The sequence below is a fragment of the Lacerta agilis genome, chromosome 15 (assembly GCF_009819535.1).
Source record: "Lacerta agilis isolate rLacAgi1 chromosome 15, rLacAgi1.pri, whole genome shotgun sequence".
Taxonomy (NCBI): Eukaryota; Metazoa; Chordata; class Lepidosauria; order Squamata; family Lacertidae; genus Lacerta; species Lacerta agilis.
In genome coordinates, this window is record NC_046326.1 from 26,896,249 (window position 1) to 26,968,337 (window position 72,089).

General features: G+C 45.5%; 1 protein-coding gene and 1 pseudogene across 1 annotated transcript; both read right to left on the minus strand.

The window, feature by feature from the left end:
- Positions 1-2,629: 2,629 nt before the first annotated feature.
- Positions 2,630-44,332, minus strand: BARX2 (BARX homeobox 2). Its single transcript, XM_033172409.1, has 4 exons — positions 43,676-44,332; positions 12,753-13,050; positions 3,786-3,870; positions 2,630-2,900 (listed from the first exon to the last, which is right to left on the minus strand). Exons 1-4 carry the CDS (start codon positions 43,863-43,865, stop codon positions 2,652-2,654), a joined length of 822 nt encoding a protein of 273 aa, XP_033028300.1. The 5' UTR covers positions 43,866-44,332; the 3' UTR covers positions 2,630-2,651.
- A 9,993-nt stretch (positions 44,333-54,325) lies between these two features.
- LOC117060337 lies at positions 54,326-54,987 on the minus strand (annotated as a pseudogene).
- Between the last annotated feature and the right edge of the window lie 17,102 nt (positions 54,988-72,089).

The following is a 72,089-nucleotide window of genomic DNA, read 5'->3' on the forward strand; positions in this document are numbered from 1 at the left end:
CAAGATTCTTTGGGCGGGGGGGAGTACTTTAATGGTAAGGTGTGAACACAGCTTGATTCTCCATTCCTGATGTAGACCAGGCTCAACAATCAAGCGTGAAACAGTGTGATTCAACCCTTAGTTATGGCAACTTAAACTCAACTTATTGCCCCACTGTCTTTAGGGAGATGCAACAGTTGTGCCCACACTGAGCCCAAGACCTGCTCCAGATTCTTCCCCCAAACTTCCTGCCATCATCATTCCAGCATTCTATCAAAGAACAGGTGGCCAGCAGACAGCCCTACTGTAGTTCCCTAGTCACTTTCCCCTCTTTTCACTGCATTAATATGAGTCTCAATGCAGAAACTCCCAGCTCCATGGCCCAGTGGTAGAAGCAGCTGCCTAGCATGCAGAAGGTGCTGGGTTTCATCCTTGGTAGGTCTAGGAGAGGTCCAGTTAGGTCTAGGAGAATCCTCTGCCTGAAACCCTGGAGAGCCACAGCTGGCCAGCGTAAACAATACTGAGCTCGACTTGCCAGTCACCAAGGCACATTTGCTGGTCCTCTCTTCTTCTGGCCCAAACCAAGCCACTGCCAAGTGGAGGACACAGACCCTTCTTCCCTCCCTCCCTCACTGCTTTTACACTCAGAAGGCAGATGAACAGGCAGCTGAGAGCAGACGGAACAGGCTAGAGTTTGGTTGTGGGCCTCCAGAAGAGGTCCAGGCCTTGGCAGGTGCTTCGAATTGCTGGTCTTTGGTAGTAACCCTGATCTTGGTGCATGCATGCTTCCGGGGCACAGAAAACACCTCTTCATGCAGCACATAGTTAAACTACTCCCTCTGCTAGGTCTGGCGGCTGCAGCCCCAAAACGGAGAAGAATGTTCCTCAAAGACAATACGGTGGACTGTACAACCCGATCAGCAATGTAAAATAGAAACTTATCTGTGTAGGTCTCCATTTCAAGGTATATTTGTATAAATCGGTGGTCCCTGTATTTTAACAGTGTATCTCTGCATATTCTGGACAGTATGCACATAATACTTTTTATTTCCTTTTTGTGTGTGGATGAAATGACCAAGATGGTCGCAACAACAAATAAACTTTGACTTGAGCACTTTCTCCCAGAGGAGGAAGGGATGGCCACTCACTTGGGTGGCTTTAAAAGTGGATGGGGCAGATTCATGGAGGAGGAGGGGGCTATTGATGGCTACTAGCCACATTGGCTGTGCTGGTTGAGAGTGCTATTGTGGCCTGTCCCTGCTTGCAGGATTCCTACAGGCATCTGGTTGGCCTCTGTGAGAAGAGGATGCTGGGCTAGATGGCCCACGGGTCTGATCCAGCAAGGACTCTTCTGGAGTCCTTAGATTAGGGCTGCCATACTTCCGGAATTTCCCGGACATAGCCGGGATTCGTCTGTCAAAAATGGCATGCAGGCGGAATTAAAAAAAAAAAAAAAACGTCCGGGGAAAACCTGGGACAGCACAGCCCATATCAAGAGTGTTGGTTTTTTGGCGACTTTCCTAAAAAAATAGTTCAACAACTTTGGGCAAAAAAGAAAGAAAGGGGGGGGGGGAAGCTCAACAACTTTTGTGTCTGGATTTTCACTTTTGGAAACACGGCAACCCGACCTTAGATATGCCTCCTCTTCTGACGTCAAAAAGGAAGCCAGCCATGGGAACATACCCTTCTACCGAGAGTCCGACTATTGCTTCATTGAGATCAGGATTTCCTACGCTAATTGGCTGTGGCACTCCAGAGCTTCATGCATGGGTCTTCCCAGCCCTACCTGGAGATGCTGCCAGGAACTGAACCCGGGGCCTTTTGTCTTTAAAGCAAGGGCTCTCTACCACTGAGCTACCACTTTCTCTTCCATGTGCACTAGAAGTTTGTATTGCCACCGCTGAGCTCTGGGTGGCTACAGGCAGGCCTACCCGCTTGCCCCTGCCTCAGCCGGTGCAACTTCCACATCCACCATGAACCAAACCAATACATCCCACAACTCTTGCCGCTGCCCCGGCCTCTTGCCCACCCCCTGCCACCACTTCATTCTTGCCCCTATTGGCCACTGGTGCTGCCAAGCCCTCCAAGTCAGAGAGCGACTCGAGGAAGTCGGGAATCTGCTCCTGCATCTCCCTCACCCCCCACCTCTGATCTTTGTGATGCTGGAACATAAACATCCCAGATTCCAAAACACCCCTGTTAAAAACACCTTTGTTTTGAACCGTTCCCAATTAAGCACTGGTTGCAGATGAATGCTATGTTGGAACAACAACAAAGGACCTCTTGTTTTGTTTGGCAGTCACTGCTCTGAACCCATTTCACAGCTGAGGATAATAAGGGGGAAGTCAAAAAAGGGACAGTTTTCTCTGGCAGCCGTTCTCTAAGGAGCCTCTTCCTCCCAGCTCCCTGTGCATTTCCAAAGTCTCAGATTTGCAAGCATGCAGTCTCTCTGGGAGGAGAGCTCAGGCCCCACTATCTGTGGGGAGGGTGTACACACTGCATTGGAAAGAAGGAAACTGTCGCTGCTGTCTACACGGGGTCTCTTTGCTCCACAGCGACCCACACATACTGTTCGATTTAATAAGGCACAAAGTGTGCATGCCTCCAGTTTGTACATTGTCCTTTTGGGAAGTGTGAGGAGCTTTCTCTCTCTCTCTTTCTCCCTCTCCCTCTTAACTTGATGCAGTTTCTCCCAGAGGGGTTTCAGCTGTGTTTTTAGGAGATTCCTCTGTCTCTGAGGGGGCATCCAATGGGTCCCCGGTCAACCCACACTCTTCCGTGGCCTGGCTTTCCTCCAAAGCCGGCTGGTGAGCTTGGCTGTTCATCTTCTCCTCTGCTTCGATCTCTTCGGAGCTGGGAATTGAGTTTTTCTTGGGGCGGCCTTTGGGTTTTGTGGGGGCCTCCTGCCCACCTTTCAGGACCTGGAGCAAAAAAACCAACATGCCGAGTGTCTAATTGCTGCTTTCATATTTTTTTTAAGTGTAAAGTTGGACCAGCAACAAAAAGTTACAGTATGGAGAGTTCCTGTGCCCTGTCTAGCCTGCCATGCTCTCTCCCAGGATATTCCATCCCATCCCCTTGTTTTCCATTCATCCTCCCAAAGTTCAGTCAGCATTCCATGCCCACTGAGCATGCTCAGTCCTCAATTTTAGAATTTTCCACCCTACTGATTTGTTTCCTGTTGTTTTTAGGGGTTTCCTCCAAGCCTGGAGATACCTTGCTTTTGTTTCCCCATTTTGTCTCGGATTCTATCAGCACTCTGCAATTGAATTCACCGTTAGAGGGACTGATTCATCTTTTGCTCTGCAGTACTCAGTTAGCACAAAAAGCATCAGAGATTTTTTGTCTTGCCGCTTAGAACTTTTTATTTATTAAATTTAATTCTTGAAAAGGGGGCTAGAAATGTTCTTAAGTAAATAAATCTTAAGACAATGATAGTGGAGGCAACCCACTCCAAAGCTGAAAGGCATTAATAAAAGACTGTAGGGAAGCTCTCTTGGAGAAGACCCCCCAGCCTGCTTTCCCAGTTTCAGAGAAGCAGGAGGATTCTTGGATGAAAATCACATTTAGGGATGTCACCTAACCAAAGAAGTCTTACACTTCAATCCTATGCAGGTTTACTTGGAACCTGCCTAAAAAAACCTGCAACTTAACTATTTTATTTTTTTAAAAAATAACAACTAAGTTTTACGTTAAAAATGCAATCTTAAAAAATGAGACACAAACCTTTTGCCCCTTTTCATTTCATTTCATTTTTTGCCTTGGGCACACCCTGTACGCATGCCTCTGTTTACCACAGTACCTACCATTTTCTTCCACTTCATCCTGCGATTCTGGTACCAAGTCTTCACCTGAAGTTGAGTTAGGCCCAGGGACTGAGCCAGATCCAGCCTGGAAAAGAAGAGATCCAAATCAATCCAAATCAACGATAGAAAGGAAGACGGCCAAGATCTGATTAGCTCATATCCTGCAGAAAGTGAACAAGTTGTACAGACACTGGAGGGGAAAACCGAGGAACAAAACACCAACAGCCAGAGGAAGATAGTCGTCATTGACTGACAACGTGCCCTGTCCAAATAAATCAACTAAAGGAAGCTAAAGAGAAGTTGTAATTCCCCCTTCAGTGTAATTAACTGTGGGAAGGTTTCTCCCCCCCCCCCAAATTGTTGCAAATAACAATGCAAACATTTGAGAGATGCAGAAACGAGCAATGACTTGTTTGTCTGATATCATACGGTCCACGACTTAAGAACGAAAATGATGCAGAGCGGAGAAATGCAGAGAGATATGTTATGAACATGGGCATAGAAAGGGGGTGCGGGGTGCAGTCCACCCCAGGTGTCATCCCTGAGGGGGTGACAAAATGGCACACAGCGGGGGGTGGAACTTACCATGGGGCTTGGCCTGCAACGCACCCGAGGTAGGTGTCTCTCCTGGGAGTGACGCGGTGGCTCAGGGCCCTGCGCTGCCTGAAACGGCAGCATGCAGCTTGTGTCCACCAGGCGGGCTCTGTGGGCAGCCCGCCACAGCGCCCCCCCCCCAGGTGGATCGCTGTGGTGTCCCTGTGGGCGACTCGCCCCCGCCCCCACTGCTCCAGGTGCTGGAGCAGCTAGCTACGTCCCTGGTTATGAATAATAAGATCATGATGCCACAGAAGCACAACAGAGCCATCAATAATAAGTCCTGGAATGCAAACTTAGCTGATTTGTTTCAGGTTGAACAGCATCACCTGCACAGTAATTTCTTGTGGGGCTTATATAGGAGAGAGACGGAGGCAGTGATGATCGGTGCACTAAGGGCTCAACCACACTTCTGCTTGTCTCGTGCCTTTCTAGGCTCTGGTCCAAGCAGTTTTGCCTTTGCCCCACTGCTTTCCTGAGGAAAACCCGCTCTTTAGCGCTAAATCAGAACGAATGGCAATTTGTGGGAAACCCCATCACTGCTTGTTCCGCTAAACCGCAGCTTTTGCCAGGGGGAAGTGGCAGGGCAAACTAACAGAGGTGCGAATAAGTCCTAACTTGGAAAGAAGCCCCATTGAACGCAGTGGGATTTCTCTCTGAGTCAGCATGAAGAAGAAGAGTTTGGATTTGATATCCCGCTTTATCACTACCCGAAGGAGTCTCAAAGCGGCTAACATTCTCCTTTCCCTTCCTCACCCACAACAAACACTCTGTGAGGTGAGTGGGGCTGAGAGACTTCAAAGAAGTGTGACTAGCCCAAGGTCACCCAGCAGCTGCATGTGGAGGAGCGGAGACGCAAACCCGGTTCTCCAGATTATGAGTCTATCGCTCTTAACCACTACACCACACTGGCTCTCATGCAGTTAAATTGTTTTAATTGCTCCTTAAAGCGACGGTCCCAAGAAGAGACTTACGTAAACACCCGCAAGTTCAGGCTGCGCAATTCTGCAGGCCTGTGGTCTGTCTCGTGCATGTTCAGAAACAATGTTAAAGGTTTGGTGGTGCTAAAATAGAGGCCAACAACCTTTCTGACCTGGGTGTGTGTCTGAGCATACCACGTTGCCTGTGAGCATTGCATCGAAGGACCTCTTATTAGTGTTTAGTGTGTCAGACTAGGACCTGGGAGACCCACCTTGGGCCAGTCACTGCCCCTCAGCCTAACCTACCTCACAGGGCTGTTGTGGGAATTAAATGGGGGGGGGGGAGAGAACCATGTGCACCCTCCAGAGCTTCTTGGAGAAAGAAAACTGTGGGGTATAAATGCAATAAATAAATGCAATAAATAAATCGATCAGCCTCTCACTGACCTTCTTGTGCAAAGCTGGATTTGCTGGTCTAGTTTTCCACAAAGGCTGGAAAGCCAAGACGGAACTTGGCTTCCTAAGGATTCAGAACTCAATAGCACTCAGATCAAACTGGGTTTCACCTGAGATTTCCTTGATAAGATATGGGAAGGTCCCCTGCGCGGGCACACACAAACACACAGCCAAGCACCACCGTGTTTACGTAAGGCCCGTTGGTTAAGGACCAAGTGAAAGACTAATCTCCTCTGGTGAAACTTGCTGAACAAAGAAATCTGAAAGAGACCTGCTGGCATGACATCTTCGCTATGCCTCTGCCATGATTAGCATCAGTGAACCAGAAACACAAAAGGTGCGAGGGCAGCCTAAGCCAAGCTTGATGCACTCGGTCACGTCTCATACACACCACCGGCTTCACGGTAGGTGACTCTGAATCACCCTGAAATTTGCCGAGTCGTTTTCTCCGCGGTGGGCTCCCAATAGCTGTGTTCACATGGCAATTGTTTTACCAGTTGGTTGCAGCCCCCAAAGGCCCAGAGGACTTGGCTTAAAGAGGGACAACAGGTGACCTACTTCTACCACTCGCTACCCATTTCTCAAGGGGCTGGAAACATAGGAGCAAAGCTTATAGCATGGGGCCATCTGGCTTGGTCAGTATCATGTCTACACCAGAGATGGGCAACCTCGTACCCTCCAACATTTCTCTGATGAAAATAGGGGGGTCCTAATTAATTAATAATTCATATATAGCCTACCCATCTGACTGGGTTGCCCCAGCCACTCTGGGCAGCTTCCATCATATATAAAAACATAATAAAACATTAAACATTAAAAATGTCCCTATACAGGGCTGCCTTCTGATGTTGGGTTGAGAGCCAGTGTGGTGTAGTGGTTAAGAGCGGTAGACTCGTCATCTGGGGAACCGGGTTCGTGTCTCCACTCCTCCACATGCAGCTGCTGGGTGACCTTGGGCTAGTCACACTTCTTTGAAGTCTCTCAGCCCCACTCACCTCACAGAGTGTTTGTTGTGTGGGAGGAAGGGAAAGGAGAATGTTAGCCGCTTTGAGACTCCTTCGGGTAGTGAAAAGCGGGATATCAAATCCAAACTCTTCTTCTTCTTCAGTTTAACCCTGATGTTTCGTTCTTTTGGTGTGATTGGTGGGCTACTTAAAAATGAGGCTGCAGTTTAGATTTAATTTTAAATTGTATTTTAATCTGTATTTTAATGAACTGTTTTATGTTTTTGTTGTGATTTTATTGGTGTTAGCCACCCTGAGCCCGGTTTGGCGGGGAAGGGCGGGGTATAAATAAATCATTATTATTATTATTATTATTATTATTATTATTATTATTATTATTATTATGTCTTCTAAAGGTTGTAGAATTACTTATCTCCTTGGCTCAGGGGTCACATAACCCCATACCCTCCGGCATTTCTCCAATGAAAACAGGGACATCCTAAGGAAAAGTGTGACATTCCAGGATCAAATCAGAAACCGGCATGGCTTCTGTAAATCTGGGACTGTCCCTGGAAAATAGGGGCGTTTGGAGGTCTGCAACCTTTACATCACAGGCTGCAGTCCCCCAGAGGTATTCTGTTTGGGGAGGTATCTATTCTCCATTTTTCTTCCATCGTGAAACCCAAGGCAGCATGCATGGGGTTTACAGGCCACTGACCAGACCGAGACCTGCTTAGCTTCAGAAAGGTGGTGGCCTTGTGTGCCTTCTAGCCATAGTCTGGTGGGTGAAGTCAGAGCAAAGGCTGCAGGTTCACAGAATAACACAAGCCCAACTGGATCAGTTGAGGAAGCAGATGCTCATATGTGGGGGGGGGAGGGCAGTGGTAATTTCCTCCAAGCCCCCTGGGCATTCCCTTCTTTTGGCAGCCCACAAGCAGGAACAGAGCACAAGACCATTCCCCTTGCCAACCCCTCGCTCTTGGCACCTTACCCCAAGCTCCCCATCCCCTCACAGCTCATAAGAGTATAAGAGGAATCTGCCGGATCAGGCCAATGGCCTATCTAGTGTAGCATCCTGTTCTCACAGTGGCCAACCAGATGGCCCCAATGGGAAACCCACAATCCGGGCCTGAGCACATTGCCCCCCACTTACCATTCCCAACATTCAGAGGCATTCCTACCTCTGGGCAGAATGTGAGGGCTAAACTGCAGCGCTGAGAATTCTTTAAGGGAAAATACATAGAAATATAGAGTTGGAAGGGACCATGAGCATCATCTAGTCCAACCTCCTGCAATGCAGGAATCTTTTTGCTCAATGTGGGGCTCGAACCCACGACCCTGAGATTAAGAGTCTCATGCTTTACGACTGTGCTATCCATCATGCTTTAAAGGTTTTCAATAATAATAATAATAATATAATTTGTTTATACATACCCCGCCCATCTGGCTGGGTTTTCCTAGCCACTCTGGGCGGATTCCAACAAAATATTAAAAATACATTAAAACATCAGTCATTAAAAACTTCCCTAAACAGGGATGCCTTCAGATGTCTTCCGAAAGTCAGATAGTTGTTTATTTCCTTGACATCTGATGGGAGGGCGTTCCACAGGGCAGGCACCACTACCAAGAAGGCCCTCGGCCTGGTTCCCTGCAACTTGGCTTATCGCAGTGAGGGAACTGCCAGAAGGCCCTCGGAGCTGGACCTCAGTGTCCGGGCTGAATGATGGGGTGGAGACACTCCTTCAAGTATACTGGGCCGAGGCTGTTTAGGGCTTTAAAGGTCAGCACCAACACTTTGATTTGTGCTCGGAAACGTCCTGGGAGTCAATGTAGGTTTTTCAAGACTGGTGTTATGTGATCTTGGCAGCCGCTCCCAGTCTATCTGCCGCATTCTGGATTAGTTGTAGTTTCTGGGTTACCTTTAAAGGTAGCCCCACATAGAGCACGTTGCAGTAGTCCAAGCAGGAGATAACCAGAGCATGCACCACTCTGGTGAGACAGTCTGCGGGCAGGTAGGGTCTCAGCCTGCGTACCAGATGGAGCTGGTAGACAGCTGCCCTGGACCCAGAAAAACCACTAGCTTTGACGCTCCGTCTACAATCAGCACCACCGACTCATTCTAATGCTAACCTGCATTACAGGGCTGTTGTAATCATCGCTGAGATCAACTCTCTACGAAGTGTTTTGAACACTCGGCTTTGCTATAGCAACACCGAGTGTTATGATCGGCAGGACTGCTGCTTAGCAGGCCCACCTGCCCTCTGTTGCCATTAGCGAGCCTCGTCATTCAACGGTTCCCTTCAGGCTTTCTTTAAGACCCACATCAAAGGGAGCAAGAGCAAGGGCAAAGCCGTTGGCAAGACTCCTGAACGGTGTGCTGCTGGGCACACTGGTGTGAGGAATAGGGTGACCACGTGCTCCACTTCGTAGTGGGAGGCCCTATGTTTGAAGGGCTTTCTGGCCAAAGTCCAGTTTAAAAATAAAGAGCCCTAAGGAGGGAGTACAAGGAGTCACGAAGTTGGACAGCCACCCCAGCAGGGACACTGGTCACCTTGCCATATAGTCTTCCCGACAGTGGTGAGGTGCATTGCATCTCCATTTCCATGAGAGCAGTGACCTCTGAACCAGCATTAAGATATATAAATTAACCTTTCTGCAAGTTTCATGCAAATCTGTGACTCCTTTGGTTCTCTTTTCTGATGCCGAATGACAACTTCTCTTTTTTGGCAACACGTAAGTAACCACTCTAGTTGTAATTCCTGCATTGCACGGGGTTGGACTGAAGAAGTGTTGGCGTTCCTCTTCCAACTCTACCCTTCTATGATTCTAGTTTCACAAGGTGGACTGAAGTAGGCCATCAAAACATTTAGCATCATTGGTTGCCCCAAGACCTGTTGCTCCCCGAGGTGATGCTCAAGATGGCACCCCTCCTTATTCCTCATCCAGAAGGAGCGATCAGACAGGCCATCCACCAGTTTGTGAGGAGGAGGAGGAGAGACTCTTGAGGGGGGAAACCATGCATGCGTGGCCATTTTTTGAAGCGTCAAGGGAAGGGCGTCTTGAATTTTCAACCAGGAAAGGAAAATATAGCAACGTCTGCTGCATCTTTGGGAGGCGATGCTGGGTGCCATCACCAAATCTCAATCTTCACACGGGAAAGGCGCCTGGTTGGCAGCAGGGGCCTCACTGCGGCGAGATTACCTGTAACCCTTTGCAAACTGGTTGCTGCGCCTGTTTAGAAACAACAGGCACTGCCTAGGAAACCAAAGCAACAAACAAGAGGGAGGGGAGGGGGGAGGGGAGGGGAGGGGCAGGAGTTGCCAGAGCTACGCTGGCTCATCGTGCTCAGTCACGTAGGATGCCAAGGCTTATTAGTGCCAAGAGAGTCGTGTGTGTGATTGATGTTGTTGCCCAACCAGTCATGTGAGGTTCTGAGCTGGCACCACACTAGCCACCCAAACCCTTGAATGGAATCAGGACCCCTTACAAGAGGGGCGAAGGAGCTCTTGGTGCTGAGCACTGTGGGCAAGAGCCCTTGGCCTACGCTGGACGGCAGCGGATCTACAGGCAGCGGCGGCCGATGCCCATGGCAGTGTTCGAAACCTCCCATTGTTCTAGGCGCATTTTGCGACAGGGAATTTCATTTGCACAAGCGGTTTCTGAGTTCAGGGTGCAGTACTGCACCTAAGGATTTCAGATTAAAACTGCAGAGTGGAAGGAAAGGAGGACCTTTTTCTGTCTCCCCACTTCCAGCTACTCTCTGAAGACTGGAGAAGAGACCCTCCTAAGAATATCAGGGGGGTGGGCAGGGGAAGAACTAGATCATGTGGAAAATGAACATAATATTTTAGCTGCAGTTCATTCATTTCAGCTTTGTCTTCTTGTTATAAAAAAGCGCACCTATACATTCTCTTGTTGTGCCTATAATTTAGGTGTAAGGTGCCATTTAGCTCCTAGGTTTTATAGCTCAGTTTCTAACACTGGCCCCTGGGGGACTGGTAGGGCAGAAGCCAAGGAACCTGACAGCAGCGGGGCCCAGAACTAAGTAATTCGCAAGTGTGTCCTAGAGTTTACGCACTGAGCGGGCCTTGTCCTCCAACCAAGGTGGAGAGCTTAAAAGCACTTTCCACATGGGGAAACCCCAAGTGTAGGAGGGGGCTATCAATGGCTACTAGCCATGATGGCTACCTCCACAGCTAGAGGCAGCCACGCTTCTGAAAACACAGGAGGCAAGAGTGCCCTTGTGCTCATGTTCTTCTTGGTGGTTTCCCAGGAGAGGCAACTGGTTGGCCAGTGTGAGAACAGGATGCTGGACTAGATGGGCCATTGGCCTGGTCCAGCAAGCTCTTCTTATGTTCTTAAATGGACCTGGCATTCGAAGAGCTTTTGAGCTCTCCACATCACTCGGATTTAACGTGCGCAATTGCAGCCAGAATTTTTGCCTAGCATTTCTGATCAGCAATGCAATCGTTGAATACTTTTGAAACAAACATACACCGTATTTTTCCCTGTATTGCCCCTGTGTACGGTGCCCCCTATTTTGGGGGACTCCAAATTAAGAAAATAGGGGGAAATTGCCCCATATATAAGATGACCCCCCCTTTTCTTAACATATTTTTTAAAGAAAAAAACCTAGTCTTATAGACGGAAAAGTACAGTAATTAAAATCTTCTTTACCCCAAATCTTGAGTAATGTGATGAATTGGTGCAAAGGCTCCCATCTTATTAGGCTTTTCCCTACTGGGCTACAAAAACAAGCAACATTTCCTTTCCCTACTGATTGAACCAGCATCCCTTCTCTTTCAGTGGAAACATGGGGATCAGCCTTTCAAAGGGGTACCAGGAAGGAAGGAAGGAAGGAAGGAAGGAAGGAAGGAAGGAAGGAAGGAGCCTTTCTCTCTTCTTCATAAGTATCACTGCACATCAATTCATGCTGGCATGTGCGTGTTTGAAGCATTCCCACAGCCCTGGTATGCATTTTCCACTGATACAATCTACTCATGTCTCCTTTGATTTTTTTTTATTTAAGGCAAGGGTGCTTTGAAATCTGACCTGACCATGTGACCGAGCACTCCACTGGGAGCAAGCTCATCTCCACGTGCCCAGGCACCATGGCTGTGCTCTCAGCTCCTGAACAGCTGAGAGGAACATCACAAGCCAGCATGATGGTGAGGCTGGGAGGAGGACCCGGCCGCCAACCCCAGCTAAAGAAACACGTTTGTCCAGAAACGGAAGCCTGCAGAGAGTTTGCTTCCGCAAATGATGCGGCGAGGCTAAAGTCTGGAGGTTTGAAGTGGGGATATTTGCAGGAATTTGAAATGGCAAGGATCTGCCTGTTGGTCCTCTCTCTGGTTTGTGCAGCAGCAAATGGGTTCTTGTTTATTCATGTGCAAATAGGAAGATGTAATTGAAAGGAATGACACCTTCCTTACAAGTTAGGAAGATTAAGCACAGAATGTACTGTATTTTGTTTTCAGATGGCCAGCGTAGAATATTTTTTCAGGTTTTACAAATTATCAGCAGGACAAAAGGGCACCTCATTTCCATTTACAGTGGTGCCCCGCAAGACAAAATTAATTCGTTCTGCGAGTGCTGTAGTATAGCGAAAATTTCGTCTTGCGAAGCACCAGCAGGGGAAGAGCAGTTTGACCCCCCCCCCAAAAAAAATCAGAATTTTTTTCGTCTTGCGAGGCAAGCCCATTCAAAAATTCGCCTTGCGAGACAGCCTTCCGCTAGCGAATGCCTTTCGTCTAGCGAGTTTTTCGTCTAGCGAGGCATTCGTCTAGCGGGGCACCACTGTAACTTGCTCATTGCTAAATAAATATGGGGAAGGAAATATTTAAGATTTTCAAGTGGTCAGGCTTCCCAGATGTGTGAATGCTTTTATGTGTCTCGTCCACGTTCATTAATTTCAACAGGTCTCCTCTGAGTAATGGAGGCAACCCATTGCCGGTTGCAGTTAAAAAAATAATAATTCAGTGTTAGCTTCTGGAAATCAGAATATTACAGCACGTTAAGAAGCAGTTCTGAGTTCAAAGCCCTCCTCGACCAACCTGTCTGGAGTGGAGAGGTACTTCTGCTTCTGGAACTTCTTCTCTAGCCCCATGAGCTGCAGCTCCGTGAAGATGGTGCGGCTGCGTCGAGGCTTCTTCAAGCGAGGTGCGGACTGCTCCGCCTCCGACTCGCTGCTCCCGTGGGTCTCGCTGGCCTGGGTCTCTGAGCAGGTGCTCCCCGGCGTCGGGTGTGGCGAGAGGACGCGGGAAGTGCCGGCGGCAGGGATGAAGTGGGAGACGGCCGAGGGCTGCCTGGTGATGACAGAGATGAGAGGATAGGCCCTCAGAGAAGGGGAGCCTGGGGGAACAAGCATCAGAGAAGGAGAGGGGTTACACCACAGGTTAGGGCCTTTGCAGGAGAGGCTGAATCACAATGGTTGAGAGCCACCCAATCAGAGCAAGGGCAATTGGGCGGGGAGGGGGGACACCCTGAAGTTGCATGCATGAACATTGCGCCTCCCTCCCTAAGCCAGGCAGGAGCTTCCCGGGTTTCGGGATGGAGGCGCCAGGCTTTAATACTGCAATGCTGTAATTTACAGGGAACATTTGGGGGAATAGCCTGGCTGACTACACGCCACTGCTGAGAGCCAGTGTGGTGTAGTGGTTAAGAGTGGTAGACTCGTAATCTGGGGAACCGGGTTCGTGTCTCCACTCCTCCACATGCAGCTGCTGGGTGACCTTGGGCTAGTCACACTTCTCTCTGAAATCTCTCAGCCCCACTCACCTCACAGAGTGTTTGTTGTGGGGGAGGAAGGGAAAGGAGAATGTTAGCCGCTTTGAGACTCCTTTGGGTAGTGATAAAGCGGGATATCAAATCCAAACTCTTCTTCTACGCCTGTTTGGTTGGAAATAACTCTATGCTCAGCGGGACTTGCTACCATATTGGCATGGACAGCCTTGAGACTATTTGGCCCGTCCACCAGGCCAGCGTTTGACAGACGCAAATGGAGCCCAAGGCTCGAAAGCTCAGCTTCTGTCCCAGCTTTGCACAAACATCTCTAGCCTTCACCACTGTGTTTACTCACGGATGTGTGAGCTCCTTGCTTTGCTCAAATGTCCCCGAAAAGAAGTTCTATAAAAAGCGCCACTGCCACAACCAGAACGCGTGAAAATTGGACGCATTGTGCCAAGTCTCTCGAGCCAAGACTGAAGTGGCTGCCACTCCGCCACCCTTCTTTGTGTGAACGAGGAGACAGACATCTGCTCCTGACATGCTCCTGTGCTGCTTCCGAAATTGGTGGGAGATCGTGTCAAGGTAAAGGGCCAGCTGGCCACGTCCTCCTGACCAGCCCGAGAACATCACATTTCAGTCAGCAATGGCTGCGGTTCAACAGCAATGGAGACCCAGGACAAGTCTCCTTCCACTGCTCTTGAAATCCTTGCTGCACCCATGAACGGCAATCGGAAAGAAATATTAACATATCTGCACCAGTTCTGGTGATGTTCCTAAATGTGTATTGAATCTTTTAAAAAGACCCACATTCCCAAGCTCTAAGGCTAGGACAACGTTTCTGTGCTGGAGTCTCCTGCTTAGTTTGCTTGTGTGTTAATTAAGACACTTTGTCATATATTTCCCCTATGGTGAGACATATTGCATTGCTTTTTAAATTCTAATAATTATTTCTGAATTCACATCGCTGCATATAAACCAGCATATGCAAATATTATATGTCCCTTCATTTGTCTTATTTTGGGGCCAGGCATTTCCTCATTTATTTATTTTTTAAAAGCTGTGCTTAAACTGACCATCCTATTCTAATGAGGCTAAGAAAGCTGCTTACATGTAAGGTTTTCAAGGGGGTTGCAAAGACTATCTGTTTTTATTTTATTTATTCCATTGCATTTCTATCCCACCTTTTTTTCTCCAAGGAGCTCAAGGCAGAATACATAGTTCTGAACTCACACTCCTCACTTAATCCCAACAACCCTGTGAGGTAGGTTAGGCTGAGAGGTGGCAACTGGCCCAAGGTCACCCAGTGAGCTTCACGGCCAAGTGCGGGATTTGAACCCGGGTCTCTCGAGTCCTAATCTGACACTCTAACCATTACACCACACTGATGTAGTGCAAGCCAGGACAGGCATTTGGGTGAGCTAGGTCATCTTCTGTGATTGTGGCTTAATTAGCAGTTTTTATTTGGACACATTTATACTGTGATTTTTTTAATGGTTTATTTATTTATTTATTTAAGAATATTGTGAATTGCTTTGAGCTGATGGCTCAGCTGGTAGAGAGGAGGGCTGCAAGCTCCTGGCTCAGTTCTGGCTTAGTTCTGTTTAGGGAAAGTGTTGTGGCTCCACACAGTGAGCATAAGCTTTGCAGGTTCAATCCCTGGCATCTCCAGACAGGACTTGGAAAGAGACCCTAACCTTGGAGGTCCACTGGTCAGGGAAGACTGACCCAGGTGGACCACTGGTCTGACTCAGCGCAGGGCAGCTTCCTATTATTGTAAGCAGTTTGAACGGATAAATAGAAAATGAAAGCGTTCTACCCCTGAACACTGCAAACTGACACAAGCTTTAAAGGAACTTAAAAACAACAAAAAACGAAGACGAAACTCAAAAACTAAACAATCAGCAGAGACCAGCAGGTAAGAGGTTGGCCGCAAACTCAAATGGCACAAGTTCTATTTCTGACTCACTCCATGACCTTTCACAAGTCACTTTACGTCTCCATCTCCATTTCATTTACTGACACCCCAATCTCTAAGAACAGTTACTTGGAAGGAAGCCCCATTGACTCGGAAAGCACTTTCCCTAGGTGTCCCAGATATGGCGTTCTCAGCAGTGGCAACAACAACAACAACAACAACAACAACAACAACAACAACAACCCTTTAAGGTAGGCTTGTGCTACACTTCAGGGGAGAGAGCATATCTTGCCAAAGGCTGGCTAGTGAGTCCATGGCTGGGTGAGATTTAAACTGAGGGGTTCTTGATTTGCAAATCATTTATTTAATGCTGTTGGTAGTTGGAGCACTGGGCTGGGACATGATTTATACCCACCCAGCCAGCCCTGAAGCGCACTGGGAGATCCTGGGCCAGTCATGAGCTTTAAGATGGTGGGGCCCAGTTTAGCCCAGCATCTTGTTTCCGTGGGAAGCCTTTGGGAAGCCCACAAGCAGAACAACACTCTCCTCCCTTGTGCTCCCCAGCAACTGATATGTCAGAGGCATACTGTGTCCAACAGAGGAAGCAATACATAGCCAACATGGCTAGTAGCCATTGATGGCCTTCCATGAATTTCTCTAATCCCCTTTTAAAGCCATTCAAGGTGGTGGCCATTGCTACAAGTTGTGGCAATGACTCAAAGTGTTTAAGTACGGGCCGCATGGAAGAAGAAAAAAAGTACCGGTACTTCCTGTGTGAAAAAGCCTGTCTTTCTTATCTAAATAATTCCTTACCTGGATACAGCAAGGATCTCTAAAGCTCAGAAATGGAAGACAAGACAGGAGCTAGACATTTTTCAGCGTTACAAAACTATGCAGACTCTGGCTAGGGCAGGGAAAATAACTTGCAAATTCTCTGTTTCTAAAGGCAAAGAAGAGGCAAAATATTTCCACTGTTTGGCGGGACTTTATTTCTTATACGTCGAACTCGGACATGCAAAACTCTCCCCATGCCAAATCGCAAAATTTGTTTTTTAAAAAAATGTTATTTATTTATGTATAAAATTATACACCGCTTGATGGTTAAAAAGAAAAGAAAACCCTCAAAGTGGTTTACAAAAGAGAGAGAGAGAGAGAGAACAATAAAATTTTCAGTGAGGTGAATTACCAATAATTTAAGAATTTCCAAAAGTTAAAATAACAATAAACTAAAAACAGATGAAAACTCACATCCTATACCACCTGATCTCTACTAATTTGCACGAACAATTTCTGCAGTGCTCTTGCATTTTGTGGTTTTGTTTATGTTCCTTCACATCTGTATCTTTGACCCTACATTAATTTAAAAGAATTCTCGCAAAAGAAGAGAAAAAGCCTGTCCTGAAACTTCCGATACTCAGTTTTATTGGATGATCCTGGTGTCCTAGGTTGATGAGCGAATGAAAAAACATCTCTCTATCCACTTTCTCCATGGCATGCATAATATTATATACTTCTATTGCATGGGCACACTTCTTTTCTAAACTAAAAGACCCTGTGATCGTTTTGACTGCCCTTTTCTGAACCTCTTCAGGCTCTGCGGTATCCTTGTGATAGCCCTAACCCACCGAATGAGGTGGGTGGGTAGCCACACAAAGCCCCTTGAGTCCTTTTGAAGATGGCACAGAACAGAATTTCAGAGAGAGACTCTTGTTTTCCAGGCAGAAATGGTAAAAAAAAAGACTTTCAGGTCTTTTGGAAAGCTCCCAAACCCCGCATGCTTCCCATCACACAAGGCTAAAGTCAGCCAAAAACATCTGTTGGGAAGCTTTGACTGAACTCCTCAAGCCCGCTGGACGTGACACAATTATCTGTACGCGGCCTTCAAACAAGATCCCATTTCAAAAGTTTCAATTAAGATCCAATGCCTCAAAGGAATCCCTTTTTCTCCACGCCTGCCCGATCCCTGCGACATGGATCCACACGGCAGATGTTATAATGAGGAGACAGAGACGAGCAGGAAAATGAAGCTTTAATTAATTGCGCTGTCTGAACACCCGCAATGGCAGGACACTTTTTCCTCCCAGGCAAAAACAAAGACAAAAAAAACACACACACACCTCCCTCTGAAACCTCAGCTAAATCTCTTAATGGAACGAAAGCGGGAAGGAAGGAAAGATTTATGGATCAGCTCCTTCTTGGCATGCCGGGCTCCGCTCGGAGGCAGAAATGTGATCTTTGCTGAAAACACCGTGTGGTGCACAAACGTAAATAAGAGGAGAAAATGAATGAACTTGAGACAGGAGAACTGTAAATCTGCCGGCTGGGGAGCGTCAAAACAGTGGGGGAAACTGCAGAGAGCTCCGTCTGCTTCTGGCTTAGCCTATGGCAGTGCTGGAGAGCAAAGACCTGTGGAACTGACTGCCACTGACCATTTGGAACACATCCTGCTGCTGCTGCTACCTTTGGCACATGCGCATTCCTGGGTCCCCAACTAGACCAAGGAAGGAACTGATAAAGGAAGGGATTTGTGGGGAGAAAATAGATTTTGATTAAGGATAGGGAAGCTTGTGCAGTCCGAGGGCCACATACCCTTCAGGGTAATGTTATGGGGGCCACATGGCAAAAGTGGGCAGGGCAACAAATGCATCAATTACCTTGGTACAGTAGCATAGTTTCTGCATGCACACATCCACGCACAGCCATCTCCATCCAGAGCTCAAGCAGACATTCCAGCCAGGGGAAAACACTCAAGAAAGGGATAGAATAATAGAATCTAAGAGTTGGAAGGGACCTGAGGGTCTTCTAGTCCAACCCCCTGTAATGCAGGAATCTCAGCAAAAGCATCCATGGCAGATGGCCATCCAACCTCTGCTTAAAAACCTCCAAGGAAGGAGAGTCTACCATTTCCTGAGGGAATCTGTTTCACTGTCAAAGGGCTCTTACTGTCAGAAAGTTTTTTTCTGAATGTTCAGTCAGAATCTCCTTTCTTGTAACTTGAAGCCAGGAGCAGGAGAAAACAAGCTTGCCCCCTCCTCCACGTGACAGCCCTTAAGGTATTTGAAGAGGGCTATCATATCTCCTCTCAGTCCCCTCTTTTCAGGGCTAAACATACTCAGCTCCTTCAACCGTTCCTCATCAGGCTTAGCTTCCAGGCCCCTGATGAAGCAGAGCTGGTGAGGGGTGTGGCCTGGGGAGAGTGGGATGTGCGTGAGAAGGAGGTGTAGTCGCGATCTCACACAATTTTGCGGTGTGATTTCCCCCCTGAAAAAAAAGCATCTTGGGGTCACAATCTTGCGCAGCACTCCAAGACATGCGTTTTTGGCTGCCGTGCCCAAAACAGTGCTTTTTTTGGAGGGGGGGGACAACCCAAATGGCTACTCTGTGAGTCCTGCATTGGTTGGACTGGATGACTCTTGTGATGCCTTCCAACTCTATGATTCTGGTTCCATTATCCTCTTGACTTTGACAGGCTCTTACTGGGGGGGGGGAACAAGCATGGCATCAGAGAGGCGGGATAGAATCCTGACCACAACCAATGCATAGTGGGATGGGGGGTTGCTGCACCTCCAGTCATTCTTGGTGGGATAATGGAGGTGCAGCAACTATCTCCTAGTCTGTGACAAACTGAGCCTGTGGACAAGCTGAACAAATGACCCAGACTTGCCCCAGAAGGTGCCTTTGCGCCCATCCTTGGAAGAGGAACTTCCAAATCAGTGGACAGGGCAGAAACTATTTTGGGTCACTCCTTTGCACTTTCAGCTAAGCTGTCCGAATTATCACAATTTCACTTGACAATTATAGAGCCCCCTTTAAAAAAAAAAAAAAATCAGAATAATTGATGGAGTGCTAACAATTAAGGGTGGGAGGAGCCAGTTCTGAGTGCATTTTTTTTCCTCCAGGGTGCATTTTCAGCTTCTAGATATGGAACTGAACTTCTGGTCACTGTGGCTTCTAAGTCAGCTACCCAAGGGAGGAAGTGCATGGCAAGAGTTTCCCTGTTCTTCTGGCCTACAAATTGTCACCAGGATCTGCTCTTAGATCTGTTCAGTGTGGAGAATGCTTTCTTTTTATCGACAGAAAACCTCCACAGGCATCGGTGAGGAGGAGCTCCTCCTCCTCCTCCTAACTGCATTGTGAGAACTGTAACTAAGAACTTATTAATTTTATTTACTCCACAAAATTTATAAGCTGTTTGACCGTAAAAAACACACACACACAAACGAACCTGAAATCTGTTTACAAAAAAGACAAAACAATAAAGCTATCACTAAGAAAAATTAACAATCATAATGTAAAGCCTTTGAAAAATTAAAATAACAATAGACGAGGGGAAAAAACAGATTAAAACTTTCATCAGCTTTCTAAACATCTGGGTAGACTTGTTTAAACAAAGATGCTTTCAGCAAGTGCCAAAATGAGTAGCACAGCCTGAGATTGAGCTTGCTTTTTCTTCCTTTCCTTCCATCCTTTCCCCCTGCATGTCTTTTTGGATTGCAACTCTTTTGTAAGCAGCTTGGAGAGCCTTTTCGGCTAAAGGATGAAATAGAATCGCCCTCTATGTTCCCTGTTCTTCAAATTCCATGATTCTCATTAATCTAAAACTTTCTCCCTCTGCTTGGTTCCTCTGCGATGAGTAGTATCGGAGCCCTCTCTTATTAGCCACCTCTCAACGCTGCAGTATAATTCAGACATAATCACAGTAACTAATAAATTTGACTGAATTCAAAGCTCCCATGCCCGAAGGCCCTGGGAAGTTTGAGTAAAAACTAATCAGGGGGATAATTAACACTTTATGATGATGACACTTCTCCGCACTGCTGTTTACAACTTCAAGATAAATGCCCTGACAGTAACTAATTAGCTCCAAAAAATATGTGAGGACCTGCAAGCTTTGGAAATGCAAAAGGGTTTAATAAAGGCAACCCTGGAGACCTGCCCATAATCCTTTATGCAAAAGCAATTTATAACCCCGGTTTAACAAGTCCCCATCCAAACTCCACCCACAACATGTAGGATTCGTGCATCAGTCCTGGTCAGGGACTCATCCTGCACAAATCGCACCTGGGCAACCTCAGGTCCAAAGGCTCATTGCAGCCCTCCAGGACTGCACCCTTGTTGCAATGCTCAGCTGACTTAATGTGCCTCATCCATTAGACCCGCACCAGCTTTGGTGACAAGCAAACTGGATCCATCAACAGCAAAGGCAGGTAGGTTAGTACCTGGATTCAATTTCGAGATGTTAAATAGGAACCCAGGAAGCCTCGTTATCACACAATCACACCATCCTCCCATCTAGCTCAGTATTCTCTACTCAGACCGGCAGCAGCTCTCTAGGGTTTGGGGTAAGAGTCTAACAGCCCTATGCAGAGATGCCGGGCATTGAACCTGGGACCTTCTGCACAAAAGCAGATGTTCTGTCGATGAGCTTCTCAGTAGCAACTCCACAAACTATCCAGGAAAAAATGAGGAACTGGCTACGAGTTCAAATTCTATGCACACTTAATGAATTTCCAAGTAAACATGTGTGAGATCAGACTCTCCAACCCACCTCTGCATTCCAAGAGGCACATTATTAACGCTGTGTGTTTGTGTGAATGCACACCTAAATATAAATCAATCAATCAGCCATTGGCTTCCTGCTCTGTTAATTATCGCAACATCCATAAGCAAACATGAATTCCGGGCGGCTGACTCAGAGCTTACACAAAGGGCGCTTCAGGTTTCACAAGCCCACCCTTGTGGCCGGTGCCAAGAAAACGTTCGCTGCAAATGCCACTGCCTCTTTCCTGCTTCCAACGTGTAAAAACCATTTGATGAGTGACACAGAAGGATGGAGAGTGAAATTAATTATTTGCAAACCAAGAACTGCTGTCCCTCTGAGATCTCCGACTTTCAGGAAATGCATTTGTCTTACAAGGAGATACACTTTCTCAGAGGAGTAAAATGCCATGCAGGAAGCAGGCATGGATGGGGAGAGGGGGGGGGGAGAAGACTGATTCAGTTCACAGCTGAAGGCAAACCTGCTCAATTCACACTTTTTTTAAAAAAAGTGGACTGAAACAACCATCCTTCGGCAGTCACACTTCTCTGAATTTTGCAATGCAGTTCTCCAGCAAAGCAAGGTGTGCAAAACTGCACAGACTGGGGCAAAGCATCACAACGCCTGTATTAGTGACAACATCAAGCAAAATGCATTGCATTAGGGGGGAAATGCTTTGCAAAATTGTGTAACGATTGCATACAAAAATGTCAGGGATTGAACTTGGGACCTTCTGCGTGCAAAGCAGATGAGATACGTTCCCGAAGTACTATAAAAGAAAGAAAATGGGGTATGAAGGAAGAACTAAAAACAAACTGTTAAATATAGTGGCCATGTGTCCTACTTTACAGAGGACAGTTCTCTGCTTGAAGGACTGTCCAGTCCAGGTCCAGTTTAAAGACTAAAAAGAACATACGGTAAGCAGGAGAGCAGTTTACTATCCAATCCCTCCTCCCAGGGAACTCTGGACATTGTAACTCTGCAACTTGGAATAAGGAGGTCTTCCAACAACTCTCAGCACCTTTAACAAACTACACTTCCCAGGATTCTCTGGTGAAGCCATGGCCCAGTCCTGGGACAGCTCATTTGGTAGAGCACGAGACTCTTAATCTCAGGGTCATGGGTTTGAGCCCCACGTTGGGCAAAAGATTCCTGCACTGCAGGGCGTTAGACTAGAGGACCCTCGTGGTCCTTTCCAACTCTGTGATTCTATTATTGTGCTTTAGCTGTACAGTGCAGATGGGAGCATTAAGACAATTCGTTGCAAATTACGCTTTCCCCCACCCATGTTCTTTTCTCTTACATTTGATTTGAAACGGTTTTGTGTTTTTTAAGGAATCTAGAATTAGAAAGCATTCAAACACAAGCTTTCCAAGCATAGTAAGGAAACTCTGGAGGTGCTGAGATTTCCAGTTTTGTTGGGACATTAACCAGCTTGTCCATGAGAGCCACAGTTAAAAGCCTCGAAAAGTCAGACATTAAATTAGTTCACTTAGGAAGTTCAGGAGCCTAAAAATGCTACCCTACCCACTGCAAGGTTTCCATCAAAATGTCAGCAAGTATTCCCACCCCCCATTTAATTAAGATCCACCCTTTCCGGGGCAAACCCACTAAGTAAAGAGAACTTGTTGCCCATGATTTGCTGGCGATATCTCCACAGCCCAATGCAAATCGATTCCCCGCCTCGAAGCACCCTTGAATGTCCCGAGCTGCGTTATTTTAATTCTTTGATCTCAGACCTGCCACAATAGGAAGAAGACCCTTCTCTTCCCTCTGCACCCAGCTCTGGGGGACAAAAATAAACCCGGTGGCCCGTTTTGCAGAACAGCTGCACAAACAATGCAATTTAGAAGGATACATAATGACACATGATGGAATTTTGGCCGGCCGGCCAAACCTTTGTTTTTGTCAATTAGCTCAGTCAAATCTCTCATGGCTGGGTAATGAGGAGGGAACAGTACACACACCACCCCAATAAAATAAAAGGCATTGCTAACTGCTGAGCTTGCCAAGGCAGCCGGGACAGGGACCCGGAGTTGGCATCAAACGGGCACACACCCTACTCCAAACTAAGCCACAAGTTGGAGAGACTGACCTCCTGCCAAACTGTTTGCCTCTCGCTTCGGCACTTATCCTACCGCCCCCCTCGCAGTGGGACTTAAATTAGAGTCGGTAATTTTTGGCTTGATTAACCAGTTGACTTTTAGCTTGATTCATCTGTAGCTTAAGGCAAGTATGACAATGCGGCCCTCTAAGCCCCTAAATCTGGCCCCCAGTACTCTCCCCAGACCATACCCCCCTCGCTGGTTTAGCTTCACACCCCAACCAGTTTTGCCAAGACAGGATACGTCCTTGAACTCTGATCGCAACTCTTGTTTCCTTGAATGGAGGGTCGGGAAGGGTGTGTGAGCGAGTGCAGAACCTAGCCTGCTGTGCGAAGGTACAATTTGCATGTGTTGCTCCTCCTACTTTTGCCTCTGGACACACCCACCACTGGCATATGGCCCTCGGAAGGTTGCCCAGGAGGGAATTGGCCCTTGGGAAGATACCTTGCCCTGCCTAGCTTTTGAAGACCCGAGTCTCTTGTTTTAATCACTGCTTTAACAGAGCTGTTTTGTTACTATTTTAACTATGGATTGTGCGTGTGCGTATAATAATCTTATTTATTGATTTTTCACAATAAAAACTTTACAAATTTTAACATAGACCGCAAATTATTTTATCCATTGCGTTTCCGTCCTCCCCTTCCATGGTTTCCATATTTACCTTTGAATGCTGCGTATTTCACTATTCAATACATCCATTTAAACCCGTTTGTCTTAACAATTAACGCTGTGGCTCATATTTAAAGACTTGCTGGTGTTTTCATCTTGCTACAGTATTTCTTTAAATACTCAGTAAAAGGCCTCCAGTCCTGAATGAATCTGTCTGTCATTTTGGTCCCTAATATTTGCTGTTTCTCTTGCCAGTTCAGCATATTCCATCATTCTCAAAAGCCATTCCTTGTTGGAACCTCACCTATTTTCCACGGATGTTTATATTTTATTCTTTGTGCCATTCGTGTTTGTTTTTGTTATTACTGTAACACACTTAGAAGCCTTTTTTGCATTAAGAGGACTATAAAATGGAATAATAGAAACTTATAGTAAATAAATAAGAATCATGGCCAAAGAGGGTGTTCTGGGTTAACAGGGGTGGGCATTGGATGTTTGAATCTCCCCAGTCAGGCACCAGACTGGTTTCGGAATGGCCCAGTGCATAGCGGACAATTTCTGGCTCTTCCACCTGCTAAAATAATATAAAGTCCTCAAGAGATCTAGGGCACGGAATGACTCAGCCACAGAGGCAGCAGCCTTCCATGCCTTTCTGAGTGGGGGAAGATTCAGAAATGCCAGCCAGCAAGCCCTAGAGAAGGTGTTATTCCAGGAAATATATTCCTCCTTCCCGTGTCAGGAGTCAATACTCTGCTTTCATTTCAGGTTTGGCTGGACACTTCCCATGCACACCTCCCTATTTTATTTATTTATTGAGTTTGTATATCCAGAGGTAAGGGTGGAGATCAGGCCCAATCTGGTCAGGGGTAGTACTTATGTCATTTGCCAGCTAAAATCTTGTTGGCAGGCGTTGCTGTTGGCCTTTAAAACTCTACGTCAATGGCGGAGCAATCCAGGTGAGGTGAGCATCCCAGGCGCTGGTAGTCAATACATCTAATAGGCCTTGCTCGAAGGGTCATCATTTCCAGGAGCTAAGTGGCCCTTGACCTGATGCCAGGGTTTAACTGTAATAACCCCAATGCTCTCCTATGCTTTCTCGGCCCACTTGGTCCTTATCTATTGCCACCTGTTTAGAAGTCTATATTGGCCTTAGCTGAGCTGCGTTAATAATTGAATCCAATGGCACTTACTTTTGAGTAGGGATGGCTATGACAGCTCCTCCAAGTGCCCCTATTTTCCAGGGACAGTCCCAGATTTACAGAAGCCGTCCCGGTTTCTGATTTGATCCCAGAACATCCTGCTGTTCCTTAGGAGAAATGTTGGAGGGTATGGAGTTATGCGACCCCTCCAAGATAAGGAGATAAATAACTATACAACCTTTAGAAGACATCAGAAGGCAGCCCTGTATAGGGAAGTTTTTTTAAATGTTTTATTATGGTTTTATATATGTTGGAAGCCACTCAGAGTGGCTGGGGCAACCCAGTTACATGGGCAGGTATAAATAATTATTATTATAATTATAATGGAACAGGAAGTCCCAATTTTCATTGGAGAAATGTTGGAGGGTATGCCATGATGGCAGCCAACTGAATAACTGATACATGCCTACAGCCCTTCAACATGGCTTAGAGTCATTCCCAGTGAGCTCGGTGGTGTTTACTTGTAAGTAGGCATGCACAGAATCACACTGTAATAAGTCTTCTGCTGGCTGACAATCCTAATGATTATATCTTATATATATCCTTGATCCAAAAGATACGATAGAAGTGGGCTAGGTAAATCATCACCAAGGTATTTGTTGCAATAGAGGAGAGGCAGTTCCACCCACTGTGGTGCAGTGGTTAGGGAGTCAGACTAGGACCTGGGAGAGACCAAGGTTCAAATCTCCCACTCGGCCATAAAACAGCTCAGTGGGGGGGGGGGACAGTCCCTGCCTCTCAGCCTAACCCATCTCTCAGGGTTGTCATGGGGATTAAATGAGGCGTGGGGAGACCCACGTGAGTCAACTTGAGCTCCTTGGAGGAAAAGATGGGCTAGCAATGCAAAAAAGAAATAATTAGTAAATTTCTTCTGAGCCAGAGAGAAGAAAGAACTTTGCTCAAAGACAAGCAGCTCCACCTGGCCAGCTAAGGCAAGGGAGAGCTGACATGGAAGCATGGCATTTTCACGGGGTCAAGATCCATTTTAAATGATTTGTGGATCAGGGTAACTAAAGTTCCTTGCTTAGCAAGCTGCCCCCTGCGTACAAAACAAAGGCAGCAGCGCTTCCTGCACATGGGCATCACAAGAGATTGGTCTGAGGATAGCCCATCTGCCACCCTTTAAATATATTTTAAAAAGCATTTCTCTGAGGCTGCCATGGGTCCAGATTTTCCTGGACATTACCGGGTTTACAAAGGAGGAATTGATGTCCGGGGGGAGGGGGGAACAGGACGGGACATGACAAGGCAGTCTTCTTTTTAAAAAAGCTCAACGTTTGGGGTGTCCTGGTTTTTACTTTTTTGAAATATGGCAACCCTAATGTCTCAGATGCAAGGCAATAATGAACAAGAGGGCCTTGTTATCCTGTAGGCTGCTAGTCCCCATTCATTGACTGCATGGACTCCTTGCTCATTCTTGGTTGCGGTGATGAATCTGCTCCATGCACCACTTAACATCGGCTGAAGCAATGGAAGACCCCACCACCCCATCAGTATCTCGTTGGCCTTCCCTGGGAACATCTTCAGTGAGGGCAACTGAATAACGTCATTATATATCACTTATTAAATGTGAATACTGCCCTTTAGCCACAGATCTCAGGGCAGTTCGCAACATAAACATACGATATAGAAGAAATTCATCGAATTATAAATTATAAATATCGTATTAGATTAAGGTCTGCTTAAGGACAATAACAAGACCCACCCCTTTTTGTAATGCACCCAACTTTTTTCGGATTTGTTTTCTACATAAGTGCTAATTCTTGTTTCTTCTTCTTTTTTGTGTCTTATCTTACTCTGTACACTTGCAATTTTGAACTTTTTTATTTTTCAATAAAGGATATAAGATAGAAAAACACACACCATACAATATAGAAGCAATATGATATACACTGCTTTGACCAAGTATAGATTTGCTTGTTTTTTTTTACTTTTTGGAATCACCTGCCCTCCCAGCTGTGTTTATCCTTTCCGGGGTGTGCTCTACCATTAGGCAGGGTGAGGCAACTGCCTCAGATGGCAGGTGCTGCGTTGGGCGACAGCAGCGAGGGGTTGAAGGGCAGGGCTGTGGGATACCTGTCCTGCCCTGCGGCTCTAACTCGCCTGCTGCCCTCAGGTGTGGTGGAGAATGCTGTCCCGCCGCCAGTGCTGAAGCAAGAGTCAACAGCTAACTAGACCAATTGGCTCCGGTGCATGGAACAAGGGGTGTGTGTTTGTGTGCTTGTACGTGTGTGTCTGTGTGTGGAGGGGTGGGGTGGGGGGGACTTGCCTACCTCAAGCAACAATGTGATCTTGGGTTTTTAACGCTCATGAAAAGCAGACATCCTTTAAAGCGCTGTGATAAGTGTGTGTGGAGAAGGGGACTGAGAAGCGCAGCAGCAAACCCTGCCTCTGAAACCCGTGCATTAGATTCCTCTTTCTGCATGTAGACATGGGCTTTCCTGAGAGAATGCAATGGAAGTCAAGCATCCATGTTGCAAGGAGCATCAATGTAGCATGCAAAGGAACATCAGTGCCTGCTGGAGATGTTCCCATTTCAACAAGCCTTCTCAATGGAGATCTTTCTCCTGGGTGGTTTATACTGTTGTAGTAGTAGTAGTAGAAGAAGAAGAAGAAGAAGAAGAAGAAGAAGAAGAAGAAGAAGAAGAAGAAGAAGAAGAAGAATTGCCTCTACATATGCAATTGAATTGCACTAACTTTTTATATATGCAACTGTTTTATATTTGTTTTTATTATATTGTAAACTGCTTTGGGACGCCTCATGAAAAGTGATTCATAGATGAAAAAATAATACAACAACAACAACAACAACAACAACAACAATAATAATATAGTGATGGTGCATGACTTGCAACTGTGATTCCAGCTGTGTCTTCATGAATGTGTTGCTGTGTCATAAGAATGTCTGAAACTGAATAGAGCTCTCATGACCACAAAGAGGCAGGAGTTGTTGTTTTTTTTGGGGGGGGGGTCTAGTATTTTGAGTTTTTCAAAGTCTCGTTCCCCATTCTGTGCTTTTGAAACGAGGGAACAGACTGGTGCTCCTTCCCGCCTGCCTCCACATATTGATTATGTACTTTACGGGTGCTTGAACAAAAGGGTTTGCAGTTGCTTCAGCCCCTGTGCAGATCCTCTTCAGCTAAATCATTTAATCGGGAGCTAAACAGCTTGTGGAGACAACGGCATGTCATTTCTAGGACTGCCCTGATGAGTTACCGAAATAGAAATGGTTTCTACACCGATTGATTACATCATCCTATGTGCACATGTCAAATGCTCTCATTAATCATAAGCACAACCTTCTTTATTACAGGTTTTCAAACAGAGGATTTGGAAGCACTTATAACACAGAGGCCCTTTTCTTAATCCCCCCCCCCCCACACGCCTCCTTGTCTCTCCTATTGCTCCAAGGATGCAATAGGTACAGCAAAACGGGTTTTTCCTAATTCTTGGTCAATTTCACAAGTTCAAAAGTTTTACATGAAATAAGCCATCGCTTAGTAAGTATTGGAGGGGGAAGGTGGGAATTAAGACACCAGAGGAACAGACACATAATTACTTGTACATCTATTAATACTGCAATTTTGATATCTGACTGTTGAGGGCAGCTGGTGTTCTTTTCCCACATTCAGTAACAATATTGCTTGACTGTTGCCATGTAGTGGTAATCAATATTTGGGAGCTGGCAAGCTGCGGTAATTGCTATTTGACAGTTTTGATACCTGACGTTGAGTGCCCTTCAGTATTTAATGATACATCAGCATCTGGTTATGCCGGCACTCAAAAAGCACCTGAAATTCAGGCTTTGGGCAGTAACAATTTCACGATGGAAAATTTTCATTATGCATGCAAAACAGGTGCCCTACCACTGAGCTGTGACCCTTCCCCGATACAAATTATGAACATTCTTACTGTGGACTTCACATGCCTCCTACAGACAGCTCCTGCACTTCAGATGAAGACCCTATAAAGATGAATTCAAAACAAACGCTTGACATACCAAGCTAAGAATGGGTCATTGTAGACACACAATTGCTCTCCCTCGCTCTCACACACTGGTTCCTCTAGACTGTATAACCACACAGCCCATATCCAAACTCTGCCACATGATGCAAAAACTGGTTACTCCTCTCCAGGTGCTACATGGGATCTTGGCACTTTAAACGTTTTGTAATGATTTTAATGAAAATCCATAGACGACACAGCCACCCATGTACTGAGTTGTGGAACATTTCAAGAGAGTTTAGCAGGTTCGTTAACCAAACACCCTTCCTCAAAGACCTCTTCCACAGTATTCTGAGCATAACTTGCAATGCTGGCATACCCAGAATGTAAACACAGTTCGTTTCTATGGATATTGTACAGCCTCCCCTTTAATAATCTAAAACACCAATAAAACATTGAAGGAGATTGTTAGCAAGCAAAAAAAAAAAAATGAAGCCTAAGATTATTGAGCATCCACTCTGATTTACTTGCACAAAGCTTTAGTGGAGATTAGATTGTATCCGGTCTTTGCTGTGCATGTATTCTAATTTATTTGCAGGATATACAACAAAATGCATCCATCCCTATTTGCTTGCGGGGTGTTTAGACGTCTTCCCAGTAACCATCCCTTCGTTTTAACTGCACAAACCTAAATTTCCTGTATGCCCTTGAATCTCTCCAACAAAATACTGAGGGGTCTGCAGGCACCCTTATTTGAAAGCTTTTTTTTTAATTAAAAAAATCAGTACAAACTGGCCACATTAATCACAACACACACACACACACACAGAGAGAGAGAGAGAGAGAGAGAGAGAGAGAGAGAGAGAGAGAGAGAGAGAGAAAGAATACTAACATGGGTGATGTTACGGTAACTTCTAGACATGCATCTGATAATTCCATCGCAACCACGTTATTTTTAATAAGGTATGCACCTTATTAAATCGGGATACACCTGCAAATTCTGTCCCAACTGGTTATATGTCCTTAATTGTGTAACTAGAGGAATATTAGGGGGAACGTCTTTCATGGACCCTTCTCCTGAACCAGCAGCTTTTATGCCCCAAGTGGTACAGTACCACCTTTAGCAAAAAGGAATAAAGAGTACAGTACAGATTTTTTTTAAAGGCCTATAGGCGTGATCCCCACTAAACACTCCCAATTCCCACTGATTGCCTTAGACAAGATAAATCTCTCATTGAATAAGTTTGTTTGCTGGGAGATTAGACAATGTTGACTACTTATTGAACATTCATTCTGACATGTTTAGGTGATGTGTCAAGCATGTATAAGCCCACACATTCAAGCACATTTTCCTTATCGCAAGACGTGCGATCTTTTGGGGAAGCAGGTTTGTTGCACAATCAGCTATCACTGAGTTTGCTCGCGTGTGATTCAATCCCACCCCAAACTAATGACCTTCTGGGAGCACCCCTCACCAAAGAAACGACAGGAAAGAAATGCTGGCAAACTTTCAAGAGGGGGGATGTTTAAGAAATAATCATCAACAACCCGATGCAGGCATGTGTCAAAGTGACCTCGAGAGTGGGAAAATGAGGAACAGAGAAAGTGAAATTAACAGATCTCGGCATCCCAGCATCATTCCTCACCTTTGCTAAAGAAGTGACACGGGGACAAACAGAAGAAGACACCTTCACGCCGGTATGGTTCCCCTCCATCACACACACACAGCCCAACAAGACAATGACGAAAATCTACCGACAGCATACAAATCAATATGGCTGACCTGATCTAAAACACCCACCCACCCCACTCACACAGGAAACCAAAGATCACCACAGCCAACCACAAATGAACAATCACACCCTACGCCAATCCCGACCTCTCTCATCGCCAAAGAAACACAAGTGAACAACAGAGAACCTACACAATCAACGCTGACACCAAACCCTACATATATCAAGGAAAACAGAAACATCGTCACCCCACCGTCACCCATCCCACCCACCTCCTTTACCCCTTCCCTCCCTAATGTCTCAACAACCAAATCTGATTTGTAAAAATGTTACATGGAAAAAATACAAGAGAGACATTGCACGCACTTTTGAAAATCAAGAAAATCTTTAATAATAATAAAAAAGGAAGTCCAGGTGAGCTATGTGGGATTTCCAAGTAAACAAGCATACGACAGGATTTGGTTGTAATTTCATTTAGGATCTGAGGGTGGGGAAATTATTTCTAATACAGTACTGGATGGGATGGGATCTTACAGCACCAAGTTATCAGCACCTTTTAAAACAGACTTTTAAATGACTCACTCCTACGGCTTTTCTTTCACTACAATTGTCGTAGTGTTTTCTGAAAGGGAAGAATCTAGTCACACTTAACATCTGCTTGCGAGATTCCCTTACTCTGTATGAGCCCACTCAACAGTTCTGATCAGTGGAACTGGCAACGGTTACAGATGCCACTCAGCACTCACTCCAAACCTGTAAGAAATCAATTTTTTAAAGTGCAACAACTTTGGAACTCCCTGCCTCTTGACATCAGGCAGGAATCTTCACTACACTCTCTTTTGGTGTCTGCTTTAAACATTTTTATCCAGACATGTGTTTCAATCTGGTTTTTAGCTTATTGTTATTTTGCTGAACATTTTAAAGGGTTGTTTTAAAGTGTTGTTGTTGTTGTTTACTGAATTTTTTTATTGTTTTGTTATTTTTGTAAACCACCTTGAGGTCATATGACATTTAATTGAAATAAAATAAATCTGTGCTTGTTCCCCTGCCACAGTATAAATAAGGAAATGGTTGCATGGCTCCCACACAATGCTTAATCATCCTAAACCGCAGCTGTATACATTTTTATCCTTCTCTTGATTCCTTTGTGCTGAAAGCCCATAATCCTCATAACTGATGAGTCTTTTACCTTTGTGAAGATCGGTAAATAATAGGCAGGCATGTGCAAGATCAGATTAGCAACAAAACTGGAGAAGATTATAAGCCCTGATAAAAGGCGGAGGAGGAAGACGGGACAATTGCAGGGAGGGGACGAGATGCAAAACACCCATTCAGGCAACTTTGGGGAGTTATCTATTCAGGGTCACTGCACTGAGACTTGTGCATACTTATTAAGGTACTAAATTTAGCACCAGAAAACCAGGAACAGGAGTGGAAAATAGGACAGGGTGTACAACAGAGAGCTGAACCGCAGAAGCTGCTCCGTTGCATTTGTAAGAGCAGACAGCAAGGAAAAACCGTGCAGTTCCCTCAGGTTTTAGAAACAGAATATCACACCCAGTCCATGCCTGGATGGCAAGACTATTGGCTTTAAGGATCATGGCGTTTTGGGAGACTGCTGTGGCCTTCCTGTTGCAAAGCAGAAATTTCTTCATGTGCTCCTCTGCCTGGGGTCACAACCACGCTGCATGTTCAGAGCACATTTAAAACTTCCCCTAAAGAATCCAAGAAATGGAGTTCACTAAGGGTGACAGGAATTCCCTATGTGGAGGAGGAAAATGATACATATTAATAATAATAATAATAATAATAATAATAATAATAATACCCCGCCTTTCCCCAGGCTGGGACTCAAGGCGGCTTACAAAAATTTAAAACAATGCAGATAAAATACAAAAAGATTAAGAAATGCAAAAGGTAATCGTTTAAAAGTAATTTAATAGAATTAAAACCACATGAGAAAGAAATCTATTAAAATTCAGGTCATGAGAAAGCACAGAACTACAGTGGCACCTCTGGTTACGAACGGGATCCGTTCCAGACCCCCGTTCGTAACCTGCGACGTCCGTATCATGAAGTGTCGCGTCTGCGCATGTGTGTGACGTCACCGCACGCTTCTGCACATGCACAACGCTGCGAACCCAGAAGTAACCCGTTCCATTATTGCCGGGTCGCCGCGGTGCATATCCCAAACGTATGTATCCCACAGCGTGCGTAACATGAGGTATGACTGTATTAAAAAACAAAAAACCTCCACCTATTGTTTCCCAAAGGCCTGATGGAATGAGAGTCTTCACCTGCCGGCAGAAGGAGGGAGCCAGCCTAGCTTCTCTAGGGAGGAAGTTCCAAACCTGGGAGCAGCTACTGAGGAGATCCAGAATTCTCTGAGGAAAGCCAAGTCAATTTAAACGTGCATTAAATGTATGGCATGGGTAGAACCTGCCTCTTATTTTGCAGATGAACAGCAACTTAGGGTGGAATGACAAATGACGCAGGGCTGTCAAGGAAAATGGTGGCCTCGTGTCTCCTTTGGCTTCTCTCCCCTTAATGCCTGGGGTATCATAATCCATATGGTTTGCAATCATCCCACTGGGAACTTCTTCTTCCCGTGTGTGGCAATCAGTTGGGTGAAGGAGAGGCAGCATGATGGCATCACATCATAAGCTGAGTCTCCCCCCTCTCATATGGACATCCAATGAGGTTTTCAAACAGAGGTTGGATGGCCATTTGTTGGGGATTCTTCAGCTGTGATTGCAGGGGGCTGGATTAGATTACCCTTTGGGTCCCTTCCTCTATGATCCTATGAATCCCCACACCTGAATTGAAGTGGGTCAAAATATGCCTGAGAATGCTCGTGGGTGCTCAGTTTCATCTGTTCCAATTACGTCAATATATTACATCTGCTTGAATGTAAGGCAGCATTTCAGATGTTTAACCTGGATGGGGATATGATGGAGATAGTAGCCAGGTCCTTCAACACACAGTGAGGATCCGTGAATGTTATACAGCAGTATTTCAATTGTTAGATGCATATTTTGCAGAGTGATTTTATTGTACGGAACCTTTTGGAATTTTGTCTGTATGATTGAGCTGATATTATTGCATCTGCCAAAGTTGCAAAGAGAAATCCGATTTGTCCTTCTAGCTGTTCGTTACCAGGCACATGATGGAGAGCAAATGTCTCTGTATTCGGCCACCCAACCCTGGCTGAATGCATGACTGACAGGATGCGACCTCGCTGGACTCAGGTGTAAATGAGCCTGATAAAAGGTATTAGCCACAACATTGTGTTTGCTTTATTTAACAGGATTAATACAGCTGTTATGCTTCAGATAATAATAAGCTCTAGGTGGAAGGGGATCTCAGGCTCCTCAACACTCTGAGACAAGCACACTGTATCCATTCCTCTCTCCCTCCTTTCCCACAGTTCCGCACAGTCCCTCAGGAATGCCGTAACAGTATCCGTTCAATTAAAAGGGGAAAGGGGTCCGGCTAAATATTTCCCAGCAGAAACGGTTTCCACCCGGATTCTGAAGAGCGTCCCAGATCAAATTTAAACCCCAGCCAGATCTACCACGTTGGGACTCCGTTGACCTTGTCCACATGGAATCCCACATGGTGCTTGCGGGGTCAACCATATAGCAACTGGGTGGTTTTTTATAATGCACCATAAATCTGCTTCCTCTTCTGCATTTGCCCCAGAGGTGACAAGCCTGGGTGAGGCTCAGAAAAATCAGCACTTGTGCTGTTATTGTACAACCTAAGAACCTTTTCTAGCTTTCTGCAGTCTCCCACCTGATACACAGAACATTAACCATGTTGACTGCCCCTGGGTCTCTTTAAATTAGAGGCATAAAAATGAGCCTTCTACCTGCAGGACTGAACCTGACCAACTTAGCAACTGATTCTATGGGGCGCTCACTCGGAAGCAAGGCCAAGCTGAATATACATAAGATTCCAGACTTCTGCCAAATGCAGTGATTCCATGAAGATGCACCTTGTTATCCAGATCTAGGAAAGCATAGACATTTGCAGCCAACAGCAAGGTAGATAGTGGTAAGTCTGATGGTCCTGTTACTTAGATTCTGCAGACGGTCACAGCTCTAAGGCAACTGATCATTACACCAACAATTTGCTTGCTTGCTTATTCTGAGCAAGCACACAGGGTGGCCAAGTGGGGATCTAGAGCAGAGATGAGGAACCTGTGGTCCCCCAGATGTGACTGGTGTGCAGTTTCCATCATCCCTGCTTATTGGCCATGATGGCTGGAGCTGCTGGGAGATGGAGTACGACAACATTCAGAATAGCTATGGGGCTCCCTTTGGGCAACTTCATTGTGTTGCTTAATTATATTCACAAAACCAAAACAGATCATCTCATACTTCAGATATCCCTAATAACCATCCCATCAGTGTTCTTCTGACTTCAATACAAGATAAATGGCAACCAGTTATTTTGAAAGATCTGCGTTGCCTGAGTTCTTCCTCTTCATAATTATAAGTTATGATTCGATACAATACAATACCATAGTGTCCCAGGCCTTCCTTAGCCAATAGTCAATAGACAGGGCCTTTGTGTTTCTCCAAGGTTTTGCAATCGTGTTCTGATTACTTATTAAAATTTCTCTCTCTCCTAACCTGTTGCTTCACATGTCATAGGAGCAGCTGTTTTGATCAATCGAACTCGCACCCAGTCCTAAACCACAGGCAATCAGGGTGAATAAATTTGATTGATCTGAAGGCCATGAATCCATGGATTTTGCCATCACAAGCTAGTGAACCTGGTGCCCTCCAGATGTTTTGGTCTAAAACGAATGAAAGCAGCCTTATACCAAGCCAGACCTTTGTTCCATCTAGCTCAATATTGTCTCTGCTGACAGGCAGTAGCTCTGCAGGATTTCAGACCAGGCTCCCTCCCAGTCCTGCCTGGAGATGCTGCTGAGACCTTCTGCATGCAGACCACTGAGCTATGGCCCTTCCCCTTCTCCAGATGCTAGAGTGCTACCAGCCATGACCACAAACGCCCACTTCACACCAGGTTGTGGCACATTTGGTACATATAAGGGCAAGACTTTGAGGACAAGTGCCCAAGGCCCCATTCCACAAAATGTGCTAGAGGACCCCCCCCCCCCAAAAAAATGCAAGGCTGGCTGGCTAACCACATCTTGAAGGATACACATTATCATCTAAAGACTACCACACCATTAAATAGAATTACTAAACGGCATAAGTGCTTATGCAAAGGATGTGTTGGAAACATTTGGACTCTTTGCACACAGGGTAAGAGAATGATGTTTACTCTCTGATGGTGAAGTTACTCCACTGCCACTCCTGCCACACGCCCTTGAAAGTCAGCCCCAATGGACACAATGGGACTTAGTGCTCAGGGTAAACCTGCCTAAGGTTGCTCTCTTGGGAGACTATTTATGTTGCTGCTGCTGATCAAGAAGAGAAGAAGAGTTTGGATTTGATATCCCGCTTTATTACTACCCGAAGGAGTCTCAAAGCGGCTAACATTCTCCTTTCCCTTCCTCCCCCACAACAAACACTCTGTGAGGTGAGTGGGGCTGAGAGACTTCAGAGAAGTGTGACTAGACCAAGGTCACCCAGCAGCTGCATGTGGAGGAGCGGAGACGCGAACCCGGTTCTCCAGATTATGAGTCTACCACTCTTAACCACTACACCACACTGGCTCTTCTTTTCAAGGGCTGTGAAAAGAATTTCTGCAAAACACACAGCAGTTTTCACCAGACAACAGATCCATTTCAAGAAGTTTGAGATCATACTCTCCCTCTTTTAGTATTGTCGTTCGATTTGAACCAGATACAGCACAATGAAATTGCAACGTGTGTTCCAATAAGTACGAAAAACAAACAACAAACTCCCCACCTGTCTGCTAATAAAACTGAAGCATTGTCAGTCCATTTGTTCATTGCTGCAGTTTCTAAGGCTTTGATTCTATCATGGCTGTAACTCTTGGAAATTTCCCCTGCCTAGGGAAAACAACTCTTGCCACTAATAAGAGATTCGAAAGCAGGCTTCAAAGAAAGGTTATTAGCATTATTAAGCGAAATGGCCATAGGATCCATCATGAGATTGACCCCTGAGGTCTGACCAATGACCTCTAGAGTTTGTTCCTAGTGTTTTTGAATCATATTACAACCAAAGATACATAGAATCTGTGCTGACATTTTTCTCATATAATTTGATAACAATATGGTTTTTTTTAAAACAACAACAACTCTCAGATTATTAGATTCAGTGGGATTACTTCAACCCAGACCCCCTCTTTTCTTCGTTTTCTGACCCTTTTAGAAATGCAAGAGACATCCTCTCATATTCTGCTATGCAGCTGAGGCTTGCTTTGACATGTTTTGCTATTCCATGGGTCCAGGAACTTCACTGCCTTCGTGTAAATCAAGGTCAAGACACCACAGTTTAAAGTTAATGTTGAAATGCCTTTGCGTTCATACCAATCTCCTGTGCGAGATCCGAGTTGGAATTGAGAGAATTGGCCGTCCAGGATCCCAGGGCTTTTAAGATTTCTACTCTTTCATAAAGGGGCTTGTGTTAGATTGCTCTGCTACTTAGGCTTAAGTCTGCAGACATCTTATCTCATTCCAGTCTCAGTGGGATCACCAAGAGGATTGAAGAAGACGTCTCTGACCCTCCCAACCAAGCGGCTCCAAGATGAAAAGGAGAGATGGTCGCCATGCCGGCCAACACAAATACTCGGAGATTTGACTCCCGATGTGAGAAAGGTCTGCCATGCTGCACAGCTGCAAAGGTGAAGTGATTAATTATGAAGATTATTATTCCAAGCATTTTAGAAGCAGCCTTTGCTGTAATATCTGGGCAAACTTTACACGGTTTCAATTAAGGGCGGTCACGCCTGGGCAGAGTTACACGGTGCCGTCTTCCTTCATCTTGTAGCTTTCAGAGACGGGAGGATATCCGAGTAAGCAGTTTAAACGCCGGAGCTGTGGAAATTATGCAGCTTTCTTTTTCTTCTCGTTGTTCTTAAATGGGAATATTTTTTTAAATTATATAATTCTTGCACAGCACTAGATTTTACACTGCTGTTTGGACTCTTCTCCTGCTTACAAAAACACTGGAAGCAGTGAAACAAGCCAAGGTTTAAATCAGCAACTAAGCTCTAGTTACAAATAGTCTTATTAACATCACCCATATCTAGATATCAGCCTCATCTGCAAAACAGCTTAAGGATCTTTTATCTTCTCTTTCCATGAACAGTGGTGTGAATCAAGCATCCACTGACAAGTTTAGTTGTGGGAAGTTTCTAATTTGACATACTGTGGTTTAGAAAAATTGATACTGCCTTTTTTGTGTGTGTGTGCCTAGAAATCTATCCTGAAAAGCTATATGGGTTCATTTCTGTCTTCCGTAAAATCCACCTTTTAGCAAAATCTTAAATCACCTTCTCCCCACCTTTATTCTCCACTGCAATGATGGACTTCTCTTCCCCTGGTTCCCCCACCATTCTTGGCCTTTAAATTGCAGCCCCCTTGCCGCAGAGACCTCTCTTTTGCTTATGCTGTGAAGTGCCAATTAGCATACACATTAGTGGCACAGAACTAAATAATAACACTGCTACTGATCATAGTAGAGTTTGGGTTTGGGTTTTAACCTGCCTGGCAAAAACAAAAACAAAAACCCAACAACCCAAATTCTTAACATTTTAGCCAACACCGCTCAAAGAATTATATACTATGGCGTTCAAACAAATTGCAGGAAACAACTGAGGCTACTGGAACAATTTCTAGACTACTGGTTCACTGCTTTTCAAACACGCAAAGATTTAGGATTCAGGTAAATAAGGCGTGTAAATGTTTGTAACAGAGTCATCTGTGAGCAGCCACTGACTCACCAAAGTTTACTACATACTCGGAAAACTACAGAGGGTGGCCCCACGCTGCTCTCCAAGGCAGGGGGATCATAAAAGAGTTTCATGGTACTCAACGCAACTAATTAAAAATATGAAAATGCATCTTTTCAAATTAAGTTCAACCCCAGGGGAAAGTGATGGCATTAAGCATGGATATAGTTTTCGTGGATCTGGTTTCATAAAGCTCCTGTGGAAAGTTTGTGGGAAGGATAGTTTACACAGAGTTAAATCTAGTGGTGGAAATTATTCCCCTTCTTCTAATCGTCTCTGTATGGAACAATCTTTCGCATGATAAGAAATGCTCATTTAAAGATGGTGCCTAAGGATGCTTTCACAAGTTGATTTGGGATTTTTGCCTGGAAATGTAACTTCAGCAGCTTTTCTTTTCAAAAGGGGGGGGGCGGATTTTATTTTTGCAACGATTCCCTTTCTCTCTGGGCTTTTCTATAGGGGAAAAAAAAAACTTGAGCCAAAACCGTAAAGGGGAAATCTTGCCTTCAGGTCTTTAATAAGTACCTATTTAATCCAAAATTCTTGGCTCGCTGCTTGTGTAAAAGGGAAAGTTCAGAGGAAATTGATATGAAAATTGGAATGACAAGATAATGCTATACCCCAGATAATCTCCAAGTATGGGTTGCTCTGGAAAGTGGGGGGAGGGGGAGATTCGGCCTCTGGGCACTTTTCTAACAATTTAATTAATGACACAATCTGCTTATAGTATGCACTCTTTTTCTCCAGACTGAGATATAAAGACGTTCAAATATCCAGGCAAATGAAATTGGTTATTCCCAAGTGGTGGGAATGTCATGGAAAGACATTCTGAAGTCTAACCCTAAACTCATTACTCGGAGGTCCATCCCACTGGGTTCAGAATGATTTAAGGCTGTTTACACATTACTGTCCTAAAACAAAGCTAGAGCCTTCTTTTTCTCAATTCAGACAGAAGCTGGTGGGGGGGGGTGCATCAAAATGCAGTATTTCATAAGGAACAACGGGATAGATGCAGGATACTGAGTACACAGTGGTTTATACACAGCCTAAGTCTTCTCTGTTTGTATCCCTAGGACTGAAGTCTAGGAGGCTGTCGGCACCAAACGGAGGGACACAGAGATGGATTTAAAGTAAAGCCAGAATAGATACCATCACATAGTACCCCTGAAACAAAACAAAAGTTAATTCCACTGAACTAAATAACCCCATTCTTTGCTTTCACAGACAGGTGTTGTTGAAGTGATCCACGGTTTCTACTGCAATTATTGTGCCGTTTCTCTGCATTTATACCACTAATAATAGCTGTGGCACTACAGATGTGCATGGCAGCTTAGAGGGTGCTTGTTTCTTATGTTATTGAATTTCAATGAGAATTTCTTAATTATTTCAGTTGTAAAATAAAGAAAGAAAAGAAAGCATAATATGACTATCAAATCTGAAACGGTGATAAAGCTGCCCACTGACTCGCCTCCTTTTAACTATTATAAAAATGATTTGTTGGACATTAAAAATCCAGTTACAGGTAGGTAGCCGTGTTGGTCTGCCATAGTCAAAACAAAATAAATCAAAAAATCCTTCCAGTAGCACCTTAGAGACCAACTAAGTTTGTTCTTGGTATGAGCTTTCGGTATCTGAAGAAGTGTACATGCACACGAAAGCTTATACCAAGAACAAACTTAGTTGGTCTCTAAGGTGCTACTGGAAGGATTTTTTAATTTTTAATTTTTTTAAATAAAAAATCCAGTTGTTTTATCCCAAGCAAGGCAGGGGAAGTCTATGACCCTGGGAGAAAATACACCAGCCTATTAAATTTCATCAAATGGAACATTGCCACAGGTGAAGCTAAGCGCCCAATACCTATGGGAGAATCCAATGAGCAACGGCTTATCTCACATCACACGTTCCTTGTACAACTGTGCTTAACTTCAGCAGAAACCCTAGGCGAGTCACAGAGGAATGGCTGAAGGTTGTGCGATAGGTATGTTTTGCTCCAAGTAAAATCTCTTCCTTCCTTCCTTCCTAGAACCCTTTATCAAAAAATGACACAGGTGACTCAACCAAGTTAAACTCCTCAATGCATATTTCTATTTATATTTTGTGCCGAAAAAAGGGTCTGAAATATTTTTGATCAACTCTTCTCCAGTTCCTTATTTCATCCATATAATTCACAAATCCTGAGTGGCTGAAGCATTTTCATAATCATGCATCACCAGCATGGATTTGGGTTCTGATGTCCATTGTCAACCCAGAACCGTCTGCAAGTGCAATTCTACCATTCACTGCTTGCACAGATAATTGATGAATTCCTATGGGGCAATTTTTAATCCAAGGAGTGCCCATTCTACTTACAGGATATTGTAAGTGGAAGCCTCCAAACCACAAGAACAGAACACGTACAGACACTTTGCAATGAACCTTCTCTACCGAAAGTCAATGGGCCAGGCATCTCATCTGAGCCTGTTTCCTAACAAGGAAATAGAATGAAGCAATAGTCTTTTAATTAGATTACACTATGGAGGACAATGGGACTCCTCACCTCGTACATGCTTTCCCATCTTTCCTCCAGAGCTCCAGATGAGCGTTACTTATTTTATCCTTGCAACAAACAGGCAAGGTAGATTTAGCATGAGAGAAAGCAACTTGCCCAAGGTTACCAGACAAGGTCCAGAATTTGAACTCAAGTCACCCTGATCTAACTCCAGCCATTACTCCAGTAACGTATCTGCCAAGCAAGCAGAAGCAAGTGGAAAGAAATGCTTGAACTTCAGCTGGAAGGCGAGGAGTATATGCAGTCCCATAGAATGGAAGTAAGCCCCTTTCTGGTCCAATACAACCCAGCAAGAGTCCTTTTCTCCAAATCACACACAAATAAAGAGTTTGGCAGGGGGAGAGATCCAGTTTCTACCAAAGAGTGATTAAAAACAAGAAAAGAAACTGCTTAGTGGAGGGAGAGAAACACCCCCTGCCTACGCCAGAGCAAAACCATTAGATTCTTCTGATAAACTCATCAGCTCCTCCTAGATCAGAGTTTATCTACACTCTTTTTCAGCTCAAACGGAAAGCTCCATCTGACATATACATACACAGGCATCCAGACCATCATCATTTTATTCCTAATTAATCCAGAATCACAGCCAGCATTCCATTTCCACATTCACAACAATCAGCGTGGCTTAAAATCAACCTCACGTCACCTTTCAGCTTTAAATGAAGAAAGGGGGGGGAGAGATCCACCTCTCTCCCACTTTTTAACCCCCCATCTTTGCAATAACCCCCCCCCCCCAGTAGAACACCTGTTCCGGATGCAGAAGGTACCAGGCTCAAACACTGGCATTTCCAGGAAGGACTTTTGCGGGGGGAGGGGGTTAAATTCCTGCCTGAAAAACTGAAGAGCCTGTTAGTGTAGACCAGGCACGTCCAACAGGTAGATTTGCTTCCCTCCTCCCTAAAAAAGCTCAATAACTTTGACCTGAACCCCCCAAAAGGGGGTAGATCACTGCCAGTTTTTAACTCTGTGAGATCACAGTCTCTTGGGAGTTGGCCACCCCTGGTGTAGACAATACTGAGCTAGATGGAGCAATGATCTGGCTCAGTCTAAGGCAGCTCTCTGCATGTTCCTATGAGCGCTGGAGCAGATTCTCGCTCTCCTTTTTCATGCTTTCAAAGTCCACCTGCCCCCCAAAATTAATACCACCGTTTCTGACATTGCTAAACCTAGAGGGTGGCTGTGTGCTAGGGGGAGGCAGAACGGGAGATTTAGACCCTTACTGTTGGTGGTGACAGCGGCACCACACACTGTCACGAACCCCCCACCCCTTTTTCCCCCAAGGGGCACCACTGGAATGAGCAGGAGGTGTCAACAGAGCAGCTCTCTGCTTTGAGGACAGAAGCTCAAACCGGAACAACTGAGTGTTTGCCCACTCAGAAATTGCCTTCTCCAAAATAATTGGATTGTCATGTGACCCTTGTCCAGTAAGAATTCTATGGGACTACACGGCTCAGTTGGTTAGAGCATGGGTAGGCAAACTAAGGCCCAGGGGCTGGATCTGGTCCAATCGCCTTCTCAATCCGAACCACAGACGGTCTGGGAATCAGCGTGTTTTTACATGAGTAGAATGTGTGCTTTTATTTAAAATGCATCTCTGGGTTATTTGTGGGGCATAGGAATTCATTCATTCCCCCCCCACACACACACAAAATATAGTCTGGCCCCCCACAAGGTCTGAGGGACAGTAGACCGGCCCCCTGCTGAAAAAGTTTGCTGACCTCTGGGTTAGAGCATTGTGCTGATAATGCCAAGGTTGCAGGTTCGATCCCCGTATGGGACAGCTGCACATTCCTGCATTGCAGGGGGTTGGACTAGATGATCCTCAGGATCCCTTCCAACTCTACAATTCTGTGATTCTATGAAACTTTGAAGAGGAGAAGGTGATGAGGCCTCAACCCTCATCTTCCACTATGAACCGCCGGGAAATCCCACTGCCCACCAGCCACTTGGTCCTCCACAGACCTGGGTCACCAACAGCTTGTTGGGTCACAGAAGTGATTGGCACTTTTTCATAGCGGGCCAGATTCAGCCCAGGGGTCTCCAGTTGCCAATCCCTAACCGGTGGAATTATCCTAACTCCAATTTGACCAGTTGCACTGATTTTTCAAGAGTGGGGGGTTGCTGAAGCTTGGAAAAGTTGTGGACACAACATGTTGTTTTTTCCTCCCCAGCAAGACACATCAAAGCAGGTTTCACCGACTTTGAACATGAATTTCTTTTCTTTTATTCCAAGTGTTATTTATTCCACCCTTCCAAGAGGTTTGCTTTGCTCAAAGTAGCTTCCAATTATTTCTTTCCTGGTACACAGTGCTGTCCTCACCAGCACAATACTAACTATAGAATGCAAGGGGGCTTACTCCCAGGTAAGGACCGGGGAGGTCAATCTCAATTCTTAGTTATTGTTATTTATTAATTTTATATACCACTGGTTCATTCCGAGATCACGGGGCAGCTTACAACATATAGTTATATCTATCACTTCATGTATTGATAGTTTGTTGTTCCTTTTAAATACTTTTTTTAAAAGAAAAAAAGGTAATTTATATGTAAAAATACATATAAATATAATTTATAATATGCCGATTATATGTTGTAAAAATGGTGTAAAACCCAAAGGCAACAGGAGTGATAAATGTGAAGCTCCCCATAGAAGGCTTTTCCTTCTTCCACAAACTTTCCTACCACTTCCTTCGCCTGGAGAGGGCAAAGCAAAGGGTCTCCTTAGTAGGCGGGGAGGGCGAATCCCGGCAGCGGTTCTTACCGGAGCAGGAGTGGAGGGGTTTTGGCCGGACGATGAGCGACGCCGGGCAGACGGAGTAGAGCGAAAGCTTCTCGAAGTAATCACACGTCTCCTTGGACAGGATCTCGTCTATCATGAAAGTCTTGTAGCGCCGCCTGGCTGCTTTCAGCGGCCCCGGGGGAGCCAGCCGGGCTTCGGCTTGGCAGTGCATGGCTGGAGCGCCGAGCGAGGAGTCCCCGAGGAAAGCGCGGCGAGGAGGGCGGAGGAAAGCGAACCGCGCCGGGGAAGGGGAGCGGAGTTTGGCCGGAACTGGGGGGTAGGCGGAGGCTGGCAGCTTTAGCCAAAAAGAGAGAAGAGGCTGGCCAGAGGAGTTCGCCTGGCCAGGAGATCCAGGGATCCGCCTTCCCGCTGCGCCTGGCTCTGTGGCTCCCTCTCACCCGCACCCAGCCTCCCTCCCTGCTTGTCTCTGTCTCTCTAGCTCTGCCTTCCCCACCTCCAGCCTCTATATAAGCCGCCGCGCCTTCGGAGGACAAGCCGGCTGTCAATCAAGTGCGCACCCCCACCCCCTTCGCAGCGCCCCATTGTTCGGGCCTGGGACGCCCAGGCAGGCAGCGCTTGCTATTTTAAGGACTGCTTCCCTCCCTTCTCCAGCTGGAAGGGCGCCAAGGCCTTGGGTTAGCTTAGGCTGGCTGGCCGACTGGCTGGCTGGAGGCGGGGGGGGGGGCGTTAATGCTTTCCTCCTCCTCCTCAAGCCTGAACATCCCCAACCCTTTCAAGCTCTCTGCGAAGTCCGGGAAACTTTCCCTTTAGACGGGACCAGCAGCGCGATCCGAAATGGCTTCGAGGTTATTCCGCACCGGTTCCTGCCTCGCAGGGGGCTGGACTAGATGACCCTTGGTGTCCCTTCGAACTCTTATTATTTGTTTACACACACACACACACACACCCCACAGGGTCCCAGCGATCCCCAAGGAAGGTTAGTCACCCGTCTGAAAATATCTGGCCACTTCCCACCTGCAAACCCTGGTCTTCTCTTCCGCGCGTTCGCTCCGATGTGAGCGGCGCTTGACTGGCTTTGCGCGACCCATGAGCGGGTGCAGGAGGCTGCAGACACTGGTTTGAGGGGTGGGGGTGGAAACCTCTATTGCGCACACTGAGCTCTACTTTTGAGTAAGCGTGCCGGGGCTTCCTCTGTCAATCCCTCCCTCGGTAAGCTCCGGGACTTCCAACCACGGCTGCGATCCTACCGCTCGCCGCTTTGGAAAGCCGACGCAGCGTCCGGAGTTTGCGCGAGGGGTCGGGCCAGGAAAACACTTGCACGGTCTTCTGGAGCCCATCGAATTGTACTTGCGGTGCTGCCCTCACCTTTGCGGCGGTGTTTTAGGGTTTCAGTCTCTAAAGGAGATTTCCGCCCCCTCTTTGCCGGGTTAAGAGCAGGGAAGAACTAAGGAGCCAGTCAAGGGAGATCCAGCTTGGCGCAAGATCCGTTTCTCCCTGAATCTGCCCTCGATCACTCCGGCTCGCTAAGGCGCAATTTATTTGGGATGGGGAGTAACCAATACCGGCAGCAAACCCAAGGCATGGCGACCCCTGCATTTTCTCCTGTCTTTCCATTCTGCTCGCTGGTTGGCAAAAAAAGAAAAAGAAAGAAAAGGCTGTCGATTTTCATCTTCGGAATTACTGTTCTTCTTGTTATTAAAGCTTTTTAAACTCCTTGGCCTCTTCTCTCTCTCTCTCTCTCTCCCCCCCCCCCCTCTCTCGAGGGATTTTATTCCTCGGGGCTTTTGATGCCTCAGTTTGATTTGTTATAAATCCACCCACCCACCTCCGCAGATGCCACTAAAAAGATGAAAAGTGTAGGAAAACAAAAAAATAAAAATAAAAATATATTTATGCGCGCTGTAAAGGGTGCTGCTGTTCGTTATCTTTTGCACTGCCCGCTAATGAAAAATTATAAAAATAGAATAAAATTGCAGACGTCTCCAGACTTCCTTGCAACTATCCTCTGCGTAAATAATAAGGCAACAAAACCAGAACAGCCGCGGAGCCTCTGCCTTTTCCTTCTCTCTGGGGTGTCCGCTTGATGTTTAGGACTTGTCATTTCTTCTTTCCCGCGGACCGCGGCCCTTGCAGCTCTCCGAGTTGCTTTCACCATCGTGCCACGCCTCGTTCTGTGTCAAGGCGGACTGTCATTAATTACTGAATATATCATTATTATTAATTACATTTCTTTGTGTGTGTGACACTATTTCAAAGCTATTTAACAATATCAAACACAACCAGATAAACTCAGTTAAAAATAGGAAAAAACCCATTAAAAAGCCAAAGATTATTAATGGCTGAAGGCCTGACTGCGGAGGAATGTTTTCGCCTGGCGTCTTATATATGTCTTGTTTTTGGTTTTTAAACACACACACACTCCTTCAGAAGAGCTATTTCTGTTAGCCAAGGTACTTTCCCTCAGGCTGCGTGTTTTCACCGCAGACTTCTCCAATAATAACGAAATAAAACCTTTCAAAAACTCGTATGCAAACTGTCCCCCAAGAAACGTGCATTATTCCAGCAACCTCGGTCCGGATCCGCCTTCCCCGCCGGGCTCGGACAGGGCCAGGGGCGCTTCGCCCGAGTTTTTCCGCAGTCTTTCGGACCCGCGAAGCTCTTAGTCTCTTGCGAACCTTTCTTTGCAGCTGCGGTCTGCGCTGCTTCAGGCCCTGGCGGGAGTGTGTGTGCTCGATCTTCGCCTGCAGCCGCAGACACACCTACTCGCGAGTAAACTGCGCTGAAAACAGCGAGGCCGGCTCCTCCTGAATGGATACGTTCAGGATACCTGCCGTGTACAATTTAGGCATTTGACAATACAGGTATTTGGATCCTGACTTTCTGTGTAAAACTTTCCAATGCAAGGAGCGAATAAAACGGCTTAAGCAAAGTGAACAAGCACAGAAACAAGGCAGCGCTGATCAAATAACACCCAAATAAAATATCGGGGATGTTATCGCTCGTCTCTGTTGGTGGGTGGGGATCGCCTGAGCCCCCAGATCACTTTTCACTTGGATGCCTCAGAAAGGGACCTTTTGACTCGTTTCGTCTCTCTCCCCCCCCCTTTTAGGCTGCCATCCCAGACGCAGTTCCCTGGGAGGAAGCTCCACTGAACCCAGAGAGACTTACTTCGGAAGAGACACGTTTAGGATTGCAGCACTGCTTCTTAAGATATGTTAATGAGCAACTGGAAGTGAGCCCCCTTATATCCGGGGGCGGGGGGGTTAGACGCAGGAAAGCGAGCAGAGAATGGCAGTCTTCGGCTACGAATGTAATGGGGGTTAGGAACATAATATGGGGGGGGGGCTGCTTTAAAGTGCTCTGAGCCCCCGGGAGATAGCAGGTTATTCATGCTCGCCTAAATGCAATGAATATATCCCAGGAGACTACGTTGCTAATTTTTTAAAATTTTCTTTCTCCTAACGTTGTGCTGACCGAACAATAGCAATCCAAACATTTCAGTGTCTGCAAAAGTGAGGAATAACGTGGTTCGTAATATCTCCGTTGTAATATCACCATCGATCCATCTATACCTCCATCGCAATTTTTCTTTTGCAGGCGAATCAAACTCTCCTTACACTGGGGGAGTTGCCGTTGTCTTCCGTGCGTTTCCATGCGCAAAATAGTACTCAGAGACCTATCAATTCACAGCAACAATTTCGAGCTCCTCTCATAAAGAGTAAATCGATAACTTTGGGTCCTCTACTATAATATAACACACTTCCTAACGCTATGGATTATTTTTCCTATTAATCAATAATGTCCTCTTCGTATCTGAAGAAGTGTGCATGCACACGAAAGCTCATACCAATAACAAACTTAGTTGGTCTCTAAGGTGCTACTGGAAGGATTTTAAATACACACACACACACACACACACACACACATATATATATATGTATATTGTTTGGACTACGGCTGACCAACACGGCTACCTACCTGTAACTAGTCTTCTTCGACTGTGAAGTTTTGGGATTATATATTTTTCCTCTATGAATTCCGCTCCCCTTTTCTGAATTTACCTTCATATTTTTTTTAATGGCCCCACTGGGATCTGCAGGAGCGTGAAAACAACCCTGATCCACGACAAATGCAAAACTATCACATGGAAATCAGCAAAGTCCCATTATGTTGCATCGAAACTGTTCGGGACAGGACTGGAATTCGCAGGCATGAAACTGGAAAGGAGCCATAGTCACCACTGTTGGTTTATAATGGCTCCGTGCAATGAAAAAAAATGGGGGGTGGGTGATGATGATGATGATGATAGATGCATATGGATTTAAAATGCACCACATCCAAATTCTTTTTAAAAACAAAACAAAAGCTATATATATATATATATATATATATATATATATATATATATATATATATATATATATATATATATATATATATATATATATATATATATATATATATGCCTGTCCTGTAATAAAGCGAGATCCCATGATCTGCTGCTGACCCTATTGCGAGGACGGGCGAGGACCCCGGGGTGGGGTCACCCAGAAGAAGTCAACCACCACCTCCAGAAGGAAGGGAAGGGGACAGGTGAAGCCCAACTCTTACTTCTGAGAAAAGAACCACTGTCTTCAGTGGGCTTACTCCCAGGGAGGTATGTGCCATGCATAGCTGGCAGCCCCAGGACACAGAACGCCTCACTGGATCCCAATGGGATCTGGTCCTGACCCCATTGTCTCGCGCTCGCACAAACCAAAGCCAGCGGGTGACAGCCAACGAAGTTTTTACTCAGAGCGGACCCGTTGAAGTGAATGGAACCTTAATGTTAAATTACTGTCCCAGTCATTTCCATGGTTCTCCTCTGAGTCGGACTAACGTTGGCTACTAGCACCCGACGTGTCGCATCTAACACCACAGAGCACGAGCACAACAACAACAACAACAACAACAACAACAACAAAAGGCCGCCGAGATCACACGGAAAGCACGTGAGGAGAGGCGAATTCACGCGCCCAGATCGTACTGGCCCGAAAAGTTCGTTTGTCTCATCCCAAGCGCGTTCCCTGGGAAACTTTACTTCCGTGCAGACCCGTTGAGAATTGCTTTACTCTCTCCTCAAGCGTGCTTCCTTGCAGGGCTGCTTTCTGGACATCCGTGTCGAGGATCGGGGCCTGGGGCTGCACTCCTGCAACTCTTCCTCTCCAGAGTCCAAACTTGTTCGTTAGTCTTCTATTTTTTTCCTTTTCCCACCAAAAACTTTTATTAAAGGAGAGGAAAAATAGCAGTTCGGTTCCGCGCAGCCTCCCCGCCCCCAGCCAAATTAAGCCGGATGAGATCCTGACACTGAGCGAACCTTTATATTATTTAATCTATTCTTTATTTCTTTTGTTCTTTTAAATGAGGGTGACCTTCATAAAACCGGTTTTGGCGTTCAACCAAAGAGAACCGCGAAGGTAGGATTGCATCTAAGAGAAGTTAGTAGATGGAAAACTTCTGCAAATATGAATTAGTGTTCGTGCAAAAAATGTTCATAGAAATAATTTGGCGCTCTGACCAGGTTTTTAAACATGAACAAACCCGGGCTGCAGTCCTCCCACAAGCTTGATTTCCAGGAATAAAAAATTGGGACCGGAAATGTCCTAGCATCCAGACAAAACCTGAAATTTGGACCAAGTAGAAGAAATGAGGAATTCATTCCAGCGGTGCTTGCGCAAGAGAAGTTCCCCTTCCTGGGTCTGGTGCCCAAGGACTTTCGCCTGTCTGCGCAATGCGAATCCAGCGTAGTGAAAACACCGGCGCGCGCATCTTCCCATTTACACTGGCGTACTCCTTTGACTCGCAGGACGCAAAGGGAGCCATCAGCAAATATAAGGAATTTTAGGGAAGGAGGGACGTAATAAAAGGCCAAGCGATATATCCACGTGTCTCCCCAGATGTTTAGGAAGTCGGTGCGAGTTTTAATCTATTGTTAACCTATTGTTATTGTAACTTTCCGAAAGTTTTAAATTGTTGTTAATTTTTCCTTAGTGTTAATTTTATTGCTTTTGCTCTCTCTCTCTCTCTCTCTCTCTCTCTCTCTCTCTCTCTCTCGGAAGTTGTTGCTGTTGTTGTTGGTTTACAATCAAGCGGTGTGTAAATTTATTATTGAATAATAATAAATAAAATAAACCGGATAGTTTTCGAGAGATGATTTAGACTTTTGTTTTTAATTTCGCACGCCCAGCGACAAGTTGGTTTTTTATTTTTATTTTTTTCAAAAAAAAATTGTTGTAAAATATTAATAGTTTTAGCAATAGCTGTTGTTGTTGCTGCTGTTATTTTAAGAATGAAACAGAAACAGCTGAGCTGGGAGAAGACGCAGCGTCTTTGGCACTTCTCAACCGAGGCGGAATAACAGAGTTGCGGGAAAATTTCTGCGCGCGTTCCCGCAGCGCGCGGGGATCCCCCTCTGAGCTGAGGTCAGTTTCTTGCGCGTGAAATCGACAAGCCGCGACTCCATTCTCGGCCGACCGCTTGACAGTTACAAGCGAAGGGCCAGTTCAGACGAGGATTTCAGCCCTTCCTGCACATCCGTTTTAGCAAACGCGGCGAAGAGTCCGGTGGAGTCTTAAGGCTGGAGGATTTTAGGCTGACGCGTCGAAGGAACGAAGGTTGCTGCTCCCTCAGAGGCTTAAGGTGCGGCTCCCGGCTGGTCTTCAAGCTGATTGCTGGACTCTGGCGCAGCCCATTAGAGGCTGGACACAGGGTTCCTCTTCAATTTTATTCTTAAGGGTCCTTTTGGGGCACTTTCGGGTCTTAAAAGTGCCTTTTGTTTCAAGGCAGGGATTGGGGAGTTGGGGTGTCATGCGCTTGCAAAAGTATGACTGACCAGAATGCTCAGCCGCAATAGCAATGTCCTAATGATGTTGAGGGCCCGGGTTCAAAAAGAAGCAGGGGTGGCAGCCCCTAGTAGTACAGTGGAACCTCGGGTTGTGAACGTGATCCACGCAGGAGGCACGTTCGCAACTCCCAGCATCCGCAACCTGCAGCGCCGCGTCTGCGCATGTGCGTGACGCACTTCTGCGCATGCGCAAAGCGCAATTTAATGCTTCTGAGCATGCGCGAGCACCAAAACCCAGAAGTAACCCGGGTTGAAAACGCGCAACCCGCAGCGATCGCAACCCATGGTATGACTGTAGCGCTAAACCCATTTACATTAATTAACCAAAGGGAGTCATGGCCATTAATTTCAAATGGACTACTTTGAGCTTTGGAGACAACCCTTAATGCTCATATGTGCAAGTTGGGTTGCCATATTTTGAAGAGCAAAAAAAGAGGATGCATTTGCCAACTTCTACTTTTAACTATGGATGACGACCCTACCCATGAGAAAGAGGACGTGTCCTGGAAAAAGAGGACATATGGCAAGCTTTCAGCTTCAGCTCTCACACTGGACACTTAAGTTGGACTTTGAACAGAATGGCAAAACCTGCTCTGAATGAGAGATGTGCCTTCAGTTGTCCACCCCCCCCCCCCCGCATTCCCTCCAGTCTTAGCAGGGGTGCCAACTTGAATAAAATATTGGGGAGGGGCAGGTAAGCCCTGCCCAACATAATCAATCACAATATGTGACACGCACGCACCATTTGAATGGCAATGCTCATCAGCTTCGGGGGCTGCACCCCCTCAAATATTTTATTGAGGGGCAAAGGGACCTCGGCCTCTAGGAGTTGGCTCCTAGGAGCCTTCGCAACATCTAAACACCACACCAAAAGCGAGAGGGAATCTGAGGTGAGCAAGGGCTGGAATTACAGAGGAGGAGGGTTACCTTCTGTGATATCCCTGCGCTACTGTTTTGAGAAGGATAAAGAGCAGGGCACAATTCTCCTAGAAATGAAAAGCCTTGGGGAATGATGACTCTGAACTGCAATAAGTGCCTCACCACCACCTTCCCACTCCCAATACTTTGAGCACTGAAACGTGCTTCTTGGCGGAGCACGACTCTTAATCTCAGGATCGCGGGTTCGAGTCCAACCTCGGGCAAACAATTCTTTCATTGCAAGGGGCTAGCCGCCGCTAGACTAAACTACCCTTGTGGCCCCTTCCAGCTCTGCAATTTGACAATGTCTTGTGGGAAAACGCTGGCATGAGCTAGGAGTAAGGTGATCCCTGGTTTGCAGCTCACCTTGGCCACAAAATCACTAGCTAGTAAACCCTTCGGATGTTGTTAGACTGCAGCTCTATCAGCACCAGCCGGCAGGGCCAGTGGTCAGGGTGATTGGGAGCTGAAATCCAACAACATCTGGAGGGCATCACATTGACAACTGTTGCACTATGCTCTCAGTTTCACATCTGCAGGAATCGCATTGCCTTACCTTACTGGCCTTTGGCAATATCATGTTTGTGAAGTGATTTGAACCCTTTGTGCCATTATTTACTTCTGGGGTTTAGGTCTGAACTCTGTCATTAATGCCATTGCCAAGCCATGGGACCTGAGAAGGAACAGCATAGGAGAGAGGTGCTTTTGAGCATAGGCAGAGTGCCTTGCCCCACGTTACTGCAGCAGGCTCTTGCAGGGGCAGAGCAAGGGGGTGCGTTGGGGGCGGGCCACCCCGTGTGCCACCCTGGAGGGGGGTGACACTCAGCACCCACCCCCCGTGACTCCCAAGCCAAGCCCTGCCACCTGGTAAAAAGCCTCGCTTGGTGGCTCGTAAGGTTGCAGCATGGGTGGACTGTGCATGTGCGGCATTCTGTACGGAGTGCGCACACGCAGGATGCCGCACATGCGCAGTCTGTACAGGGTGACAAAAAAAATTTCGTACCAGGTACAGTCTGGGCTTGCTATGCCACTGGCTTGCACAGCTGGCATAAGGCTAACCAAGAGGAGACCTGGGCTTCAACAAAGCATTGAGACATTTGTCCAGGTCTGGAGCAAACATTTATTTTAATCTTTAGTCCCAGAGCTTCCTACCATCAGCTTGAAGTCTCCTTTGGCTGCCCAGAAGTGGGGGAATAAACTGTTCAAGAACACACCACAGCCTCATGCAAAACTCAGAGACGTGGTCAGAGTTCTCTGAAAGGGTCCAGGAAAATGTTTCAATAATGAGATTTTTTTTTTTTAAGAAGCCTGTGTAATAATATGGTTTATGTCGCATGCAACACACGCTGGCTGTCAGTCAAGAACAGCCAGGAAGAATGGGGGGGGGTGTTTCCAAGATAAATGAAGCGGCTTGAATGGCAAACATCTGCCATGTGGGCTCAGTCCCCCTTACAGCTGTTGGAATCACCCAAAGGCCTCCTTGTCTGGCAAAAAACAGCCCCAGCGTTTCATCAGGAACGCAATATGTGAGGAGAGGGAAGGGGGTAGAGAAGTCTGCTCTGAAAGAAGGAAGGAAGGAAGGAAGGAAGGAAGGAAGGAAGGAAGGAAGGAGAGGTGAATCTCCCAATGAGGTTGTCAGTCCTGGTTCAGTCACATGCTACCAATAAACCAATAATCCCTGCACTTAGTAAATTAGCAAGTCCGTTATCCTAGCCATTTCCCTGACCTGCTAGTTGTTATATATGCACGTCTCATGTGTGTGTTTTGAAGCATTTGCTCATCCTGTCCTGCACACTAGAGTGGTACAGTCCTGGCACATGCTGACTCCCTCAAAGAATCATGGAGGACACTGTGTTGTTATTGAATTCCCAGATTGGTAAAGGACAGAGGTGCCTCAGCCAAAATGCAAACAGAATCATAGAATCATAGAATAGTAGAGTTGGAAGGTACCCTGAGGGCAGGGCCAGATTTAGGGCGGTTCAGGTGGCGCCCACACCCAGGGCACTGAGCCGAGGGGGTGCAAAATTAAGAAGATCCACCACTGAGAAGATTCTTTTACGGGTGCCAAATTTTGGGCTCACTCAGGGTGCCATACTACCAAAGGTCAGTGCTTTTGTTTCCTTAAAAAAAAAAAATGTTTAGGGGTACTCTCATTTTCCTACTCATACTGAAATACTGCCCCTCAATGAGGCCAAACTTAGATTCACAAAACGTTTCGGCGTATGCATACCCCTGCGTCCCCCCCAGGAAAAAAGCACTGCCAAAGATTATCCATCAAGGGTCATCTAGTTCAACCGCCTGCAATGCTGGAATCTCAACACATGGTTTCCCCATCCAATTTGAAACCATACTCGACCATGCTTAGCTTTGCATGTGCTAGCAGTTTTATTGCTATACTGCAACTCATAGCATGTTTGCGAATTACTGGCCTGTTGGACTAGTTTATCTTATTGCATATGAACTTGCAAGGCCAATTCACGCACCTGACCAAATGGATTCTGAGCCATCAAAGTCAGGGATGGTAGGGATGTTGTTGTCCAACAACATCTGGAGGACCAGAGTTTCCCTCCCCCAGTTATAAAGCAATGTCCATGAGGCTAAGCCTGTCTAGGTCAGGTTGCCAGGATGGGAAGCTGAAGGAGAACCCTACACACACTATCCATGATGGACAAAAGATGGGGGAGAAACAAAGAGGGTAGTGTGCAGGAAACAGAGAAGAGCATGACCAAAGGGTGATTCAGTAACCAACTTAAGATAAGATGAAGATAAGATTTCTTTATTGTCATTGTACAAGTACAATGAAATTGGATGCCATCCTATAAAAACAAAACAAAACAAAACAAAACAAGTGGAGTAGTTCTTTTTCAAGTTTACTTGTAGCTGGTGTACTTGGTGACGGCCTTGGGACACAGCAGCAGGTGCACAACAGTCTGGATCTCCCGGGAAGAAGAAGAGTTTGGATTTGATATCCCGCTTTATCACTACCCGAAGGAGTCTCAAAGCGGCTAACATTCTCCTTTCCCTTCCTCCCCCACAACAAACACTCTGTGAGGTGAGTGGGGCTGAGAGACTTCAAAGAAGTGTGACTAGCCCAAGGTCACCCAGCAGCTGCATGTAGAAGAGCGGAGACACGAACCCGGTTCACCAGATTACGAGTCTACCACTCTTAACCACTACACCACACTGGCTTGTCTCACGGGAAGTGATAGTGGATTGCTTGTTGTAATGGGCCAGGTGGAAAGGCTCAGCAGCAATGTGCTCGAAGATGTCGCTGACGAAAGAGTTCATGATGCTCATTGACTTGGACGAGATGCCCTTGTCCAGGTGGACCTGCTTGAGCACCTTGTAGACATAGATGCGCTTGAAGATGTCACTGATGAAGGAGTTTTTAGATATAGATGGAGTACCGGTAGGTTTCCTTCCTGCTCTTCTTGCGTTTCTTGTCACCCTTCTTCTGGGTCTTGGTGAAGCCTTCTTTGACCCCTTCTTAGGCACGGGAACGGACTTTGCAGGCTCTGGCATCTCGAAAAGATTCCAGTAACCACTGAGAGAGAAATAGAAAACAACTGCCTCCTGTCTCTTCGCCTCCTCCTTAAGGTGATAGGTAATCCATGGGGAGCCTGGTGCCCTGGCTACTCCCACCATAATGTTATCTGGGCAACCTTTCACAATGTAACCTGTCCCTTACGATTTCCTGCTGACTGTAGATCTTAGCAAAATCTGCTCGTAATACAAGCAGCAACATCAGGTGAATATCTTGTAGCTGCTGTCACCATTGTCCTCACCCTATGTCTTGGGTTGTATATTCCTCTATGGAGGTCTAAAGGTCAAAGGTAGTGATGGCTGAACTGCAGTCCTCCAGATTTTGTTGGGCTATAGCTCCCTTCTTCCCTGCAGACTGGGCTTGATGGGAGCTGGAGCTCAACAGCCTCACTCCTGGCCAAAGTCTGTGGACATGGCTGGGCTTGGTAGCCTCCAGGGTTCTGATTGTTGCAGAATCAACAGCTCTATTTGCTCCACACCTTAAGCAAGATGGTGAGAGCCGAGGGAAAGGGAAACAAAGGAACAATCTGTGCTGTCTTACATTAAGTTGTTCATGAAAACACCTTTCTTAGCCAATACTGTTCACATTGAGGGCTGATGTGGCAGTCACGTTTATCCTTGACAACAGATCCTCTTTGTACAGCCTAATTTCCAAATCTCTATGAAAGCATTTGCGTTCTTGTTTGTTTTTCTTGCTGTAACTCCTTACCTCTTTCACAGTGCGAGGGGGGGGAATCTAATTTGCACCTGCCAAAAAGGAAACTGCCCTTTCTTGGCGCCGAGTCAGGAATATGCAGCAGTTCCCCTGCAACACCCTTTGGAAAATGTGCACCACCCTGTAAACACCTCTCTAAATAGGTCCAGGTTTGTCAGTGTTTACAGTTCTAGCATGTCCAATTTCGTGCAGTCTTTTTTGGCACCCTAAATAATATCTGGGCAGGATTCAGAGGTGAAAGCCCATCTCGTTCGGCATCTTGTTACCCACAGTGGCCAACAATATGCCTTTGGGAAGCCCACAAGCAGGATAGGAGTGCAGGATCTCTCTCCAGCTGTTGTGTCCCAGCAGCCCATGGTGGCTGGTGCTCATTAGGAATGGTGGGGTGTAATGCAGGAGGTCAACAGTAGGAGGCAGAAGAGCCAATGGCAGGCAGAGCCAACTAATTCTAGGTTTGTTCCCATCCTGCTGCCTGCTGAGTTCTACAAGGGGCCACACTGAGATTGCAAAGGAGAAAGAAGCTTGCTAAGGGGATTAGGTCACATTCACACCACACATCCAAAGCATGAAATAATCTTGGGAACTGTAGTTTGCTAAGGGTGCTGGGAATCATATGCAGTTTTGACCAATGTGCACATTTTTGCAATGTGCACATTTTTGCAAGCATGAATTGTTACACATTGTTTCCACTCATGTATTCCTTTGAATGCATATTTCACCCTAATATTATATGCATTTTCACAAACAATACTTAGCTGGAGAACTCCATTGCAAAATTCAGGTAAGTGCAAATCTTGAAGGATGGCTCGGTTCTCATGTTGTTACTGAAAGCGTGAATTTGATGGATTCAGCTTTTCGTGTGAATGGAATTGAATTTTTCCCCCGTCCCTAAAAGGTAAAGGTAAAGGGACCCCTGACCATTAGGTCCAGTTGCAGACAACTCTGGGGCTTGTGGCGCTCATCTCGCTTTATTGGCTAAGGGAGGCGGCATACAGCTTCCAGGTCATGTGGCCAGCATGACGAAATTGCTTCTGGCAAACCAGAGCAGCACACAGAAATGCCGTTTACCTTCCCACCAGAGCAGTACCTATTTATCTACTTGCACTTTGACGTGCTTTCGAACTGCAAGGTTGGCAGGAGCAGGAACCGAGCAACGGGAGCTCACCCCATTGCGGGGATTCAAACTGCCAACCTTCTGATCAGCAAGCCCTAGGCTCTGTGGTTTAACCCACAGTGCCACCCACGTCCCTTCTCCCCCGTCCCTACCTCAGAGTAAGTCCCGCAGGGTTCAAATAGGATGAATTCTGAGCGTTGCTCGCACATTAATATTGAGCCACCCTGAGAGTCTGGCCAGCAAGTGGCATGCAAATGCCAAGCATTAATTGATTGACTAATTAAATATAATCACATAGTTCTAGTGATCTGGTAGGGCAGGGCGATGTCTTGGATTCTAGAGAGGCCTAAGTAGCAGAACACAGGTTGTTAATGCAGAAATTTCCAGGGAGTCATTGATATTCCCAGATATGCCTGGGAAAGTTTCATAGGTTTCCATAGCCCATTATTTCAAGAGCAGGAGAGTTACCCTTTCAAAATGTATTTATGTTTATGTTTCTAGTTGCTTGTGGATGTTGGTAACAAACAAATTATTATTACTATTACTATTACTACTACTGTGCATCTCAGGCAAGAGCAAAGCTTGATGCTACCAAACAAGAAACTCCCATAGTCTCCCATAATCAACCTGATCTTGCACTAGAAAAAGGACTTCCAACCCCACCAGAAGACAGAGGATGAGGATCAATTTATGTGAGTAGCAGAATAAGTACACAGAGAGAAGAGCAATAGCTTTGCATGTAAAAGGTCTGTGGTTCAATCCCTCACATCTTCAGGCTTGTTTATTGTTAGGTAGCGGATCTTGGGACAGGCCCCTTTCTGTGTGGGATCCTGAACAGAGCCGTCTTTCCCATTGGCCGTAGTGGTTGGTTGCGCCAGGGCGCCGGCCTCTCAGGGGCGCCCCAGCGAGTGGGGGAGCTGTGTGGCTTTGTGGCAGCCTGCCCTTTCCCTGCACGCCCGCCAGCTGCGCCCCACCAACTATATGGCTGGCGGGGGTGCAGCTTCCTTCCCAAGCCTCCGCAGGAGGAGAGAGATCCCCGCAGAGGCTTTGAGTAAACACTCACAAATTTATTAGTAGAACATATGACAGATGAAGTAATAATGTGTACAATTTTATGCAGAAAATAATATGTATAAACAAATCGGAGAGGGGAGCTGAGGGAAGTCTCTCAGGGTGGGGAGGGAGGGGTGGGGGGAAGGGGGGAAATGTAACTGACTACATTGATTGGAAATTTGTTTCATTAAATTTGTTCAATAAAAAATTTATAAAAGAAAAAGGATGGAAGCTGCGCGCAGCTTCCCTCCCAAGCCTCTGCATCTGCTAAAGATGACCCTGCTGCCGGTGGTTGTCCTTCTCTTGATTCCTGGTGAAAGGCGACACACAGCCTTCCCAGGCTGCCTTCTTGGGCGCCCCAACACCGGAGACCATGTCCGCCAGCACGTTTTCCTGCTTGATCGCCACCACCATGCCGGGGATCGGGGTGCTGGGGGAGGCAGAGGACATTTTTCCACTGCCCCCTCCCTTGTTTGAGAGTTGCCGGGGGCGCGCCAAAGGGATCTTTGCACCATGGCGCCGGATATGCTTAACACAGCCCTGATCCTGAACAGCCACTGCCTGTCAAGTGTAGAGGAAGGATGGGAAACCATAGAATCACAGGTTGAAAGGGACCCCGAGGATTGTGAAGTATAACCCTCTACAGTACAGGAATCACAGCTCAAGAATCCCTGACAGATGGCCATCCAACTTCTGTTTACAAGGCTCCAACGAAGGAGAGTCCACCACCTTCCAAGGGTCCACCAGCTTCACATTGCACCTTCCATGCATTGAATCAAAATGATGGAGTGCGTGTGTTAACTTCGATAAGATGACTTCAACTACTTCCTTAACTTTCTCCTTGCCATCAATGGATGGGCCTTGAAGGTGATTCCGCTGGGCTGGGCTCTGCAGTAGCAAAACTGGCAGCCCATTTTGAAAGCACCTCATTGACACTGCTTGGATTTTGCCCGCACTGCCTGCGTAATAGGACTAAGTCTGACTTCTTGTGGTTTTTAAACTTGAGGTGAGTGAGATCCAGATCGGGCCACCTGCTTGCTAGGCAGCTTTTTAAGTCCTTATCGCATCAGAAAATGGAAAACGAGCAGCACATCCCATAAATCAGCATTCATTAGGGAAATCTAATTACACTAATTGACACCTCGGAAAACTGCATGACTGACGGTGAGTCAGAGAGAACATAACTCTTGCTCTGGAGTCAGGGAATTAATTAAGCCTTTCGTTGGAAGAAGTGGAGATAGGCATTATCAGGCTCAGTTTGTGGCTCACTAAACGGAGTCATGATGAGATCATGAAACACATTGCCCTAGATTAATGGTGCAGAAGGGAAACCAAACTGGAGTTTTTTCTCTAAACTGGAGACTGGACTTGACTTATAGACTCAACACCCTGATGCAGAGGTGGGAAACCTCTTGCCTGATGTCATCAAATGGGCAGTAGGCAGGCTTAAATCCTGTGTTGGTTGTGGGTTCCTTCTTTCCAAGGAATTCTGGGAATTGCAGCTCTGGGAGATGAATGGCATCTCAAAACAACTCTCAGCACCCTTAAGAAACTACAGCTCCCGGCCCAGACGGGTTACCAATTGAATATTACTGGAGTTTGGAGGAGGTTATATTGCCACCATTGAAGGAGATAATGAATAATAGCCTGAGGGAGGGAATTATCCCGACATCTTGGAAAGAGGCACTGATAACATTAGTACCAAAGCAGAATGTGGATTTAGAGTCACCAAAAAATTACAGGCCAATATCGCTGCTGAATTGTGATTATAAAATATTTGCCAAAATATTAGCCAATAGATTGAGTAATACCCTGAACGAATTAATACATAAGGATCAAGCGGGTTTTATAAAAGGAAGGCATGCAAGGGGAAATATAAGAAATATAATAAACATAATGGAATGCCTTGAAAATAATAGGGGGAAACAAGCGGCAGTTATTTCATTGGACGCCGAAAAAGCCTTCGATAGAGTTTCCTGGCAGTTCATGAAAAAAACACTGAAAGAAATAAAGGTTGGAGAGAACTTTTTAAGGGCAATACAAGCGATTTATGAAAATCAAACAGCAAGGCTTATAATAAACAACAACTTAACCGATAAGATAAGTATAACAAGAGGGACAAGACAGGGGTGTCCCCTGTCGCCGCTCCTTTTTATAATAATTTTAGAAATCTTGTTAAAAAATATAAGAGAAGATGAAAAAATAAAAGGGGTGGTGATAGGGAAAACGAGACATAAAGTCAAAGCCTTTGCAGATGACATACTTATAACTACTGAGAATCCCTTAATTAGTATTCCTAATGTACTAAATAGGATAAACGAATATGGTAACCTTGCAGGCCTGAAAATAAACTACGATAAAACAAAGATGCTTGTCAAAAATATGGAAGAAAAAGAAAAGACAGAATTACAGGAGATTTCGGGATTAAAAATTTCAAAAAAAATAAAATATTTGGGTATTCAAATGACAACAAAAAATATTGATTTGGCTCAAGAAAATTATGTCGAAAAATGGAGACAAATAAAAAATAAATTGGAGGTTTGGTCAAAATTAAAAATTTCTTTATTAGGCAGAATTTCGATTATAAAAATGTGGGTATTGTCCAAAATGATTTATTTATTCCAAAATTTGCCGATAATAGGAGGGACGAAATTGTTCAAAGAATGGAAGAAGGATATATCAAGATTTATATGGAATGGTAAGAAACCCCGTATTAAGTATAAAAATTTAATTGACCACAAGGATAGAGGCGGCTTTGGGCTACCAGATTTAGAGTTATACCATGATTCGGCAGCGTTAGTATGGATAAAGGATTGGATAGAACTAAAGGATAATGACTTATTAGATTTGGAAAGCGATGGACTGGGCTTCGGATGGCACTTTTATTTAATGAAAGAAAAGATAAACAAACAGAATGTATTTAATAATAACATCATCAGGAAATCGTTGTTTAGGATTTGGACAAAATATAGAAGATATTTCGAACCAAAGATACCTTGGTGGCTATCCCCTTTGGAATTATTGTCTGTAAAGAAAAGAAATATGGATTCAATTTGGCCGACATATAAGAATTTATTAGAGGCAAAAAATAATGAATTAAAATTGAAGGAATATGGAGTAATAAAAAATTATTTAACTAGTTGGTTGCAATATTTCCAAATTAATCAGAGGTTTAATCAAGATAAAAAAATTGGATTTGAAAAAGAGAAGTCTAAATTAGAAGAAATATTATTGGATAAGAAAAAAGACTATATTAAAAATTTATATTATGTTTTGTTAAAATGGGAGACTGAAGAAGAACAAGTCAAGGAATCCATGATAAAATGGGGGCAAGATCTGGGGAGACCAATTATGTTTGAAAATTGGGAAAATCTCTGGAAAAGGGACAGCCACTTAACACCAAACTACGATATAAAAGAAAATATCTTAAAAATGCAATATAGGTGGCATCTGACGCCGGTGAAGCTAGCCAAGATGTATAAGAACTCAAATAACCAATGTTGGCGCTGTAATAAAGAAATTGGTACGTACATTCATATCTGGTGGCAGTGTAACAAAATTAAAACATTTTGGGATATAGTTTATAAAGAACTTAAGAAAATGTTGAAATATTCTTTCAAGAAGAAAATAGAATTGTTTCTATTGGGTATGATGGATAGAGAGATCAAGACCAAAGATAGGCATATAATCATGTATGCGACCGTCTCAGCAAGGTTGTTAATAGCTAGAAATTGGAAATCTCAAAAAGTACCTAGCAAAGAGGATTGGCATTTAAAAATGCTAACATATTATAATTTGGCATCCAAATATGAAGAACTAAAAGGAATACACGAGATAGAGAGAGAGGAGAAGTGGAAATTATTCAAAGAATATATGAATTTGTATGTTGAGAAGGCCAATCTCTTAGTAGAGTATTAAAGACCTAAATAATAGAACTTAATGATAAAGAAGAGATAATAGAGCATGCAGATGGAGGAAAAGAAGATATTAATACAGTAAGGAGTAGACTGAGAAGTAACAAGGGGTAGGGGGGTGGGTAACTATAGAGGGTGGGGTACGAGGAGGGAAATTAAGGGAGATATAAGATATATGTTTGTGCTTTGTTAATGTTTAGTTAATCTATGTACTTATGCTATGTATCTTTGCTATTTTCATGTATTTTTGTAATCTTTATTATTATTGTTGTTGTTATTATTATTATTATTATTATTATTATTATTATTATTTTTCTTTGTAAACTTTGAACTTAAATAAAGTCTATTTTATTTAAAAAAGAAAAAAAAGAAACTACAGCTCCCAGAATTCTTTGGGAGAAGCTGTGGCTGTTTAAAGTGGTATTGCAATGCTTTAAATGTGCGGTGTCTATGTAGCCCTAGTCCAGGTATGGCCAAACTTGCCCCTCTCTAGCTGTTTTGGGACTACAGTTCCCATCATCCCTGACCACTGGTCATGTTAGCTAGGGGTGATGGGAGTTGTAGTCCCAAAACAGCTGGAAGGCCAAGTTTGGCCATGCCTACGCCTGCCTAGTCAGTTTCTTTTTTACAATGGATTTGTTGTCCTGGGGTGGCAGGGCATTTTAATCCACTTCAGTTGTGCAAACCTATGTTTCCTGGAATGGGCTGGAGGTGCCCTCAAAGGGAAAGGCAGACCCTTTTCTGCCCGAAAAGGCTGGGTTTCTCATAATGGTGAAGCTAGGGATGTGCACAGTCACTAGAAAGTATGTGGGAACATGTACTGCGCCCGGCATTGCACCCAGCACAGGGCGTCTAGATCTCCCAGAGCAAGAGACACGGGGGGCTGCTGTTCTCATGGCACCATCAGCCCAAAGACTCAATTTGCTTTGTAATGGCTCATTCTGCAGGCTCCAGGGATCAGCGTCTAGTTCTCTAATATCCGCCGAGACACCTGCCCAGCACTAGCTTTCCACAAGGCGTCTATTCATAGAGTGTGAGCAGGTGTCATCCCAGGAGCTTAAGCGGCTTTGACAGTCTGCCACCACTTCTGTCGGTGAGAGGCTCACCAAAATCACCGGACATCAGACTTCATAGCTGGTTTCTAGACAGGCATCTTAATTTGCAAACCAATTCGTACCAGAGACAAGCTGGAAGGGCTCCGCTGTTGCAAGAGCGAGTGGAAGCAAGAGAACCTCTGAGTGCATGGGTGGACTCCCAGATCCCAACACCTGTGAGCTTGTCTTCTCCTGCTTTCTTAAGAGGAGTTGAAACTATGGAATTGGCTGTTACAGAATGTGGTGATGGCCACCATTTAAGAAAGGGACATTAGGCAGGACCATGGAGGACGAGACTTTCAGTGGCTACAATGGCGATCTACCACCCCACCTCCTGGATCAGAGGCACCAGGCCTCTAAACACCAGCCACTGGAGAACAGCAGAAGAAGAGAGTAGCTGTGCTCACATCCTCCTTCTGGGCTTTTCCTTGGGGGCATCTGGTGGGACACTGTGAGGTACGAGATGTGGGACTAGATAGACCTGATCAGTAAGGCTCTTTTATGTTCCTACGGTAGTGATAGTGAACCTGTGGACCTTCAGATGGGTGGGGCTGGAGGTAAAAGTAGGAGGAGCAATGAATGTTGATTTAGCCTTTAACAGTGGGCTAATCTCTACACGCACTCACACATCCATCTCAAGGCAAGCAAGAAGCATTATTGGCATTCCAGCCAGGAGAAAGCACACAAGGGCCAGTAAAGGGTGGATAGCTCAGTCGATAGAGCAGGAGAGACTTAGTCTCAGGATAGTGGGTTTGAGCCCCACATTGGGCAAAAGATTCCTGCATTGCAGGCGGGTGGACCCAATGGCCCTCGTGGTCCCTTCCAACTCTACAATTAAATTATTCTAAGTATGGGGAAAGAGTATGCATGAGAGATATTCTTTTAGTGAGGAGAACAAGGATCTGTCCCCCAGCTCTGAGGTTCCCCATCCCTGAAAATTCAGGGAAGAGAAAAGAACACCTTTCTTCACACAACCCATAGTTAAACTATGGCACTCGCTCCCACAGGAGCTATTGATGGCCACCAACTTTAAAAGAGGATTGGCCATTTTTCGTGGAGCAGGAGAGGGCTATCCATGGCCACAAGCCACAATGGTTACGCTCTGCCCCCACAGCTGGAGGCAGCAGTGCTTCTGGAAACCACAGCAGGAGAGAGGGCTCTTGGGGTTGGGTCTTGCTTAGGGGTTTCCCCAGGCATTTGGTTGGCCACTGTGAGAGGATATTGAGCAAGACAGACCAGGCTCCCCTTGTGTTCTTATGAATTAGTATATCCCATGCTGATAATATCCTCAGGTGTTGTTGTTTTTTTAACACATTTCTATCCAAAATCAATCCTGCCCCATGAACCAGAGCATTGTCAGGTACTTAAAGGACAAAGGATATAGGCCCATGATTAATGTATAGAGAGAGATGCCTATGGGAATATTAAGATGTCAGGTGCCCTGTGATTTGCAATGCACTTATCACCCATCCTGTTAGCAAAACTGCCCCCCCCAAAAAATTAAGGGAGGGCAAAGGGGGAGGAGATCCAGTGCCCCAGCACAACCCTCCTGCCAAGCCCTGTGTCTTGGGTTCCCTGTGCCACCCCCTAACAATGCCCCTGCCGTGACCCATTCTCTCCCCTCCATGCTCTTTCAGAGAAAGAATGTTCATTATCAGCGAGAAGACAAGTAATCCAATTGTCACTGAGAATAATTAGGAAATTAAAGCACATGTAGATGTAAAGTCTCTGATTTGAGCTCTGGTGCCATTGGTTAAGCCTCAGAGCTTTGGGGGCATTACATTGAGCTAACCCTTGGAGAATTGCACTCAACAACTGCCTAAGCCCCCCTGCGTGGAAGGAGCAACCTCCAGCATTTCACTTTTGCACCCCCTTCCTTCTCCATTCAACTCTGGTCTCTGTAACCTTGACATTCTCCTTGGCCCAAAGCTTTTTCTCCATAGAACAGTGTGAAAAGTATATAGCCATGTTTCCCGAGATGGTAAAAGGCAGGCTTCAAATAAATATATAAAGCAAGCCAGCCTTTTCAAGCTACCTGTCCTCATGAAACCCAAACCTTCTTTGTCATCATTTTATGGCATACAAAGGGTGCTTCTGGACTGCTGCTATTTTCAGGGTGGGTGGGTGGGATTCAATTGCATACTTGCAAATTCGAGCTGCATGGTTATTTATTTTATTACAAATATTTATATGGTTTTCCTGGAGCTATTGGAATACTGTGGTCTGAAGCAGTGTCTGGCCAGAAATCGCTAAAAATGTCGCTTTAAAAGTCCAGGAAAATCCAGACTTATTGGAACCCATGTCGACAGTGTCGTTTTTGATCATTTCCCTTAAAAAATATCTCAAAAACTTCAATTTCTATTATTTGTATTGCATATTTGCAAAAAAAAACAAAAACAAAGCTGAACAAATTTGGGCAATAAAAGCTCAACGACTTTTCCATCCGTATTTTCATTGTTTGAAATATGGTATCACTAATATCCCATTATTCATGAAACCATACAAGAAAAACCATATAAAAAACTAACAGTGGATCTGGACATCTGGTGGGCTTCTTTGTGATAAGGAAAGTGGTGGGGAGTGCACTGGGAAGCAGGCGGGATAACACTGGCTTGGACGCATCATCATCTAACTTCCCAGCAGGCAAGACAAAATGAATGTTCATTAAATAATCAGTTACAGGTGGGTAGCCGTGTTGGTCTGCCATAGTCGAAACAAAATAGAAAATTCTTTCCAGTAGCACCTTAGAGACCAACTGAGTTTGTTCTTGGTATGAGCTTTCGTGTGCATGCACGAAAGTGTATCTGAAGAAGTGTGCATGCACACGAAAGCTCATACAAAGAACAAACTCAGTTGGTCTCTAAGGTGCTACTGGAAAGAATTTTCTAAATAATCAGTGTCATCTGATCTCCCTGCAAATGGATCATGATGAATCCTTAATACACAGGTCATTTGGAAGCCTCCAAATCTGCTACCCAAAGTGGCAGCTCCCTGAGAAAAGACCATTTTTAAAACATTTCCCCATCCCCCTTTTGTATTTATGCAATCATAGAGTTGTAGAGTTGGAAGGGACTGCCAGGGTGTCATCTAGCAATGCAGGAATCACAGCTAATCACACCTGTGTGTCCTCAGTGTTGTGGCTCCTGCTCCGTGGAACAGTCTGCCTCTTGAAATTAGTCAGGTGCCAACCACTGGGTGTTTTTGATGCCAGAGTGCTGATACCGACTACAGTTGCCACTGATCTCTGTGTATTCTGTTGGATTGATGTTATCGTATCTGCTATTTTCTTTTGTGTGTGGCGCAACCGAGGTGCCTTTCCGAACAGGAATCTGCTTGTCAGCAACATCCTAAATAAATAAAACTGGCGTGCCCTTCAGCCTTAGCTGACCAAGAGTCACCTCCGTTGTTTAAAAGTCCTGCATCTCCATGCCTGCTTCAGCCCCTGGCAGCATCTCCAGCCAGGCCTCGGAGAGACTGCCTCTGCCAGTCAGAGTAGACAGAATTGAGCTAAATGGGCTGAAGGCCAGACTCAGCCCATGGCAGCTCCCTGCGTTTGCACATTCACACATATGTGCACACACTTACTTGGAAACAATTCCCTCCTTGACACCTTGCGCTCAGCAGAACTTATTCCAGAGAACGTATTCCAGGGAAAAACTGCTGCAAGATTGGCCGGCACAGCTTTACTTAATTGATCTCCCAAGCAAACCAATTATCACCCGCCGTCCCAGAAAATAGGCAGCTATAATAGGAAAAGGAAGGGAAATGGCAGCAAACCATACTTAACTGCGCTTTGACGGTGAGCTGGGAAGTAAAAAGGATGCAAATGAATTGCAGTGGGTGATAACAAAGAGGGGAGAGTGCTCAGCAACCTCCTGCTCTGGAAATATTACTTTCTTGGCTGCCCTTCAGAGCTCTGGGTTGCTATGCGACTAGATCACAACCTATTCTGCCTTGAGTTGGTGCAGCGAGGGCTACGTTTGAGATGTTCTATTCACAATACAATATAGCGCACAATTGGAACGTTTGCCGCCAGTAGTTCCTGGTAATAGTTAGGGCTTCCAAGGATCATTCTCATAGATTTGGGGTGGCTGTCTTTTAAGTGTGTGTGTGTGTGTGTGTGTGTGTGTCACTACATCCTCTCTATACTTTTTTTTACGTGGGATGGTTTCTTCACTACTTATTCGGCAGTGATGATAGTTCTGCAAAAAAGAAAAAAAAAAGATCATAGAGTTGGAAGAGACCACAAGGGCCATCCAGTCCAACCCCCTGCCAAGCAGGAAACACCATCAAAGCATTCCTGACAGATGGCTGTCAAGCCTCCGCTTAAAGACCTCCAAAGAAGGAGACTCCACCACACTCCTTGGTAGCAAATTCCACTGTCGAACAGCTCTCACTGTCAGGAAGTTCTTCCTAATGTTTAGGTGCATTCTTCTTTCTTGTAGTTTGAATCCATTGCCCCGTGTCCGCTTCTCTGGATAGCAGGAGACTCAAAGCAGCGAGCAAGAGATCTGTGTACTTTTACACAGCACACCTTTGTCACGAACGCAGTCGTGCAATCTTCTGGAATATGGAGCATCAACATCTGATGAGCCTTTTGTTAACAGGCAACAACACAACAAACTGCTTTGATCTTCAGGCAATGGATGTTGCTGGTGTCTGCTGTAATTCATTAACCAAGCAAGAAAAGAATCACCATCTCATGCAAGTTGCTACTTATTACCAGGCAGTAAACATGACATTGATCTAATAAATGAAAACAAAAATCTCTCCCATTACATACCCAACTCTGCAGGAGAGTGCCTCCTGCTGATCCCATTTCAAAAGCACCAATAAAATAGAAGGTACCTATAAGATTTAGAGACACCTGGGGTGGGTGGGTGCCTCTTGACTGTCCCTATTTTGCAGGAGGGATTCAGGCACATCCCAGAAATTTAGGTTTACACAGTTAAAGTGGACTAAAGGGCTCTGTAGCTCTGAGGCAATAAATCCCCCTTTAAAGAGAAATGGACCATCTGCAGTTAGGAAAGTGTCAGGGAAAGGCATTGAAAAGTGAGAGATGAATGAATGGTTAACAGGAAGGGGTATAAACACCCTGCAAACAAATCAGAACAAATGCTCCATGAAAACTGGATATAACCTAACCTCTGAGCAAGCTTTGCACAAGGAAATCAGGATGTACGCTTAATAAATAGGTCATCCGGATGAGCTTTTAGTAAAATTGCAGGGAATCTGACCTTCCCATGCCTAGAACCCATGCAGCCTAAATTCAAACATCCCAAAGGACTTCCTGTGTTTTTGTAACCAATTGCCCTGCTCTCTCCCCACCCCCACCCCACCCCCCCATTTGCAAGTGAGGGGACAGAGAGTAGCACACTTTTTCATGTTTAAAAGCAGGTGGCCAAATTCTTCCATGGAAGACCAGCAGACAGTTGCATTAACTCCTGTAATCCCTTCCTTCGGTTTAGGAGACGCCACCCAGATTTATTAATTAAACCCAGTTATCTGGTGGCTACCGCGAATTAAGCATTTCCTCGTAATGGCTGCAATGAGGACTAACTAGTTAGTAGATGTTTCCATTACATTTAAGGCGAGGAGCGACTTGATGGAGGCAGCGACGCTTCTGAATGCCAGTTGTTGGAAACCGCAGGAGGGGAGAGGGCTCTGGGGCTCAAATCCTGCTTGCGGGTTTCCCACAGGCATCTGGTTGGCCACTGTGGGAACAGGATGCTGGAAAAAGTGGGCCATTGGCCTGATCCAGCAGGCTCTTCTGATGTTCTTATGGATCAGCTCTGTTGGCCAACTGATGCAGAGAGGGAGAAGGAGAGAGAGAGAGCAAATGAAGAAAAGAGGGAGGGAGAGAGGGAGAGAGGAAGACAGAAAAAAGACCCTGTGTAGATAAACTGGTTATAGAGTTGGTGGAGCATTGCTGGCCAAGTTCACAGAATAAACAATCCATGGGGACCACTCAGTTTGGGTCACCTCTCCCCCTTCCCACCAACCTGCAAACTCTAGCCTTCAGGGGGACCCCATGGCCTCCAGAGGGGCTTGTTGAGAGGCACTGGTGGTTGCAGATGGAGAGAGGGACAGGAAAGCTTCCTTCCAAAACCGGAAGCTTTTCATTTGGGAATTATAGGAACAGAACTACCTAAAATGTATAGAAACTTATTCGTGTATGTTACTACAGCAGCAAGAACGTTACTTGCCCCAAAATGGAAAGAAGCAGAAGTCCCAGCAAAAAAGGAAGAATGGATGCAAAAACTTATGGAATATGCAGAAATGGCAAAACTTACCGGAAGAATAAGAAATCAAGATAACTTTTTTTTAAAACAAAAGAATGGAAATGGTTTATTGAATATTTACAGATAAATTATGAACAGATAAAAGCAATGGCAAGATTATTGTAATAACCTGCAGTTTTATAAGAGTATATAGTTAAAGAAGTGAGTAAATTTAAATGAGTAAATTTAGTTAATTTGGATATATTAAAAATAAATTTAAGGAACCGCAGAAAGACGGGGAAGGAAGTCAAGTTTTGAAATGTCAAAATGATTGTAAAATTTGTGAAATGTATAAAATTTGTGAAATGTATAAACTTGAAAAGTATAAATAAATAAAAATTAAAACAGGAAAGATTCCTTCCATAAACTTCTCTGGTTCTATTGCCATGTCACCAGAGCCCTGCAAGACTGTTGAACGGCATGATCCCTGTTTCTAAGCTTGAGTGAATGCCAACATCACTTTAAACGTCTCTTTGCCACCCATCTCATATTGACCCTTCCCCCCCCTCCCAGCTCACGACCCTATGACTGTCTGCTCACCGATACTAATAAAATGGGCATTATGTACTGCTACTTTTGGGGGGACAGGCAGGTAGACAGACAGATTCAACACTGCTGCATGCATTTTTGGATTCTCTCTCTCTCCCCCCTTTACTATTATTATATGATGCATTTTGTGTTTTATGCTGTAAGCCGTGGTCTCTTGATGAAGGGTCGATATATAAATTAACAATAATAAGTTTCCTTGGGGTTATGTGGCTGCCATGAGTTTTTCTGGGCTTCAGAATTTATTGCCACGCCACCACCTGTTAATGGAGGAAAATTGGGCACTGGGGGAGTTTGTGGATCACTTGCTTTGTATGCAGAAGGTTCTGGGCTCAATCCAGATTGGGAAAGACTCCCGTCCAAAACCCTGGAAAGCTGATGCCATTCAAGGTAAGCAATAGGTAAAGGTAAAGGTAAAGGTCACCTGGATGGTTAAGTCCAGCCAAAGGCGACTATGGGATTGCGGTGCTCATCTTGCTTTCAGGCTGAGGGAGCCAGCATTTGTCTACAGGCAGCTTTCCAGGTCATGTGGCCAGCAGGATTAAACCACTTCTGGCACAAAGGAACACTGTGATGGAAACCAGAGCACAGGGAGACTCCGTTTATCTACCCGCCTCAGCAGTACCTATTTATCTACTTGCACTGGCGTGCTTTCGAACTACTAGGTTGGCAGGAGCTGGGACAGAGCAATGGGAGCTCACCATGTTGCGGGGATTTGAACTGCCGAACTTCCTATTGGCAAGCCCAAGAGACTCAGTGGTGCCACCCACGCCCCAGAGTAAGCAATACTGAGCTAGGGACAGCTGTGTATCCCTGCATTGCAGGGGGTTGGCCCTCAGGGTCCCTTCCAACTCTAGGATTCTACTCTGTGAGATGGGCCTGTGGTCTGGCTTGGTACAAGGCATCTTCCTTTATTCCTAGGCATTTCTTCTTCTTCTTCTTTGCCCGGATTTCCAGAGCAGGGTGCCATTTCAGTGAGCCGTCAGCAGGGATGCCAGCGGTGCTCGCCAACTGCTTCTGCAGTGGAGGATAGAGCCACAGCTCCCTCTGCTGGTTTAAGGGCCAAACAGCAATGCAGTTTCGAAAATAAAAATAATAATAATGTTGCGTTCATAATAGCAATCCGAAAAGAACAAAACAAGCAGCCATTTTTTCCCCAACCCTGTTTAGCAAAGCAAGATCAGGCTGGATCACTATGTCCTCTTAGCTGCTAACACACTGCTGCAAGTTTGCCTCTAATTGACTGTTCCCTATAAATACTGTTTGCTATAAATACAGAGAGGATGATTCATCAGCATGCTATTATCCTTCTCCTGCAAGGATCTAAGGCCATTTGTTGGAGACATAACTCTTGCTGGTGTTGAAAGAGCTATGTCGGCTGCAGTCCACTTCTGAGCTCAGCTCAAGGGGCTCTTGCCCTAGGCACCTCCAAACTACCCTAAACACACCCTACGGTCCTGAACACATCTGATCTCCTCTGAAGCTAAGCAGGGTCAGATCTGGTTAGTACCTGGCTGGATAGGGTCCCACTTAGGAATACCAGGTGCCATAGGCTCTTTAGGGGCTGACGAGATGAGCTCCCTGGCCTGGAAAACAAAGGAAGTCATGTCTTAGAACAGGCATAGGTAAACTTGGCCCTCCAGATGTTTTGAGACTACAACTCCCATCATCCCTGACCACTGGTCCTGTTACCTAGGGATGATGGGAGTTGTAGTCCCAAAACATCTGGAGGGCCGAATTTGCCTACGCCTATCTTAGAAGCACATCACCCAAGAACACAAATAAATGGACTTTGCTTCTCAGGCTTAGAAAGGACCACCAGGTGGCAGTGTATCAACAGAAGAGATTTGGGTGCTGGCAGAGGTGTTTTTGACCCTGTAATGTAATGGTAAAGGAACGCAGCATCAGAGACCAATGGTCCATCATCGAAACCTGAATTGTGAAAACATTCTCAAGCTGTAATGCTGAGGACTAGGTACTTGACATATATCAGATTCATTTCTAAGGCTTTATCATGAGAGTTAGTGAGAGATTGTGGTTTTAGGGTGTTGGACCAGGAGCAAAGGGAACCAGGTTAAAATCCCAACTCAGTTATGAAGCTTGGCCAACTCACAGTCAACTTGGCTAACTTCTTTGAAGACAGAGGAGGAACTATTTATGCTACCTGAAGCTCAATGGCAGAAGATGGGAATAATAATAATAATAATAATAATAATAATAATAATAATAATAATAAGCCTGCCCATCTGACTGGGTTGCCCCAGCCTTTTTTTTTAACCAAAGTTGTTGAGATTTTGGGGGCAAATTCACATGCCCAAAAAAAGAAGAAGAGAGAGTTATTGAGCTATTTTTAAGAAAAGTCACCAAAAACGAC

Excerpts from the sequence above, each read along its gene's own strand:
- BARX2 (XM_033172409.1), bottom strand. The coding sequence starts at position 43,865 with ATGCACTGCCAAGCCGAAGCCCGGCTGGCTCCCCCGGGGCCGCTGAAA. Across the intron at positions 13,051-43,675 it reads ACCCCTCCACTCCTGCTCCG|GCTCCCCTTCTCTGAGGGCC; the intron begins GTAAGAACCGCT and ends TTGTTCCCCCAG. Across the intron at positions 3,871-12,752 it reads TACCTCTCCACTCCAGACAG|GCTGGATCTGGCTCAGTCCC; the intron begins GTTGGTCGAGGA and ends CTTCTTTTCCAG.